At 46.2% G+C, this 71791-nt stretch overlaps 3 long non-coding RNA genes across 3 annotated transcripts; 1 reads left to right on the top strand and 2 right to left on the bottom strand.

The window, feature by feature from the left end:
• Nucleotides 1-22714: 22714 nt before the first annotated feature.
• LOC144305833 (uncharacterized) lies at nt 22715-25121 on the bottom strand. The gene is made up of 3 exons (XR_013372856.1): nt 24003-25121; nt 23739-23799; nt 22715-23380 (listed from the first exon to the last, which is right to left on the bottom strand). It is a non-coding gene; the product is annotated as an uncharacterized LOC144305833 (long non-coding RNA).
• Nucleotides 25122-33077: 7956 nt separating this feature from the next.
• LOC144306020 (uncharacterized) lies at nt 33078-50279 on the bottom strand. The gene is made up of 3 exons (XR_013373047.1): nt 49641-50279; nt 34438-34489; nt 33078-33766 (listed from the first exon to the last, which is right to left on the bottom strand). It is a non-coding gene; the product is annotated as an uncharacterized LOC144306020 (long non-coding RNA).
• Nucleotides 49929-71588, top strand: LOC144306022 (uncharacterized). The gene is made up of 4 exons (XR_013373048.1): nt 49929-50247; nt 53931-54047; nt 67104-67170; nt 71518-71588. It is a non-coding gene; the product is annotated as an uncharacterized LOC144306022 (long non-coding RNA).
• The last annotated feature ends 203 nt before the right edge of the window (nt 71589-71791 follow it).

The following is a 71791-nucleotide window of genomic DNA, read 5'->3' as shown; positions in this document are numbered from 1 at the left end:
GGGGGCACGCCATAGTGCTGCCGCAAATACACTCTGTACCTGGAATGTAGAGTAGTGGAAAGTGATGAGAAGCTCAAACTACCAAGCCAAACCTTAATTTTCCTGAGGTCAGCAAGCAAACTTTACTTCCAAATGTTCTTTGTCATGAACACATTAAACCTACCAGATGCCTTTAACTCAGAAAATCTGTATTGCTGATACCCAGGAGATCTTTATATATTTCTACATATTTTGTTTTAAATTGCCCTCTAATGACTGTAAAACTGGATCAGACCTACATGAGCAAACTCTAGAATGGAGTCTAGAACTATAACCAGAAAGTCATGGACTCTGTTATGCAGACATTTGCATAATTGCTCAAAGATCTGTCTGTCTGAGCTTTGGGAAAATTCAGAGATAATGCCACGCTACATACTAGTTAAAACAGAGTGATAGCTTAGATAGGTTGACCTAATGATTGTTCTTTTTTGAAACTATTCCTAAAACATTACCTTTTCATTCCCTTAGAAACACTCTATTCGCTTTTGAACTTTACTTTTAAAATTATTTATCATTAAATGTATAACTATGCTGTGTAAGCGTGTACGTAAGTACAAAAGTATTATATACGTAGACCCGTCTACATAGAATACAGCCTAAGCATAATATATGGCCTACATATATATGCATCTCATTACATATATACTGTATACATTTATGTGCATAATAGCACTGTCTCCTTCCTAATTAGAGAAATTTGAGTAACGTAGCTGAAGAGCCTAGGGATTCAGCATGGATCCAGATGCTCCAATGATATCATCAGGACTCAATCTTGCTCCACTTCTCTCTTGTCTCCACTCTGTTGACTTCACTGTCAGACTCCCTTGCAGGCACACACCTTACCAGGTCAGCACTCCCAAGGGAAAAAGAACTGCTCTTTTTCCTAGAATTGGGTCTCATTGAATTGACTTGGATCATGTGTCCCTCCCTGAACAGATCCTGTGGTCAAGAGATTGGAATATGCTGACTCGCTGGGCTCCCCTAGAGACGGAGAGCTAGCAGGGCCTGCTGGCTGGCTGAACCACGGACAGAGAATAAAGGATAAGCGGTTCCCCAAGGGAATCAAGGTGAATGGATTCCAGGAAGACAAAAACAATCATCGGCCACGATAACATTAACACTTGACTTTTCACAAAGGAGTCAGGAAGAGAATACAGAGACGCAGAAGGCATGAATAAGAAATGGGAAAAACCATGGGAAAGCAGGGAAAGTAGTTTTCTGGTGAACTGGGCAAGGTCAGTGGTTCATAGTCTTGACCATGTAGCAGAAAAATCTAGGTGGTTAACAACAACCACAAAACAGATTTCTGCACCTTACCCCAGACAAATGGAAGCAGAACCTGGGAAAGCCTGGTCTGGGATGCTGCAGCTTTTTCCACCACCACAGGCAGTAGATACTCGGCTTATTTACAGACGTGCCTTGGGAACTACTGTGCAGGGTCGCAGCCGAGTAGGGCTAAGCTGCCTTAGCAAAACCCCCGCAAACCACCGAGGCAGGGAGAGATTAATTTCTTTCTCTCAAGACAGTTCTGAGTGAACAGTCCGGGAGGGTGGCTGTGCTTATGCAAAAGCAAAAAGTTCCTCCCGTCTGTGGCCCTGCCCTCCCCTGGGGCGTTGTCCCTGTTTGTGCAGTGGAAGCCGCCAGCGGGCCCCCCCACGTCCCAGCCCGGGGAGAACAGATGAGGGCACGGGGGCGTTCAAGCCAAGGCTCCCAGCGCACAGTCACTGCCATTGTCATTACATTGGCCTGAACTTGGTCATTCGGCACAGCGGCCGCAGGGGAAGCTAGGAGCGCAGGCCTTCCCTCCCTCGGGTGCACATACACAGCTCTAATTCTTGCTTCTAAAAACACAGCCTCACACGGACGCGTGAGCAGCTAGGTGGGCCAGTGCACGGCTGCGATCGGTCGCCCACGGGTGAAACGGTTATTACTTTCACTTAAAGGTGACAGATTGGATCGCATTCATCTTTACTTCTTCGTGAAACTCCTCTGAAGTGAGAATAAAGGAATCAAAGTGGTGAAGAGTCAAAGAGAACAGGGGAGGAGTCGGGGGAGCAAGTGATGTCAAAACGATTTTGCAAAATGGAAAACAGATGGGCAAGTGGGAAGTGGCTTGGCTCAGCAGAAAAAGCAGAATCTTGGGGCCAGAGAGAGAGGAGGGCAGAGCCCGGTCCCGAGCAATGATTCCCGTTTGCCGGATCTCGGGAAGGCCCCGCCACGGAGGGCGCCAGCTGGCCGAAGCCGGGTGTGGAGGGGATCAAAACCAGAGTCGCCAAAAATCTCTTTAAGGAGCAGACTCTCAGGTTCTCTGCCCTAAGTCCAGCAGCTTGTCCATCCCCCTACCTGAGCAGAGCACAAGTTCTGCTCTTGGAAATTCTAGAGAAATGTTCAGCCCTGGAATACCAGGCCCAACAGAGAGGGGTGGGGTGGTGAGGTGGCCCTAAAGCAGACTGAGCGACAGCCTCCATTCTGAATGGGAATGCCCACCCTCCTTCCCACACTGGGTTCCCACCATCCACAGCAGCCAGCTTCCTGTCACCCCAGTAGGGGAAGGGATGATTCCTCTTTGGGGAAACCGACCAACCCAAGAAAGAAGACTGACGGATTCCAATTTCTGTGGGTCTCCATCTGCCACAATATACTGAGGTCCACCAGTGAATAAGTAAACTATTTACACAGAGCTGCTGTCAAATCGTTTTGACATCACTTTCTCCTCTGACTCCTCCCCTGTTCTCTTTGACTCTTTGCCACTTTGATTCCTTTATTCTCACTTCAGAGGAGTTTCACGAAGAAGTAAAGATGAATGCGATCCAATCTGTCGCCTTTAAGTGAAAGTAATAAATGTTTCGTTTGTTACTGAACAAACGTTCAAGAATCATGAAGGCATTTCCAGAAAGGCTGCAATGGGAGATTTCACAAATGAGGAACATGAGAGAGAGGAAACTGGTGGAAGAAAATTTCAGAAAAGGGTCATTTATGCCTTTGGAGAGATGAGAAGAAATTTTGTAATAATAAAACAAGAACAGAATGCTATGCAAAGAAGGGTATTAGGAAAAAGACAGTGACCTAGCTATAGAGCATGATGGGACGAGGACAAAAATAGGCACAGGAATTTATGAGGGAGCCAGATCCTCACACTACATAGAAGAGAGCCAGCAGATGAAGTCTCAAGTTAAAAAGTCAAGAAATATCAATTTAAGCATGTAATTGAGGGGCACCTGGGTGGCTCAGTCAGTTACGCATCTGCCTTCGGCTCAGGTCATGATCCTGGGGCCCTGAGATTGAACCCAGGTCGGGCTCTCTGCTCAGTGGTTAGTCTGCTTCTCCCTCTCCCTCTCCCTCTGCCATTCCCCCTTGCTCATGCTCTCTCTCTCTCAATAAATCTTAAAAAAAAATTTTTAAAGCATGTAATTTAAAATGTAGGTATAAATACACAAAGGAAAAGGTAATTGAGCTGAAAATGATTGACTCTGGAAGTGGGAATGGAGAGTGGGGTAGGTGAGGCAGAAGACTGCTGCTTTTCATCATGAGCCAGTACTTGGCATGCTGATTTGATTTGTGAATCCATGCATGTCATAACGTAAAATACATTCTAAGACTTTTATTAGTTTTAATATTAAATAGTTTGTATATACCTTAAAATAATTAAAATATTAATATCTCATATCTCAATGACTATGTTTTCACAAGACATTGAGGTAGAAATGTATGAGAAGCTTCTATGTGAAGTATTTCATGAGAAGATACACAGATGGACTGGGGTGTAGAGGGGAAGGTAGTTTATGAGGAAACTTGCAGACTTAAGACATGAAGGCATTTGAAAGAGTCCAGGGACTTTCAGGAGGGAAAGTGAGAATATATTTTAAGAAATCTGAGCAAACCATTATAGACTAAACTGCCAAATACCTACAGAGAGTTGGCCAATATTGTAGAAATCATAGATACTCCAGGTTTCTTTTCTTTTTCTTTCTTTTCTTTTTTTCTTTTCTTTTCTTTTCTTTTCTTTTCTTTTCTTTCTTTTCTTCTTTTCTTTTCTTTTCTTTTCTTTTCTTTTCTTTTCTTTCTTTCTTTTCTTTTTTTCTTTTCTTTTCTTTTCTTTTCTTTTCTTTTCTTTCTTTTCTTCTTTTCTTTTCTTTCTTTTCTTTTCTTCTTTTCTTTTCTTTTCTTTCTTTCTTTCTTTTCTTTTTCTTTCTTTCTTTTTTTTTTTTTTTTTAAGATTTTATTTCCTTATTCCTGGGAGACCCAGAGAGAGGGCCAGAGACACAGGCAGAGGGAGAAGCAGGCTCCATGCAGGGAGCCCCAGGCAGGACTGGATCCCGGGACCGGGGTCACGCCCTGGGCGGAGGCGGCGCTAAACCCCGGAGCCCCCAGGCTCGCACGTGGTGGAGATGATGCAGGTAAAGAGCGCGCTGGAGGTGTTTGCTTCCCGTGGACACTGCTTCCGGGCCTGCTCCTCTCCATTCGGTTCTTTTTTTTTTTTTTTTTTCCTCCATTCGGTTCTGTGTGTCTTTACTGTGCTAATCTAACGGTGGGAATCGCAGTCAAAAGCATACCCTTTCTCAAAAATCATGGAACAATACACCCGAAAAGTGTGATTTTTACTACACCTAAATTGTAACTTAATATGCCTGAAAGGTTTTTGTTGTTGTTTTTTAGAAAAAGGCATTTATTGCATTTCAGACTATCAACTCTCATTAAAATCCTATAATGCCATCATCTAGAAAGGCCCTTGCAGGGTTACAGTGGACAGCTTAAAATACGAAGGGTTCTCAGTGTAGAGAGAACAGAATTAAAGTACTTTAATCTTACTGTAAGTATGGATACAACGGAGGTCAGTGTGGCTGCAGTTATATTTATCTGCCCAGGGGATTGGTTAAGCATTCAGAAAGCCTCAGCAGCCAATAAATTAAAAAAAAAAAAAAAAGTGTCCTGTGGTTGAAGACAGTTTGTTTGGGCGATTCTTAAGGAAACTGCTGATTTTCCGTTAGAGTTTATGTTTCTTTAGTAAACAGAAGACTTGCATTGGAGGACTTGAACGATTTCCACGAACTGCAGAAGTTCTTTCTCCGAAGCTTTGTGAAGTCAGAATATATTTTCCTGCTTTCCCTTCTCCCAAGCAGATGTGACTTCAGTCGTCTGGACCCTCATGACATCGCATCACCAAGCTCTACCCCGCATCATAATCATTTGCGACTCTTGTCTTATTTCCTTTGCTAGATTTTTAGCTTTTTGAGGTCAGGGCTATATCTGAATAATATCGCCACTCCTCACGGTGCTGAATGAATGAAAAAAATCACTCATTGTTAACTGATAAAGCAGAATTAAGAAGGGATCCATTGTTGCATGGAGAACTGAATGAACAAAAAAAACATCAGCGAACAGAATGGTGTTTCATCAGTGTTCACTGGTAGGGGCAGCTTTCAGAACAATACACTGTGTCACAGGGAACCAGTCCTCGATTGAGTAAGGACACGATCTTCCATTAACACACCTATTATTTTTAAGGGAATGCTCCTGACTGAACCTGGAATTAGGACATGGGGACTGTAATCCCAGCTCGGTGACTAGCAACTGGGGACATGTGGCCAAGCTGTTTGAGCCTCTGAATATCAGTTTCCTCCTGCATACAATGAAGGGATTGAAGTCAATATTAGGTCATCCCCCAAGTTCCTTCCAGTTTTCATGTCCACTAAAGTGTGGGGCTCTCTGTGTCTGTCTCAATGTTGGGGACACAGTGGATGCTCAGGAAACACCTGTGACTGACTCCAAGGAGTTGGTTAAGAGGTTTGATTTTGGGGGCCCCTGGGTGGCTCTGTGGTTGAGCGTCTGCCTTCAGCTCAAGTCATGACCTCGGGGTCCTGGAATCGAGTCCCACGTCGGGCTCCCTGAAGGGAGCCTGCTTCTCCCTCTGCCTGTGTCTCTGCCTCTCTTTCTCTGTCTCTCAGGAATAAATAAAATAAAATAAAATAAAATAAAATAAAATAAAATAAAATAAAATAAAATAAAATAATAAAATAAAATTAAAAAAGAAACTCTGGTTAGTTTTTTACTTCTGGATTTTTTTTTTTTCCATCAGCTAAGAAATTTCTAAATGCTTAGGGAGCATCAAGGTTAATACTTTGGCAAAAAGTTTTGTTCCGTTTAGTTAGTGTTATTGTATCACTTAATTTGGGGGCATGGGTAGCAGTACTAAGTTTATATACGATGTCAAGGGGATACAGGAATTGTCTACCTTTCCAGTAACTTTCCTGTACGTCTAAAATTATCTTTAAGAAAAAGCTAAAATAAGTTTTTTAAATTGGCGAGATTTTCTTTTTGGCATTTCCAGAAATGTATATTTTAACAACACATTCTTTATGGGAACATAATGCAAAACAGTAACCAATAACTGAACATAGCAAATTTTATTAAACGAACATGTTCCTTTTATATTTTTTCATGTTTTGAGCAGGTGGTTTATTTCTAACAAGCAAAATTTTTAAACATTAAAGGATACTCAGTGAAAACTTTATCTCTATTTTCAGCCACCCACCTGGTGTGTGCCCTTCCAGAGAGGTTTCATATGCATGTGCATATATATCAGGGTTCTCCGGAGAAACAGAGCCAGTAGGTTATACAGTAGTCCCCCCTCATCCTCAGGGCGTGGGTTCCAAAACCTGCAGTGGGTGCCAGAAGCCACAGATGGTACCAAACCTTAAATAGACACTGTCCTTTCCTGAGCATAGACACCTACGATAGAGTTTAATTGATGACTCAGGCCTAGTAAGAGATGAACAATGTAGCTAACAATAAAATAGAACAATTATAACACGCTGTAATAGAAGCCCCGTGATCCTGGTCTCTCTTTCTCTCAAAATGCCTTACCCTGCTGCACTCCTGCTTCCTGTGATGATGTGAGGTGATAAAAGGCCCACCTGACAAGATAAAGTGATGTGACGGATGTAGGCACTTGGACATACTTAGCTTTAGGCCACTATTGACTTTCTGCCAATTATATACTTTCTGGAGCACTTCTGAAAGGACTTTATATCTACCTGATGGTCCCATCCCTTCCGGATCACCTTCACTGACTTCTCTCCATGAACTTGCTGAAAGTAGAAGTAACAACCCAGCCATCCATCACTTAACTGAGGGAATGTTTAGCTTTTTTTTTTTTTTTTTTAAAGATTTTATTTATTTATTCATTAGAGACACAGAGAGAGAGGCAGAGACACAGGCAGAGGGAGAAGCAGGCTCCCTACAGGGAGCCCGATGCGGGACTCAATCCTGGGACCCCGGGGGTCACGACCTGAGCCGAAGGCAGACACTCAAGCCCCCCGGGCGTCCCAGAATGTTTCACTTTTATTTAAGGGGGAAAAAAAGACATTTGTGTTACAAGGGCAGGCATCTCCAGTATCCAGGCGCTGAGAATACATATTCTAGGCCTTTCTTTACTTACTGCTGTGGCTCCTGCAATGTCAGAGATCCTCCCATTCTCTTAAAAATCATTTTTATGCTCCCCTGCAGAAAAGAGCAGAATGATAAATAAACAAATACATAAGTATTGTTTTGTCAGTGACCCACTTTTCCATCTCTCATTTTGCTGACTTCTAAAACCTCTTAAATGGTTTATTTCCAGGATTGTCTGCTACTTGATTACACGACATTTTAAAACTTTTGTTGATCTCTTAATGCAATACTCTTCCTCCAGACCTTGCCCAAGAAAGCATTTCTTTTAAGCTCCATCACTAGGGCGCGAATGACCGATTCTCTAGTAGAAAAACACTAGGCAGCCCTTGTTAGGGAAAGCGACTCGAATCATTTCCTTTTTCTTTTTTCTTTTCCCCCCATCAGGAACAGCAACTTGTTCTCATCACACCGGCCTCTTTAATACAGGAAGGCCGCCTCTCCGAGGGGGCGCGTGGGCCCATTGGTCAGCCGGACCTCCACGGACCCTCCACTATCCGTTCAGCTGCTCCTCCAGCTGCCGGTGATGGGGCGTCTCCTGGGTGCCCGGGGGAGTCCGCTCTCGGCTGAGCTTGAGATCACCGGGACAGTGTGGAACTCGTGGCCTTGGACAGGAGTTGCTGGGACAGGCTGGAGGGGTTGGGGGGGCGGATAGGTCAGGTTATCAAGGAGCAGAGGGCGCCGAGGGGAAAGTCGATTTCTCTTTAGTGGCCGCGGTCCTTGTGCATTTACCATCTCTTTGAAGCAGAAGTGCCACGCGCACGTGCTAGGAAACGGTGAGCACAAGCTGTGAAGGTGAGGACGGTTGTGGCTCCCAGCTTAGCAGCCTCCTTGCATAGCTGTTTAATCCAGGCATTTAAGGCGCAGCTTTAAATATTCCGACTGCATCTTGTCTGTCAAACTGACAGCACGTGGAGATCGGTTCCCCAGAGATCGCGCTCGCTCCCTCCTGCCCTGTCGGTCGGAGAGTGGGTGACTAGACCATGCCCGACTTCCACGCAGGCGGAGATCGTGGGGCTCAGAGACTCGGGGCTCTGCTCCGGCGGGCGTGTGCGTGTACCAGGGCCGCCCCAGCCGAGTGCCACGAACTGGGCCCCTTCTGAGAACAGATTTCATTGCTCCACAGCCGGGGAGGCCAGAAGGCCCAGATCAAGGTGTCGGCAGCGCCACGCTCCCTCTCCAGCCTGGAGGGGAGACTCCTCCCTTGCTTCTTCCGGCTTCTGCGGGCGGCCAGCGATCCTCAGTGTTTCCTGACCTACGGTGGCGTGGGTCTGATCCCCGCCTCTGTCATCCCATGGCGTTCCCCCTCTATGTCTCGGTCCAGATGTCCCTCTTCTTACAAGGACGCCAGTCAGATTAGGGGCCATGCCAATGACCTCATCTTAACTTGAGTATATCTGCAAAGGCCTAGGTCCAAAAACATCACCCCTAATGGTTGGGTAGGAAATCTCGTGTAGCACTGGGAAAATAATGCCTGCCAATCAACTATTTCTTAAATTAGCTCATATGTGTGTCTCCCGGACCTCTTGTTAAAATGCAGATTCTCATTTATTAGGTCTGAGGTGAGTCCTGAGAATATGAAATTTTTTATAAAGATTTTATGTATTTATTCATGAGACGGAGGCAGAAACACAGGCAGAGGAGAAGCAGGCTCCCTGTGGGGAGCCTGATGCATGGCTCGATCCCAGGACCCCGGGGCCACGGCTTGAGATGAAGACAGACGCTCAACCGCTGAGCCCCCCAGGTGTCCTGAGGTGCATTTCTAACATGCTACTAATAATGCCAATGCTGGGCCAAGAGCACATCTAGGAGTAGCAAGAACCTATTCCTGGGCTGCCCAACACTGTAGCCACATGTGGATACTTGAGTTTAAAATTGAATGAAGGCAGCCCAGGTGGCTCAGCGGTTTACCGCTGCAGCCTTCAGCCCAGGGCCTGATCCTGGAGACCCAGGATCAAGTTCTGCATCGGGCTCCCTGCATGGAGCCTGCTTCTCCCTCTGCCTGTGTCTCTGCCTCTCTCTCTCTCTCTGTCTCTCATGGATAAATAAATAAAATCTTAAAAAAAAATTGAGTGAAGATTAAATTAAATAAACAGATGAGGTCCCTCAGTCTCATTAGCCACGTTTCAAGTGCTCAGCAGACACACGCAACAGTAGCTACCCTACTGGATGGTGCAGATATAAAAACGTTTCAACCATCACAGAAAGTTCTAGTGGATGGTGCTGCTCTAGATCGGTGGTTCTCCAGGGAGATCCGAGGGCCACCTGGGAAACTGCTGCTAATGCAGATGCTCAGGTCCCACCCAGAGCTACTGAATTGGCAAATCTGGAAGTGGGGCCGGGCGGCGTGTGTGAGCAAGACCCTAGGTTGGCTCTGTAAGGTGCATGTTCAAGTTTAAGAACTAGTTCTCTTCAGTGCTTCTTTTCCGTCTTTTTATATGGACATAATAAGGGTCTGAAACACCTGACCGTGACCGCACAAAGGTCAGTTGGTGAGGCCATCGGGGGAATGATTACCCAGTAGCCTCGCTGGCCGTCACCGGGCCCATCTGTCCCCCGCGGAGCTTGAGCCGAGGACTGGCGTGCAGATGGTTTGTTTGGGGCTATGACCCCGGGACCAGGAGCATGAAGAAGACGCAAGTCACGGCTCATCCCGCCGAGAGGCCTCTGGGGAACCTTGAGGCCAGCGCCCGCCGTGTGCAGCGGGAAGGGAAACTACCCCAGCGCCCACGGAGGGGTGGGGGAGCGGGAAGCCTTCCCCATCTGCCTCCAGGGGGTTCCCGCACTGAGGCCGGGGGAGGCCGGAGTCCCTGGGCAGGGCGGGGCAGGAGGGTCCCATAAGGCCGGGGTTGGAGTCGGGGCGCCCGGCAGGTCGGCCTGGGGCACAGGGGGCGGCGGCCGGCCCTGAAATGGGGGGGGCTGGGTCCGCTAACCGGCCGGCTCGGTGGGGCTCGGGCGACCTCGGGTCTAGGCTCTGCTCGGCCGCCGCTGCAGACCCCCCCTGCCCCTCACCCTGCACCCCCGCACTTGCAGATAAACAGATCTGAAAATAAATAAATAAAACACAGGGAGGAGCGTCCAGGAAGCCTTTTCTCTTAGTCAAGGGTAGCGTACAGAAATGTCCCCTGCAGAAATGTCCGCGAAGCCGTAGGGCGGCCTGGCACACAGCAGGTGCCCCTGGCAGTCACCTGCTCCCCTGGGCCGCCTCTCACCCCGAGCTTCCAGCTCTCAGCGGCCCGCAGACCCCCAATCCCCGTGTCAGCATGAGGAGCGACCCCCAGGACCCCAGTGGCAGAGGAGGAGAACAGCCACCCTGAGGCCCCATCGTCAGGGACAGGGCCTCCAGAGGACCCCGACTGTCCCTCCGGCCCGCCGCCCACCCCAGGAGCTGCGGGGGACCCGCACACCGTCCACACCCCTTGTGGTTGTGACTGTGGACTTTAACCCTCTGAGTCTCTCACACGAGGTTAGGCTGTAGGACCCAACTGAAGGCGTCGAGGCCTGCACAGGTGGGAAGGTCCTGGTGGCGGGTGTCCCCAGGGCTGATTGTCATCGCGCAGGAAGTTGGCCTTTGGACCGGGAAAGCAGCGGTTGGTGACACGCCAGGAACATGCTGCTTCCTTGGCTGCCTTGCCATCCTCCCATTTTCTGTCTTGCGCTCATCCATCTACCGTGGGGCAGGCACCTGGGGTCCCTCTTGCTCCTCCACTGTGTCCGGAACCCTACAGGCAGCTTCCAGAAGCTTCTCTTTCTTTATCTGCAAACTGGAGATGAGAAGTTCTGCTTCCCAAGCCCCTGTCACAATTGAGACCATGTCTGGGAAAGCTCTTTATTCGGAACCTACCAACACTAAGGTTTAATAAATATTCACTCGACTCCAGATTCTTCTAGTTCTTTCTCTTCTTTATCTTTCTCCATCCCTCCTTTTCCCTTCTTGTCTTTCTCCCCCTCCATCCCCTCCGCACGTGCTGCCTTTCTTTCCTGCTGACTGGTCTCTCCGCAGGCTCCGCGGCACACTTTCCTTCACCTCCCTTGTGAAATGCAGTCGTAGATTCCTGATCAGGAAGGATGGTGGCAATGGGGCAGGACCCTACTTGACCATTTTATCAGCAAAACCTAACAGGAAATAAGAATGAGGGCTGTTAAAAATATATATAAAGAGCTCCGTGTCATCCAGTATGAGAACCTTGATATATCCACGTCATGAAAATATGCCTCCCTGTCTCAGATGATCCTCTCGTGTGCACACCAGCTGCACACTCAGGGTTGGGTCAGCAGGCAGGAGACCAGGAGTAGCAAACAGGTGGCCTCCATCTACACTTGCTCCCCAGACCAGGTCTATGTGGGCACAAGGGTTTTACACGGAAACTTTGTCCTATAAATCCCAGTTCCTAGCATCTCCTGAAAAATGAGAAAACCTGGCAATCCTGGGTGCCCACTTCTGCATGCCCACAATCGTCAGGAGATGGGTTGTAGGTGTGCCCACTAGAAAGGGCTCTAGCAAGGGTTCTATATTTTACCCGCATCCCAAGTACTTCCCAGTGTAAGGACTGGGCTGATGTCACTTATCTGTTGTCTGCCTGGAGCTCTGAAAGCACTTGGGTTCAGGAGATCTGTGTTCTCCTTCCCCTACAGCCTGTCCTGCGGGACTATGAAGGTAGGGGACTAGAGGAAAGTAGGACAAGAGAGAAGACACTCTAGGTTTCTTGTTGTTGTTGTTGTGGTTGTTTTTTTAAGGCTTTATATATTTATTTGAGAGACAGGGAGTGTGTGAGCGTGCATGGAGGGCAGGGCATGCAGGGAGGCAGAGGGAGGGGGAGAAACAGACGCCCCGCTGAGACGTCCCAGGACCCCAGGATCGTGATCTGAGCTGAAGGCAGAGGCTTATCAACCAACAGAGCCGCCCAGGCGCCCCCCGAGGCTCCTTTTTAATTGTGGTAAAATATACGCAACACAAAAACTGTTACTTAGCCATTTTTAAGTGTACGATTCAGTGGCATCAATGACATTCTCAGTGTTGTGGACGCATCACCACTATATTCCCAAAACTCTTCACTACCGCAAAGAGAAACTCTGTACCTATTAAGAAGAATCCCCCCCCCCCAATTCCTTCCCACTCGCTCAGCGTCTGGAAAGCTCTAGACCACTTCCCGTCCCCATCAATTGGCTTACCCTAGGTACCTCATCCAAGTGTAATCACACAACGTCTGTCCTTGTGTGTCTGGCTTATTTCACTTAGCGTGACGTTTTCTGGGTTTCTCCACATTGCAGCAGGTGTCTATTCTTTTTTTTTTTTAAACATTTTTAAAAAGATTTTATTTATTCATTCATGAGAGACACACAGAGAGAGAGAGAGAGAGGCAGAGACACAGGCAGAGGGAGAAGCAGGCTCCCTGCAGGGATCCCGACGTGGGACTCGATCCCAGGTCTCCAGGATCATGCCCCGGGCGGAAGGCAGCGCTAAACCGCTGAGCCACCCGGGCCGCCTGCAGGTGTCTATTCTTCATTCTTTTTGATGGCTGAACAAAATGCCATCGTGTCGATATAGCACATTTCGTTTATCCATTCACCTCTTCATTGACACTTGGGTGGCTTCCACCTTTTGGCTCCTGTGACTAGCGTGGCTTTGAACACGGGTTGGGCAAATATCCTTTTGAGTCTCTTTCAATCCCTTGGGGTATATATATCTAGGAATGGACCCGTAGATGACATGGCAATTCTAAGTTTAGCTTCTTAAAGGAACCACAAACTGTTTCCCACGGTGACCACATCATTTTATCTTCCCACCTCTGAACTTGAAACAACCAATCATATTCAAGTGGAAGAGAGTCATGTTCATCTCCTTGTTCTTCCCCATTTTTCCTAAAAGTACATGTTAACTGTTGGCTTTTCAAAAGACCACCAGAGAGATCTGTTGACCAATCAAAACCATTTCATTAAGCCAATTACAGGAAGTTGTATTACTATATCTTTAAAGGTGTTAGCATAGTCCCAGAAAGGGAAAGGGAATGGGGGGTGTCTGGTCTCAGCGACTTTAGGGCAAGTCTTGGAAGCTGAGTCACTGGTGGGCACTGATGGCTTTGGGTTGGTGGGCACCAGGAAGTGAGCATCCTGAGGCCAATCTTCATTAAAAAAGAAAAAAAAAAAAAAGCTGTTGGTCTTGATAAGAAAGCTCTTCTAGTTAGCTCACAGTCTTATCTTCCAGAAGCAAATATGTATTTACTGGACCAAGTAGATAAAGTAGTTTTTGATGTGGGGACAGCATGCCCCATCTCAGTATTGTGTAGCACAGGCACAGCAAATGCTGTTGGTCTCCATCCGGACGGGTAAGGAGGGAAGACTCCGTCCTTTCATATCACGGATCCACTGAGTGAAAGGAAAAGCAGCGATGGGGGGACCATTGGCGAGAGAGCTGGGATGAGCTGTCAGGTGGCCATCGTGACCCTTCAGGCCAGGTCTCTAACCCTAGATCAAGAAGAACTTCTGGACTCTCTGGAATCCAAACTTGTGAATGTTTTGCTTTAATATTATAGAAACCACATGCCCAGTGTTCTCAGTCTGGTCAGCCGTGGAGGTCATGGGTCTCCCCTCCTTTCTTCGGTCAGAAAACTGACACACACACAGTCCCTCTCCTGCCCACACCCTCCGAACCTCCACTTAGTCAAAACCTGGCAAAGAACGATGAGAAAAACTGGGCCAGCTTCACAAGACTCTGCATTGTTTAGAGACACAGGGAAAAAAGGAGCATGTTTGTTCACTTTAATCTGATGGGCAGTTGTGTGAGTTGTTGTTTCGATCCTTATGAGCTGTTGTATGGATTGCAATTCCTACATTTTTAAAATAATAAAATCAGAATTTCACAACAGGTTTTTTGTTTGTTTGTTTTTTGGGTTTTTGTTTTGTTTTGTTTTTTGTTTTGTTTTGGTTTGGTTTTTTGCCAAAGGGCCACAATGATGGGCTAGATTTTGTGTTAAATATAACTTTGAGTTTCCAACCGCCCAGTGAAACCACCAGCGAGAAGTCAAAGAAAATTGTGTCGGTCAGAACTCCTCTTGGGAAAGTACTTTGTTTATTGGAAAGAGATATTTCCAGAAGCACCTTGGGCTGAGAGGGTGGGGTCCCAAGAAGACTAAAGACTACTAAATAGCCCTAATAAAGTTAGTCAGCTGCTTTTCACGGAGCCTCAGTTGCGTTAACGGGAGGCCAGCTGTGCAGCGGAGCTATGAATCGGTTTTGTGTGTGTCAGTTTGAGAGCAGAAGCGAGAGGAAAGCAGACTCGCTCCGTGTAAGAGAAGGAGGAGACCAGGCGAGGTTGGGCCTTGGAAGGAGAGAGAGGGAGACAGTCGTCAGCCACGGAACATCAAAGAGCAGATGGAAATGAAAATAGCTCGCGTTTGCTGTAACGCATGTGATTGTGAATTCAAGGCTAATGCATCAAAGGCACTACTGACATTTGGGGCCACATACTTGTTCCCTGGAGGGGGCTGCCCCGTGCGCTGGGGCTGCTGAGCTGCATCCCCGGCTGCTGACCACCAACCAGTAGCATCTGCCTCCTTCCGTCAGCTATGAGGACCTAAAATGTGTCTGGGCATCACCACGTGCCGCCCTGGGAAGCAAAATCATCACTGGCTGAGAAGCACTGTGTTGTGTCCGGAGCCAAGCTGGAGAGGCCAACAAGATGAAGATTCTAACGGGGAGGGACGGTAGGCTTCACTGGGACGCTTCACTCCTGTCCCAACGTTGTAGATCTGAGCCTCAGCCTCCAAGTTTCTTTTTTTTTTTTTTTTAATTTTTATTTATTTATTTATGATAGTCACAGAGAGAGAGAGAGAGGCAGAGACACAGGCAGAGGGAGAATCAGGCTCCATGCACCGGGAGCCTGACGTGGGACTCGATCCTGGGTCTCCAGGATCGCGCCCTGGGCCAAAGGCAGGCGCCAAACCACCGCACCACCCAGGGATTCCCGCCTCCAAGTTTCTAATCAACAGCCTGACACCTGTTGCAAAGGCACGAGGAAACAGGGGCACCTGGGTGGCTCAGCGGTTGGGCGTCTGCCTTTGGCTCAGGTCGTGACCTCGGGGTCCTGGGATCGAGTCCTGCATTGGGCTCCCCACAGGGAGCCTGCTTCTCCCTCTGCCTGTGTCTCTGCCTCTCTCTGTGTGTCTCTCATGAATAAATAAACGAAATCTTTATAAAAAAACAAAACAAAAAAAAGAAATGGATCCTATGAGGGTTCCTAATTCCTCTTTCTTCAAACATTCCTTTCTTACAGCATTTACTTTATTCCTTCACACCTGCGTATCTGTTGCCTGTGCAGGCTGCAGGCTCTTCTGTTACAACAACCGTCCAACACGACGTCTGAAATGTCCTAAGGCTAAAGTCACGGACTGCCAGGCCCCCTGCCTTGCTTGGCCTGTGGCTGTGTCTTATTTGGCTCTTTGACACATCCAGAACATTGACATTAACGTAGAGATTTACCACTTTCCTGAAAGGGTCACAAGATGGTTCAACAGCGGACCTGCGCTGCCGCGTAAGCAGGGATCCGTAGTTCCCAGAGCTGACCATCAGCTTCCTCCTGAGGAGAGGTGCCCACTCAGCAGTTGGCAGAGCTCCCTGCATCGTCTTGACATTGCTCTTCTTGCTCCTTGTCTCGCCCACGTTACTGGCCCGGCCCCTGAAGGTATGTGAATTTTCAACCACTAGTGTAAGTGCCCCTGGACTGTTGATCACTGGTCTCGGATTTCACATTGGGCGTCCTGATATTGTGTGGGGGGGACACGAGGAAACAGAGGTCGCCATAGAGCAGTGTGGCGCGAAGCTGGGTTTATTCCTTTGACCAAGGAGAACTGCCTTACTCAAGTGCAAAATCAGCAGGTCTTTCTGAACAAAAACTGAAAGGGCTAGCCATGAGTTGCAGAGAAAGTACATCAAATACGTACTGAGTATAAGCCCGAGGCAGGTTGCAAATTCCTCTTTGCCATTGGTCATGGCCCAAAGCAGGATGAACGTTCTGGAAAAGAACCACCGCAGACGCTGTGGGGCACAAGCCAGCTTAGCGCCGTGTAAATCTGGATGTGCACGCTGAGGACCGGTAGGAAATTGTTCAACAATGACGAATAATAGTCACGATTTTTGTTTAAAGATGTATTTATTTACGCGTGAGAGAGAGGGAGTGGGATGTGGGGAGGGACACAGGGAGAATCTCAAGCCGAATCTGCACTGACCGGGCTCGATCCCCGGACCCCGAGATCAGGACCCGAGTTGAAATCAATTCAGATGCTTAGCTGCCTAAGCCACCCAGGCGCCCCAGGGGAACTATGATTCAGAGTCAGGTGGCATGACTGAGACAAGAGGTCGCCCAGGGTCTCGTTTGATCCTTGACACTAGATCTCTCCGGATCGGATCGCTCGGTGGTGGTAGGCAGAGGCCATCCAGTGCGTTGGAGTTGGGCTCCTCGAGTCCTGCAGCCCACTCTTTCCTCGTACCTCTGGGGAGTTTCCTGGGCCCTGGAACTTCCCTAGCACGACTCTAGTGCATTGTACCGCGCAGATGCTCCCGGCTCCCAGCCCCACGGGGAAATTAGGCCAGGCTGGATATTTCCCCAAACAGGACTTTCATTCTCTCCAGACAATGTGATAAATCAGTCAATCTCATGCCCATGGATTTGGAACATGAAAGTACATTATTGCTTTATCAGTGGACCTGCTTTTAGGCAAACACATCGAAACAGGCTTCATGCCCCTTGATCTGTAGTTGACAGGATGATTAATAACCATTTGACATTTTAAAAGTGAATTCTCAAGGCATGACAAATAGATGGAAATACTAACCAGTCAGCGTGTTTACAAAGTACTTGTCTCCCATGAATCCAGTAACGTGACGGTCCTTCCGATTTGGGTCACGAGATTATTAGAACATCTTGTCCTGAGGAAAGAGAGAAAAGGAACCCCTCGAAGATGTTGTAAGTACAATAGTACTTAAGGAGATGAGATTTTGATATATTTGGATAGTTTATGGCTTCTAGTGACTTGTCCTTAAAATTTCTGTCTTTAATGTCACCTTCCTTTACATTTTTTTAATTGTGGTAAAGTGTATATCATAATACTTCCCAGTACATAATATTTCCCATTTTCACTATTTTTAAGTGTATAGTTCAGTACCCTAATTTACTTCTTTTTAAAATTGCTTTTTTGCTAATAAAAAATTGTAGAAGACAAATTCGTTTAGGTCTAGTTTCATATATCTAAACAGGGGCCCAGTCTATGCCAGGGAAAATCCTGGGCCCCAATTCTTTCCCCCAAAAAAGCCTCTGAAATTAAAGACGGAAGGCCATGGCTAGGGATAGATTCCACTGTTTATAAAGAATAGAATTCCAGGGGCGCCTGGGCGGCGCAGTCTGTTGGAGTGTCTGACTCTTGGTTTCAGCTCAGGTCACGATCTCAGGGTCATGAGATCGAGTCCCCACATTGAAGCCCTGCATCGGGCTCCATGCTCTCTCCATCTCCCTCTGCTTCTCTCTAAAATAAATAAATCAATCTTGAAAAAAAAAACAAACAGAACTTCAGTTACTCCTCTCTTTTCATATCCAATATGGGGTGAATAGATCATGTAGAAACAATAAGATATTATATTAAGATTTGGTGAGTTGAAAAACGCTGACCTCGAGCGAAGAAGCCATGATCCAACAGTTTATCAACTATTGGTTGATAAGTTTCAACCTATTTATCTTATTTTTATGATCTCTAAAAATCATAATGTCAAAATACACAAAGCAACAGTAAAATTTGTTGCTCAAGTGTTGTTTATTTACCTTAATAATGATTAGTCTTTTAAAATATAAGCAGAAATAGGATTGCCTGGCTGTCTCCATCGGTAGAGCTCACAACATTTGATTTCACGATCGTTAAGTTTGAGCCTCAGGCGGCGGCAGGTAGAGCTTACTTTAAAAAAAATATATATATGTAAACATATTTATATATAAATGTATACATATATATGCAGAAATAAGATTGGATGCATATTTTGAAGTTTTTTGTCTTCACATAAAGCAGAGAAACTATTTGTTTCAAATGTATTTTAGGCCTTTCATAGGCCAGATATTCCCAGACAGTGACCACCAGTAAGGAGTTGTTGGCTGGCCCCACCGTCAATCCTTGGAAACCTGCGAACCAAATCCTCTCCCTTCAAGTTCCCAGCATATCTCCCAGCCCCATAATAAAAGAGAAGGTTTTTTCTATTTTCTCAGTGGGAGTGCTGCTCTGGCATTTTCTCTGGATCTATAAAATATTTCACTTCACCCTATCTCTTCGTGGTCCTCAAAATTAATCTTGATTGATGTAGGATTGTTTTTTATGATGCTGCACTCTTTCACCTTCCTGTGTAGTGTCATTTCACAAATTCGGACATGGGAACTATTAAAAGGACAGAGAAATTCCTAAAGCTACACAAAGTATCGTCCCATAACAAAAGCCATTATTTTCATCTTACATTTCAGTGGCCTTTTTCTCCAGGGCAAAATAAATCCGATTTATTGGATATAAAATCCGATTTAAATGGATTGCACCTCGGCTATTAGTTCACAGACCTCTGCCTGCAATCCCAGAAGCTGCCACCAGGTGGTGGTGAGCCGTTTTGGATGCAAAGGCTAGTGGGGGGGGAAGGGGAGGGGAGGCTGGTGGGGGAAGGGGAGGGGAGGCTGGAAGGGGGGAGGGGAGGGGAGGCTGGTGGGGGGAGGGGAGGGGAGGCTGGTGGGGGTAAGGGGAGGGGAGGCTGGTGGGGGGAAGGGGAGGCTGGTGGGGGAAGGGGAGGGGAGGCTGGTGGTGGGGAGGGGAGGGGAGGCTGGTGGGGGGAAGGGGAGGGGAGGCTGGTGGGGGGGAGGAGGAAGGGAGGCTGGTGGGGGAGGAGGAAGGGAGGCTGGTGGGGGAGGAGGGAGGAGGAGGGAAAGGGGAAGAGGAAGGGGAAGAGAAGAGGAAAGGGAAGGGGGAGGGGAGGAGAAGGGGAAGAGGAAGGGGAAGAGGAGGGGGAGGGGAAGGGGTAGAGGAAGAGAAGAGAAGAGAGGAAATCAAATCACAACAAAAAAATGTCAGGTCATCATAAGTCAACAAACTGCATCAGGACCCCGGGGGGCTCAGTAGTTGAGCATCGGCCTCCGGCCCAGGGAGTGACCCCGGGGTCCCGGGATCGAGTGCCACGTCGGGTCCCACAGGGAGCCTGCTTCTCCCTCCGCCTAGGTCTCTGCCTCTCTCTCTGGGTCTTGTGAATAAATGAATAAGTCGTTTTATTACAGCATGTACTGGTAGGTGTTCAGTAAACAGAGGTGGGGGGCCAAGCCCCGTCCTCCCCATCCCGTCTGGCTCCAGCGCACGTCGTCTCCGCACCTTCTTCTCCTCCTCCTCCTCCACCTCCTCCTCCCCCTCCTCCTCCTCCCCCTCCCTCCTCCTCCCCCTCCCTCCCCCTCCTCCTCCACCTCCTCCTCCTCCTCCTCCCTCTCCTCCCCCTCCATCTCCTCCTCCTCCTCCCCCTCTCCTCCACCTCCTCCTCCCCTCCTCCTCCTCCCCCTCCACCTCCTCCTCCTCCATCTCCTCCACCTCCTCCTCCTCCTCCTCCCCCTCCTCCCCCTCCACCTCCTCCTCTACCTCCTCCTCCTCCTCCTCCCTCTCCTCCCCCCTCCACCTCCTCCTCCTCCTCCCCTCCTCCTCCACCTCCTCCTCCTCCTCCTCCCCCTCCACCTCCTCCTCTACCTCCTCCTCCTCCTCCTCCCTCTCCTCCCCCTCCACCTCCTCCTCCTCCTCCCCTCCTCCTCCACCTCCTCCTCCTCCCCCCTCCTCCCCCTCCTCCTCCTCCTCCTCCCCCTCCTCCCCCTCCACCTCCTCCTCCTCCTCCTCCTCCTCCCTCCTCCCCTCCACCTCCTCCTCCCCCTCCACCTCCTCCTCCCCCTCCTCCTCCTCCTCCCCCTCCACCCTCCTCCGGGGTGGGGGGCGCCCTCGGTCTCCGGCAGGAGGTTCTCTGGCACAAGAGGGCTGCGCGGTCCGTCGTGCTCGTGCGCTCAGGGTGTGTGTGTGTGTGTGTGTGTGTGTGCGCGTGTGCGTGCGCCGGACACCCCGGAAGGCAGCCCGAGGGCCGGCCCTCCACCAGCACAGCAAGGAGCCGCGTGGCCGCCGCCGCCTCCCTGGCAGGGCCGAGAAGCTTCCAGGCGCGTCGGAGCGGGTCCGGGTCCGGGTCCGGGTCCGGGTCCGGGTCCGGGTCCGGGTCCGGAGCGGGTCGGTGGGGAACCGCGCCTTTGCACGCGGGGGATCAGACGGGGCCGGGGCCTGTCCTGCCTGCTCGGTCACCCGCGCCCCTGAGCCCCCGGCTCTCGCCCCCGTGGGCTCGCGGCCGTCCTGGCCCCGCCCGGTCTGATCCCCCGCGGCGCCGGTGGCCCGCACATACCTGCACGCACACCCACATACACACCTGCACACTCACCTGCACGCACACCCCCACGCACCCCCACGCACGCCCGCACACACCCCTGCACTCCCTTTCTTGCTAAGTCTCATTATGGCTACTAAAACAAGGAAACTGAATTACGCATATAACATTGTGGCCATTGTATTTATCTATATAATTTGGCTTTTACCTATGATTTTATCTACTGGGTTTTTTTTTTTTTCTCTTACATAAACTTTCCTTTTGTTAAAATTTTTATTTATTTATTTACTTACTTACTTATGAAAGAGACAGCACATGAGCAGAGGCAGAGGCAGAGGGAGCATCAAACTCTACCGGGAAGCAGGGAGGCTGATGTGGGACTTGATCCCAGAACCTGGAGATCATGACCTGAGCCGAAGGCGGATGCTTAACCGCTGAGCCCCTCAGGTACCCCAAACAGACTTTATTTTTTAGAGCAGTTTCAGGTCCACAGCAAAATTGAGCATAAAGGCCAGGGGTTCCCATGCACCCCCATCCCCCTGTAGGCAGGGCCTCCCCCACTGTCAGTGCTGTTTTTAAATTAGATTTTTTTTTGTCTTTTAGAAACTTAAAAGCATTTTAACATCAAATAGATTTTAAGAGTAGTAATATGGTGATTCGCTAACACCGATTCTTTGATCTTTTTCTTCACGTTTTTTCCGTTCACTCCCAGGCCGCACTCCTCTGAAGGAGGCAGGCAGGGGATCCCCGCTGCCAGGTGGGAGCCCGGGCTGGGAAGAATGAGGAGGTCAGGGGAGTGGGGGAGGGGGGAGGGGGGGAGGGCTGGTCCTCACCCAGCCTCAGACATATGAGAACAACAGCCTTCCGGGTTAGTAAACACAAATCATCTGAAAGCACACCTGCAGTAAAATTTTAAAGAAAAATTCAAGTTTTGGGGCACTGGGTGGCTCAGTCGGCTAAGTGTCTGCCTTCAGCTGGAATCATGATCCAGGGTCCTGGATCCTTGCCGGTGACCTGCTGGAGGCCAGGCCACGGGGACACACACTCGAGGGGAGGGTGGCCCACGTGTCCTCAGTGACACACTTGTGAGAGGTGCGCTGCTGGATGTTGTCACGGCTTCTCCTCTGCTTCCCATCGGAGGGGAGGAATCACCTCATTTCACAGTGGAGGAAACCAAGGGCCGCACAGGAAAATAGTGGCCTGAAATCATGACGTCAAGGGCAGAATTTGAACCTAGATCCATTTGACGCCAAAGCTTTTTTCCCCCTATCCCAGCTCACCACACCACGTCTGTAACGAAGAAATGTTACCACCATGCTTTTCTCGGCAGGATCAGATGCCTCATGTTTATTTAAAGAAATGCTTGGGGGGGGTGCTGGCGGGGGACGGGGATGAGCGCCAGACTGCTCAGTGGGAAGAGCGTGCGACTCTTGATCTCAGGGTCATGAATTCAAGCTCCAGCTTCGGTGTGGAGCCTACTTAAAAACAAAGTTTATTGGGCTCCTGCCTCCAACCCATCCTTCCCACTACCCCCTGCTGCAGACACTGCAGAAGCACACAGGCTCCGTGAGCCCCCACTGTCCCTCGTCACATACGGCCTACTGACACTTAAAATCTACCTAGTTTGAGTTGAGATACACCGTAAAATACACATGGGGTTTTCTTTTTTATTTATTTATTCATGAGAGACACAAAGTCACAGGCAGAGGGAGAAGCAGGCTGTCTGCAGGGAGCCCGATGCGGGACTTGATCCCAGGACCCCAGGATCATGCCCTGAGCCCAAGACAGATGCTCAACCACTGAGACACCCAGTGCCCCCTACATATGGGATTTTGAAAAAACCTGGTCAAGAAAAAAAAAGATAATGTCTCATTAATAAAGTTTTCATATCAATCATATGTTGAAATGATATTATGGCCACAGGAGGTAAAATAGAAGATTGACCAAAATTGATTCCATCTCTTTCTTCGTATGTGTTCAGTGCGGCTCCTGGAGCACTTAGTGACCCACACGGCTCACGTTCTGTTTGTAAAGGACAGCTCCGCAGCAAGGCTGTCCTGAGAGCTCTGCTTTGTTGCCCTCTCCGCAGATTAAGCTGCTATTACTGGGAGTTTAAGGAGGATTTGTGGAAGGAGGACTGACACCCTTGCGGCCGGCCCGGGTGTTAGGGGGACCCTAATGCCGCACACTTAACGCAGCTAATCTGCTTTAGCTGCACATTAGCGGCCTTGGCCATTAACAGACTTAAGCCCTTTCTTCAGTGAGCTCTGCCCTTCGAAGACACGGCCTTTTTGGATTATATTTTATGGAATTAAACAGAAGAAGAAGAAGAAAAAAAAAAAAAGCCAGGGACGAAAGAGTCAAGGAACGGCGCAGACCTCTCCTCACTGTTTTGTCCAGCGATGGTCCAGCTTTGAGGTTCCTACGTTTGTCCCGAGTTTACCTTGCCCAGCGGGCCAAGAGCTCGCGCACTGTTTGCGTCCGCCTAGAAAGAAAATGCCCATGAGGACTGTGGTCCCCTTTCCTGCTAGAGCTGAAAGGGATGGAAAAATACGTTTGCTTTGGAGAGGCGAAGAGACAGAAAGAAACCCTGCAGGGAGTATCACTTTACCTCCTCCAGCTGGGAGAAAGCCGGCTGGCCCCAGATAGGATTTCAGCCCTGTGGTTAAGTAAGCAAACAATCTACCCATGTCCTAGAATAATAATAACACGAAAGGGGATAGATAAATCCAGGTCAACCGCCCCCAGCAGAGGCCCAGGGAGCCCAGGCTGGGGGAGGTCACTAACGTCACCACGGGACCAGCCCTACATCCACAGGTGGTAGGGGTGGGATTAAACTTCACCTGTAATTCAACAACGGCCAACGGTTGACAGTCCCTGTGCCGAAGGCCCCTTCTCTTCCGCCTCTTTTTTTTTTTTTTAATTTTTATTTATTTATGATAGTCACACAGAGAGAAAGAGAGAGAGGCAGAGACACAGGCAGAGGGAGAAGCAGGCTCCACGCACCAGGAGCCCGATGTGGGATTCGATCCCGGGTCTCCAGGATCGCGCCCTGGGCCAAAGGCAGGCGCCAAACCGCTGCGCCACCCAGGGATCCCCTCTTCCGCCTCTTGACTTCGCACTTTGCTCATCCTGCATTCCCAGGCCGCTGTCCTGACAGCTCCGCGCTTTGCCTTCCTCCCAAATGTCCGCTTTCCAGATCTCCGCGGGGCCGTGTCCCTCTCCTGTGAATCTCCTCTTCCATGCAGCACTTTCTGAGGGAGGCCTGCCTGACCGCCGGCACCAGCCCCCGTGTCACCATCGCATCACTGTTTTTCTTCCAAGGGTGTGAACCACTGAAGCACTGAACCAGTCCCCCCCAGCTCCTGCCGTCGTCCCTGGTCCACAGAAGGGGTTGGGTGTGTAGTGATCTGCGGACTGAAAGGGGATGAACAGACTGGCAGCAGCGGCAGCCTCCCGGACACTGTCTTCTAATTTCAGGGGAAATACACTTCCAATTATGTCCATTGGTGAAAATATTATTTAATTTTGAGAAATGTATTTTCCAGTTCAACTCTTCTGAATCACATCTATGCCATCATGCGAGGCTCATCTCAGTGGACGATTTGCAGATACGTTGGCTCAAAGATAGACTCCTAGGCTCAAAGATAGACTCCTGGGCCCTAAGATAGACTCCCGGGCCCTAAGAGAGACTTTCAGGCTCTAAGAGAGAATCCTAGGCCCTAAGATAGAGTCCCAGGCTCTAAGATAGACTCCCGGGCTCAAAGATAGATCCCAGGCTCTAAGAGAGTCCCGGGCCCTAAGATAGACTCCCAGGCCCTAAGATAGACCCCCAGGTTCAAAGATAGACTCCCAGCCTCTAAGAGAGAGTCCCGAGTCCTAAGAGAGAGTCCCAGGCCCTAAGATAGACTCCCAGGCTCTACGATAGACTCCTAGGCTATTTAAAGAGACATTCTACCGGTGATCCAAAAAGGGACTTTGATTGGATAATGGAGTGTGATCGGCATGAGAGTATCACGTGACTGAAGGGAAACTGGTTTCCAATGAAGATCAGATTACAACGGCACTTGCAGCAACTGAGAGGATTAACGTGGCAGTTAAAGAAAAAGCTTTCCAAGTGAATAACAGTAGGGCGTAAAGTAACACAGGTGGCAGGGTACAAGGTTGTGGCTTTTGATATATTTGTGTGTCCCTGTATTTGTGGATTCTATAAAATGGTGTAAAGTCATCCTGTAAATACTCCCGAGGTCACAGCCCATTCTCAGACGTCAAGGGAAAGCTGCCATCTCCCACTGAAATCAGCACTTCTGTTAGCACCTGCTACTTGCCGCGTTTAGAGCCTGGTTTCTCAAAAGCTTTGTGCCCAGAGCGGCAGCAACACTTCAAACTTGTTACGTATGCAGAATATCAGGCTCTGCACCCCAGTCCCACAGACCCCCAGCCTGCACTTTAACAAGATTCCCAGGGAATTCATATGCGTCTCTCTCTCTCTCTCTCTCACACACGCACACACAGAGTTTGAGAAGAATTGGTCTAGAATCAGACTCTAGACAAGTGGTTAGCACCTGGGGGTGGGTTGTGCGGTGCAACTTAACTTCTTGAGGGACATTTGGCAAAGACTAGAGACATTTTCGATTGTCACACCTGGTGATGACGAGGACGCAGGGAGGTTCGCGGCATCTGGTGGGTAGAGGCTGGGATGCTGCTCAGCAGGCCTTAAAATTCCCAGGGCCATCCTCCACACCCAGAAAGAATGATCCAGCACAGAAAGTCAACAGTGCCGACGTGGAGAAACTGCTCTAGCCCAACAGACTCTAGAGTTTAACATGGTAACGTTATTATGTGCAGTAAAGCAAACTGTAGCTTGCAAACATTGGCCAGTTAGGACTCACCACCAGACTCCACAGATGGGAAACTTGAGAGATGAGGTTACTTAAAAATCCATCATTCAATGTTCATGCACGTAACAGGTGAGTTGGTGGCCCAAACAAATCACAACCTATTGCATAAGAAGCCAAGGGTTTCATGGGGAAATGTCTTAAAATAAGATAAACCCCCCAAATAAATAAATACATAAAGTTAAACCCACCATCATCGCGGCCTCACCATTCCTGTCTCCCTCCAGCAACTTGTTCTAATCACAAGTCTGCTTCCCCCAAATGCCCCTTGCTCTCAGGTGATGCTCTTCTTCTCTCCTTCGTCTGCCAGATTCCTCCCCCTCCCCCTCCTAACCCTAAATGAGACCCCCCCCCAGTCCCCCCTGCTCTCCCAGCCTCCAGGATCTCCGCTCATTCTAGAGCGTAGGTCTGGCCCACCTCCTCCCAGGGTGGGGGGGTGGGAGTCCTGCCCATAGACATGTTCCGTGCATTGCTCCGGCGTGGCCCGGGCCTTGATCATTTCCAAGCTCCTCTGCCAGGGTTGAGAACCAGCCACTGGCCAATCTCCTTAACGCAGGGGGAGTGTGAGGCCATCCTGCCCAAGCGCCCTTTTCAGGCTCATTGCCCCTCCCCTGCATTTTGACCTCTTCACTTTCCATCCGTGTTTCCCAACATGCCACGCACTTCTTAAAAAGTGATTTTTTCCTTGTTAAAAAATGGAACAGTCTATTCGTACAGCTTGGAAAAGATGGTGCACCACGAAGGTGAAATTGCTGTGCCTCTAATTCCAGAGCTCAGAGGTCAGCAGTGTCATATTTGTGTGTTTCCTACACCAGGACCGTGGACACGGGCACACAGAAGGCCAGCCCCGGCCGCACCTCGCCGGGGCCTCAGCTCATACAGGTGCCTCTGCCTGGAAGCCCTCCCTCCCCTGCCGAGCCTGAGCCTCCCCGCAAACTAACAAAACCCCTCGGTGCCCGTCACATGCAAGTGCTTCTCTCCTACAAAATCTTTCCTGACCAATCTCAGATGGATGTAATGTCTTGTCCCCTGTGTGCGTCCCCACAGATCATACCTGCTTTATGGCAGTTATTGCCTGGGCTGGGTCATGGTCTGCGGGCCACTTTCCCCTGCGAGACTGAGCTCCTTGCGTGTAGGAAGTCGTGACTTTCTTTTATGTATTACTTTTGCTTGTTTGTACTTTACCCTCCTATGCATGGCACTGAGGAAGGGGGATTTACTGAATGGCCATTGAATTGCTGAATTTGCTTCCATAACTGGAGAACAAGATAGATAGATGATAGATAGATAGATAGATAGATAGATATAGAAATAGATATAGATGATATAGATATAGATGATATAGATGATGATATAGATGATGATATAGATATAGATATAGATATAGATATAGATATAGATATAGATATAGATATAGATATAGATATAGATTAGATATAGATCTCCCTGGGTGGAGCCATTCTGGACCGTCCCATTTTAGCAATCTGTGATGACCTTTGTTTTGTTTTTACAATTTGGCTTCATTCCTTTCTCTGCTTAACATGATTCTCTGTTCTTCGCTCCTGGGTGACTAAACAATTCAATTTCAATTTTGAAGTCAAAACGATGCAGAACCACCATAATAACTTTTTCTCTTTTATTCATGTTTTGTGGGAAAGGTGGCACAAAAGTAGCTGCTTTGACCTCTTCCACAAGGAGAACACATAGCTGTGGCCTTTCCACGCCCCAAAGGTGACCTTGGAACTGATAGTGTTGTGATAAATGTACGGTTTTACCTGGGAGTGATACTGGACTATGCTTTAGCGTTAAAGATGCTCCAAAATTCACAGCAGGAGCACCGCGGAGGAGAGAGGAAGGCAGCGGAGCATTCGAGCATTCGAGCATTCGTATCAGTAGTTAACTTTGGTCAAGAGAACTACAGCTACATGCACTTCCCCATTTCTTATCTGGAGCATAAGGATGCTGAATAGTGATAGCAAAAATCAGCGATTCTACATATAAAATGTTTAATGTTTTAAATAAAATATTTAACCTACTGAAATTATATTCTTTTTTTTTTAAGTAAATGGTAAAATACTAGGGAAGTAAAATAGGTTATTGAAAGCTTCAGAAGAGAGAATGGTAAATTCTGAGCAAGGCATGTCCTTATACGAACTCATTATCATTGACAATTAAGATTGCAAGACTGCCCTCTAAAGCCCTCCTACCAGCTACCATTTCATCTTATTATCACACAAACTCTTCAATCTTTGCATTAGTACTGCTTTCAATTGTCTACTAGCAATTTGTTGGCTCCTAGGGGACTCAGATGTAAAAAAAACAATGAGCTATTTCAATTACATTTCAACAAAAATGGGACAAATTGCTGTTTGTTTCTCCTTCCCAGACAAATTCCAAGGGGCAATTTGAGGATGGGATTTGAATTTGGGCTAAAGCTGATTTAGTTGTCCTACTTGGCCAGGCCTTTTGATTCTATGCTAGGTGAGGGATGCCCTTAGGCCAAGGATGCTTTTAGAACTTTTTAGGAACACAGCTTTGGAGGCAGATTCCTTCAGTATGACCCTGAGTAACTTATTCACTTACCTGAGCCTCAGGGTTTGTTTGTTTTCTTTTTTTTCCCAATAAAATAAGACAGAATTATATAAGTATGAGCCCATTCCCAAGGATATTTTGGGATTAAATGAGGTATTACATAAAAACCATTTAACACAATGTTTGTACATAGTATGGTCTCAATGAGTGGTAGCAACTTGATAATTCCATGTCACATCTACCATAATATATTTGTAAAAGTCTTGGATATATGAGTCAGCTCTGAATCTTTCCAGAGATCCTTGGATCCCCTGGAGGAGCCACCAGCTTGCCCATAGGAGACCTGGATGACCATCCTCGTGTCTGGACTCGGGGTTCTAGAGAAACTCAATAACAGAAAACAGAAGATTAAAGGACTCTTTTTATCAGATCTCTGGAACTAAGTAATAGATGTCGCTCTCTATGAATGATAACCTACCTTAAGAATCTAGATGATAGGGGATCCCTGGGTGGCTCAGCAGTTTAGCGCCTGCCTTTGGCCCAGGGCGTGATCCTGGGGTCCCGGGATTGAGTCCCGCATCGAGCTCCCTGCATGGAGCCTGCTTCTCCCTCTACCTGTGTCCCTGCCCCTCTCTCTCTGTGTCTCATGAATAAACAAATTTAAACATCTTAAGAAAAACAACAACAACAAAGGAACTTCAGTTAATAAATTTCTGTGTTTTCAATCGAGGCTGATGGACTGAACGTCTGGTTGCGAATACTAGTTCTCATGCTGTCCAGAGATTCTCAAAATAGTCGTGATTAATTAAGACGAAATTTCATTTCTCTCTCACATAAAAGACAGGGTATATATAGTCCATGACTGGTATGGTGGCTCCACAGTCATCAGGACCCGGATTCCTTCTACCCTGGGGCTCTGCTGTTTGTAAGGGGAGGCCCGGGCCGCGGACCACCAGGGCTGCTGCGGCTCCCGCAAGGCCCAGGGGGGAGACACGGGAAGCCCAGCAACGACGCTCCCCTCCACGGAGAACCCCGAAGCTTCCAGCCACTCACTGTATCACCTCGTTCTGAAATTAGTCACACGGCCACGCATACGACAAGGAATAAATACCCTGGGTGATTCATGTGGTTGGGGACGACCATGTGGCCGAGTGAAAAGTGGAGATGCAGTTCGTATGTGAGAAAAGAGGACGAGTGTGGGGAGATAACCAATAATCCTTGTCACAGTCACTGTCCACACCACCTGCTGCTTTCCGAGACAGTGGGGATCGTCTCAGCTGAAGGAGATGCAGAACTGGCTCAAGGGCCTTCGGCTGCTCTTTCCTGATTGTATTTCCCATGTTCAGAAAATTTTCTTCTGGTTGAAAACAGAGACCACACCAGTTACTAAGCTTTCTGTCTGTGATACTAAGGGAGTTTTTCTGCACTGAACTTTTTTTTTTTTTTTTTTTTGCACTGAACTTTCAAAAAGAAATGACTGGGGGCACCTGGGTGGCTTAGTTGGTTAAGCATCTGGCTTCAGCTCAGGTCATGATCCCAGGGTCCTGGGATCCAGCCCCAGATTGGGCTCGCTGCTCACTGGGGGAGTCTGCTTCTCCCTCTCTCTCTGCCCTTCCCCTTACTCGTGCTCTCTGTCTCTCTGTCTCTCTCAAATCAATGAATAAAATCTTTAAAAAAATAAAATAAAACAGAAATGATCATAGAAAAAAATTAAGATAATAAAGAAAAGTTTTCTATAGTTTCATCCATCTAGTAATCATAACCATTAGCATCTTGGTGGACATTTTTCACATTAATTAATATTATTTCTCTTTACATATGAGAATTTTAACATAAAAAGTGAAATTGTGCTGTACACACTGGTTTGAAACCTAATTTGCAGACTTAATAGGTCACTAATTATATCTTTTCTTTCCATTAGCTATTCTTTGGCATCATTTTTCCTTTGTTTTATTTTTTAAGGTATTATCCACGTAAAATAAAATAGGTTCATCTTAGGTGTGAAGTTTGGTAACTTTCAGTAATTGTGCACGGCCTTGTAACTACCACCATGCACGAGAACTAGAACAGTTCCTCACCTTAGAAAAGGTCTCTGCTGGGATGCTTGGGGGCTCAGCGGCTGCCTTTGGCCCAGGGCGTGACCCCGGGTCCGGGATCGAGTCCCGCATCGGGCTCCCCCCATGGGGCCTGCTTCTCCCTCTGCCTGGGTCTCTGCCTCCCTCTGAGTGTCTCATGAATAAATACATAAAATCTTTAAAAAAAAAGAAGGGGTGGGGTTCCTGTGATTAGCTAAGGCAGCAAGGCGGGAAGCGGCCTGAGGCCCTGGGGAGGGGCAGAGGAGCTGGGGGCACCTGCCGGCCACGGGGCCAGGCAAGCTGCAGCTGCGGGGAGCACCAGGTCCCGGGGGCTTTAGGCCAGGCTCGCCTGCCGGGGGGAGCTCTCGCCGACGGGGCAGAAAAGGGCGGGGAACCGCGCACCAGGCCCCTGCAAGGCACCTGCTCACGGATGGTTCCAGCTCGTGCTGCGCTCTGGGCGAGGAGGCTCCCTGATGCCTTCTGCAAGCTCTGCTGCGTGTCTTCGCCGCCCCGGGGCCCCAGGCCGGGCCCGCGGCAGTCCGAGGCCCCAGGAGTCCAGCAGCTGGAAAGCCGGCCCGCAGCCCGTTGGGGGGGCTCGGGGTAACCGCGGCGACCCCCCCCCACCCGCGCCCATCCTGCCTCCCCGGCGGAGCACCTTGCCCGCCTCCCCCCAAGCCTCTGCTGCGATCCCAACGCCCAGCACCTCAGGGTGGGGCCACCTTCCAAGAGGTGGTCCCGTGGAAATGAAGCCTGGGGGTGGGGGTGCCCTTCAAGGGATGCTCCCGAGCCTTGGCTCTCTCAAGAGAGACTTGGTTTTCTTTGGCCTTTAGTCTGAGGGTCCGCGCCACAAAGGGTCACACTAAGCACACTCGGAGCGCTGGAAGCATCCCGCGGGGCAGGCCCCACCAGGCGAGCCCCAGGCAGGCTGCTGATGCCAGCAGAGCAGTGACTGCGCCTCGGCCGGGGTGGGGGGGGGGCCCTTGCAGGTGCCTGTCCAAAGATATGAGGGAGGAGAGAAGAAGTGACCCCTACGTTAATATGTTCTGGAAATCATTACATAGGAAGATAAGGATAAACGAGCAAATAATTTAACTATGGGGGTGGGGGGGGTTGCAACTTGAGCACAGTCTCTTCACTCAGAGGAAACTTTCCAGGCTCGCAGCTGCACACCTGTCTGTGGGCCCTGCTTCCCACATACTTCAGTTTGATGTCCGGGACTGATAACGGACGTTTCTTTCCATGCCGTCCTATTAATATCTCCTAACTCCCAGGACTTACACGGTCTACAGCAAACCTCGACAAGCAGATGAGAAATATGGTGGCTTTGGGGCCAATATGCTGAGCTTTTAAGAAAGGCTTCTTGGAAGGTTATGTGCTTTGAGGTCTGTTTATAGTTACAGAGACGGCTCTTCCCCATTCCGTAATTCTCCCATCTCTTACCTTTGTTCTCTTTTGTGATTAACGGCATTTATAATGAAAAACTGGGGTTATGGCTGTAATGAGAGTCCTATGGCCTGCCCAGCCATGACCACGAGGTGCTCAGCACCGTGTACGGGCCACATGTTTGCACCTCTTCTACTAGGCCCATAGGTATGTCTGTGGTCTTTCTAACACAAAAAGGGGCAATTTCTCTCCCCTCCTGAAAATAGTCCTTGAAACAACACTGAACCTGAATGGTTCAATTAAGCACCTTGCCTTTGGCTCGGGTCATGGTTCTGGGGTCCTGGAATAGAGCCCCACACTGGGCTCCCCCATCAGCTGGGGAGTCTTCTTCTCCCCCTCCCTCCACCGCTCCTCCCTCCTGTCCCCCAACTCGTGGTCTCTCTCTCTCAAATAAATAAATAAATAAATAAATAAATAAATAAATAAAATCTTAAAAAAGAAAGAATTCCTATAATTTTGCTCCTTAAAACTCATTGGGTTTAAATTCCACTAATACCATAGCTTAGGGGTATGGAGCTTAGGGCCACCTTGCAGGTGCCTGTCCAAAGATATGAGGGAGGAGAGAAGAGGTGACCCCTATGTTAATATGTTCTGGAAATCATTACATAGGAAGATAAGGATAAACCAGTAAATAATTTAACTATTTGCTTCAGGGGATTCCTACAAACTGATTTATCTAAGAAAATAGTTTGCTTATCTGGGGAAACAGCTCTCCTATCAGGAAACAGATTGCTCACCTACAGAAAAAAAGCTTACTGGTCAGGCAACAACTGGCTCATCAAAACCCTGACCTTGCTGTGTCCACCAATCCTGAACTATTATGGCATAGACTCCGCCCACCGTAAATTGGTTCCCTGTATTTATTGAAAACCACCCCTCTACCATTTGAACCCCAACCCCAACCCAAATCCTATAAACAGCCTTCCTTGGTATCCTCCTTCTGATACGCTAGGTATTCTGTTGAGGTAGTGTTTTTTCTTTGCCATACTAAATCTGATAGAATTAGCTTTTAAGGAGTTGACAATCAACAGAAGGAAGAAAAATAAGATTCACTGAGTGTTGGTGTAGGTGCTCATTATGTGTCAAACCCTTTATGTGTTACATATACTTCCTTTGTTGATTTGTGTAGAGCACATATCAAACAGTGCTTTGTTATGCTATGACTCCGGCCAGAAAAGGTCTCACAAGCCTTATTTCTTGTTATTTATTGTAAATACTGAGATTCCTAATAAAAAGCAGTGTATGCCTGAAGCCTTCTTTATTATGGAAGGGGTGAAGCATGGTGAGACCATAAGGTTTTAAACAAGCCGCCACTCCTCAGCTCCCATGAGCATCTCCATGTTCCCCTGCAAATGTTCTGTGAGCCAAAGTGGGCCTGGAAAATTCCTCCTTTCCACCCTCCCCTTCTGCCCAGCACCCACTTCCTGGGGGCAGCTTCCGTGGCCACTACCTGTGTTCGTACAGCCAATATAATGCCGCAATTCTTCACTCAGGTCCGGTGCTATGGGTTGAAATTTGTTGCCCCCAAAAAGATGTGCTGAATGTCTAGCCACCACCACTGCCACCCCCCTCCCCATACCTCTGAATATGACCTTAATGGAAATAGGATCTTTACAGGGCTAATTAATTATGAGGATAACAAATCAAATAGGATCAGGGTCCTTATAAGAATGGGGAGTTTGGATACCAGAGGCAGACACACAGAAAGAAGAAGGCCGTGTACTGGGAGTGACATGTCTATAGGGGGATGCCAAAGATCACTGACAGACACCAGAATCCAGAAAAGGTAAAGAAGGATCCTCTTCTAGAGGTGGGAGGGGGGTGGCCCCACTCACTTTGTGATTTCAGACTTCTAATCTCCAGACTTCAACACATTTCTGTTGTTTCCAGCCACACACTTTTTGGGACTTTGTTACTGCAGCCCTAGGAAAGGATGCACCCCAAGTGAGCATTTTTAAAGGAAAGGATGATTACACAATACATGTCATTACTCTTTATCGTATGTGCAATTCACTTAAAACTGTTGCTTGTTTGAACTGTTACTTAGGGGGCAACGTTGATGGATAAAAGGAACTAAATGCTGGGTTTCTAGTTACCTAGATGGACTTTTTACATTAATTCTTGTAGAAGGAATTTCCGCTTGTAACTCTTTGAAATAGACTATCTCTTCCTGAAACATGACTTGGAGGTCTAACATAGACACCTGGGTACTTTTTGCATAGGACTTATATTGTTGAACTGCTTATCAATAAACTTTTCTGAAGATAGGCAAGTAAGCCCACAAGGTCACTTAACTAATAAGTGATGATGTCAGTCGTGCCAACTAACTGTTATTTTATTTATTTTTTATTTATTGATTTTTTTTTTAGAGATGGGGGAGAGAAGATCTTACGCGGGCTGAATCTCACCACCCTGAGATCACGACCTAAGCTGAAATCAAGAGTAAGATGCTTAACTGACTGAGGCACTCGGGGGGCCCCTCACGTTTTTTTTTAGTGAGTGGGGGACCTAACTGCCATTTTAAAACAAAGTCTGCCTTTCGGCTCCACAAATTCATTATTATAGGAATTAATTAATCACATGGATCAACTCACAGTAAGGGGTCATCCCGAGATCAACGCCCAAGGTCACGAAAGAGAAGGGCTGCTTTGGAAAAATAAATGTCAAGTGGTCAAAATCTTTTTTCCAACCTTTCAAAGAATAGTGCATTTAATATTTAATCTAGAAAGATTTAGATTCCAATCTTAGATGTCAGACCCTGTAGTGGCCCATTTCATAGATAATGACTTTAGGTAATTTCATAATTACTTTAATCCTCATACCAACCAAAAAAATGTATCACTATGCATTAAGATTATAAGGGGTTTATGTGAAAACAACACAAATTAAACCTTGCTGATAAGCAGGGCCCTTCAGGTTCCTCTACTGTTCCTTCATTCACTGCTAGAGATGGATTTGCCAAGATGGTTGATGATGGGAGTTTCCTTTAGCACCTTTCATTGATCTAACTCAGTGGTGCTCCAGCTTTGATGCAGGGGAAGAATTGCCATACAGGGCCCCCCACGCACACTGGTCTTTGTGAGTCATGGAAAAGATTTTCAAAGATTAATTACATGTACTTATTGCCCTTGTGCTAACTCCTGGTTTAATAGGAAATTCCATAGCTGGTGCTGTGATTCAGCTCCAGATTTTGCATTGAACTTCCCGTACCCAGTATAAGAAAGGCAGCGTGACCGCAACGCATTCTAGACTAGCGTCTCTAAAGGTTGCCCTGAGGAGCTCAGAAGGGGAGCTAGTGCTCTCTAGGAGCTAGTACGGACTCATTGGTAGAAGTCCTTGTTTATACACTTCACTAAGTTTCTAAGCCATTTGATCAGGAGACTGCTTTTGTTGATCAGAATTTTTGCAGTCGTTGAAAGAGGCTCTCATAATATCTTTAAAACCAAAGGTGGTGTGTGGGCTGTATGATCATGAGGTGAATTCATCGTGGGCTGGAGGGCCCCAGCTAACTGGCAATCAGCTCCACTTTATTTTATTTTTTTTTAAAGTTTTTTTGTTTTTTATTTATTTATGATAGTCACACACACAGAGAGAGAGAGAGGCAGAGACACAGGCAGAGGGAGAAGCAGGCTCCATGCACCGGGAGCCCGACGTGGGATTCGATCCCGGGTCTCCAGGATCGCGCCCCGGGCCAAAGGCAGGCGCTAAACCGCTGCGCCACCCAGGGATCCCAGCTCCACTTTATAAAGAGTTCAGGGGCAGCAAGTTGAAAGAGTCTATCCTGACTTTCTTTCTTTTTTTTTTTTTTTTTTTTAAGATTTTATGTATTTATTCATGAGGCACACAGGGAGAGACAGAGACACAGGCAGAGGGAGAAGCAGGCTCCCTGCAAGGGGCCTAATGTGGATGGGACTTGATCCCAGGACCCTGGGATCACGACCTGAGCCCAAGGGAGGTGATCAACCCCTGAGCCCCCCAGGCATCCCTATCCTGACTTTCATGTGAAAATACTTAATGGAGATTTATATGGACTTAAGAACAGCATACATTTGTCTCATCCACATGCAGATAGTGTGATTCTGGGAGGGATGACTGATGCCCTGGATGATAGAATTGAGATCTGAAAAGGACCCAATAAACTAGAAATACAAATCAGATCAAATGCCATAAGCTACTATTAATAAAAATAGATCCTGCTCTGTGATCCCTAGAGCAAATGTATAAGGAAAGGAAGAAGAAAGAAAAGATTTGTGGTCTTTAGTGGGGTGAATCACAAGCAGGAAGTGCACAGGACAGATCGCGAACTTGAGCTGCCCTCAGTAATAACCCAGAACAATGGAGATAATCATGTGACTTATCTGGCTTGGCTCAGGCCACCCCTTTACTAGTCATGACATTTGCGGCAACAAAGACTAATAAGCAACACTGATCAACTGAAGCAGGTCCAGAGAAGCAAGCCAAAAGGTGAGAACTTGAAATCAGGTCTCACGATGGCGATACTTCATGTGGGTGAGAGGAGACTCTGAGGAGATATGACAGCTGTCTTCAAGTATTTGTATGGCTGTCACCAAGAAGCAGCTAAATGTGCATAGTTCCACGGGGCAGAACCAGAGGCCATAGAGACGAGTTACGAGGAAGCAGATTCTGGCTCAAAACAAAAAAGAGCATTCTAGAGCCACCAAAATTAGAACAAAGCAAGGACGAGCAGCTCCTGGTTGAAAAAATCTGGCCATTACTTCCTTTTTTAATTTTTTAAAAAGATTTTATTTATTTATCTATGAGAGACACAAAGAGAGAGGCAGAGACACAGGCAGAGGGAGAAGCTCCCTGCAGGGAGCCCGACGTGGGGCTCGATCCCGGATCCTGGGATCCAGGAGCCACCCAGGTGCCCCAAATTTTTCTGTATTGAACCAGTAAGTATCCTTCTGAGTACTCACTGTGTAGACAGTAATGTGTTAAAACTAAATACACTATGTGGGGCACCTGGGGGGGCTCAGTCAGTTAAGCATCTGCCTTCAGCTCAGGTCATGAGCCTGGGGTTTTGGGATCGAGCCCTGCATCGGGCTCCCTGCTCAACAGGGAGTCTCCCTCTCCCTCTGCCCCTCCCCTCCTGCTTTCTCTCTCTCTCTCTCTCTCTCAAATAAATAAATAAAATCTTAAAAAACAAAAACAACAAAGCAAGATAAAAACCGAAGCACGCTGTGTATATGTATACCATGCAAACTCTACCTGTGTGCCAAGAGTTCAACAGCACAGCGGAATCTCACAACGATGCTGTTGTAAGGAAAGGTGATCTTATTTGTGAAGGAGTTTTATGTGGCAATTCTAATACAACTTTGCAACTTATAGCCTTTTGTACCTGGATCCATATTTGTTCCAAATGCTCACTGCTCGTAACCTACCAGGGTGCATGTTCCTTGGTCCGGGACCGGGCCCAGAGGGTTTTGGGGATTTCCAACAGATCTCACACATTTAGGTCAACACATGGAGAGAGAGGGAACACCACACAGAAGCCACCCGGCAGGGTGTCCCAGGGAAGCAGGGGGCCCCAAGCTGGGGGACATCTGTGGTCATTGCCCTGCTTTGGTGCGCGAGGAAGACTTCTGAGAGGACAAGTCTCAACCCCAGCTCTCTAGATGGAAACCGCCCCCTGCCCTGTGCTGAAGAGCGTCCTCCAAGGACCGCGTCTGCATTTCCGTTCAGTTGGACTAGCGCGATCCCGGGCAGCTGGGGATCAAGAAGCCCTCCTCAGAGGTCTCCAGCATAACCTCGGGGACACGGGCCCAGGAGCCAGTGTTTGCAGTAGCATCTCCATGCGATCACAGAGGAACCCCACAGGGATGCCGAGGTCAGCAGCGGAACCAGGAGGGAGCAGGTCTGATAGAATGGAACCAAGGCCAAGGCCAAGTGCAACGACAAGTGGAGGCAGACACCACGCGGGCCCCGGGGCAGCACCCAGGGCAGCACCCAGGGCAGCACCGCCAGAGGAAGGTGGGTGAAGTCGTCCCGGGGTTTCGGGCTTGCGGTGCCAGGAGCACTGCTCAGCGGGGTGCGCTTCCCAGGTGCCATTTGGAGGAGGGACAAGAGCCACAACCAGCGGAGATGGGAGACAACCGCTGGAAACACGGCTGGGGAGCCTGGTGCACATTCCAGGGGCGCTGCCGGTGGGTCCGAGCTGGGAAAAGCCGCCTTGTAAGGCGGGGCTGAGATCCCCGGACAGCAACACCAGGTCGTCCCTGGAAACTAGGACATTGCGATCAGGCCCCTTGGTGAGTCCTTTTCAGACTGTGAGCTGCAACCCATGAAGTACACTTAGTGGGCCTCTGACAGCAGCCTCAAGATGAGAAATAAAATAAAATAAAGTCGACTAGAAAGAAAATATCAGAGCACGTTGCCTATAGTACAGATCACGTGCAGCTTGAGAGAGAGAGAGAGAGAGGGAGGGAGGGAGGGAGGGAGGGAGCCTTTGATGTAAAATACATGTCTTACTGAGGGTCAGAAATGCTTGAAAGCCACTGATGAAGAGGCTCACTGCCCAGATAAATACTTCATTTGAATAATAGAGTCTTCAGAACATTTCGTATCCTGTTTCATTTCTATGATTAAACTAACAGGAAGCGAAGTGACTCAGGGCATCGACCAATATTAATTAAACAAATGTGTCCTGATTTTGGAATGACATGTTCTGGTTTCCCATTGCTCTTTTGGCTCACACAAGCGTTCATACTTTATCCAGTGAAAGAATTGTTTGTTCTTTTGTTGCTCTTATTTCCTTCTTTCTCATCGATAGTAATTTATATTCTGGAACATTCTTTAGTTCCACTTCCATAGTTCTGATCATTGGTTCCAACATTCTCCCTTTCAATCTGATACAAATTATCTGGGTTTTTTTTAATCTATTTATTTTTAAGATTATTTATATATTTTAGGAAGACAGTGAGAGGGTAAGCAGGAGGAGGGGCAGAGGGAGAGGGAGAAGGAAGGGAAAAGAATCTCAAGCAGAGCATAGAGTCTGATGTGAGGCTTGATCCCAAGGTCCTGAGATTGTGACATGAGCCGAAATCAAGAGCTCAACCGACTGAGCCACCAGGAAACCCTTGTTTTATGTTTTAATTAGACTATCTCTTTTCTTGAAACATTCAAGAGCCATGGTAGTGCTCCTCCTCTTTTTCACTTGGGCAGGGTAAGAACCTTGCCTTATTTTTCTCGGTTTTACCAAGTGCTTGTTGAAGATATCAAGCAGGAACATAGATTCTGAAACCCACCCACCGATGCTGGTTGTAGAGGGGGATCAATGCGGCTGAAGAGGCAAATGGAAAGTTCTGATTGAATACACATGGCTTTTAGAGAGCTATCCACATGCATTGAAATAATCAGAGCACTGATTATTTATAATCAGAGTCATGCTACAAAACGAAGAGATCTCAAGGATTCTCCTAGTTGACCTGTCTCTGATTTGCAAGCAGCTCTGGGTATCCCTGGTTGGGTGATGCCACCAATGCCAACATAGTCTCAGGTCTTTGAAGCCTTACTGTGACCAATAAATGAGGCTCTTAAGAAGAACTAAAATTATTTCTGATTAAAAAAAATATATATTTCGGGTACCTGGATGGCTCAGCGGTTGAGTGTCTGCCTTCGTCTCAGGTCATGACCTTGGGGTCCTGGGATTGAGTTCCCCATTGGGCTCCCTGCAGGGACCCTGTTTCTCCCTCTGTCTGTGTCTCTTATGAACAAATAAATAAAATCTTAAAAAGAAAAAAAATATATCAGCCCCGGACTGTGAACTTTTATCGGAACACAAGACTCACCGGTCTCTAACCTTCCTGTGGTGTCAGCCTCTGAACCCCACTAATGCTTTCATCTGTTGCTTTGGCTCCTGCTACGGACGGAAGATTCATGTCCCCTCAAAATTTAGATGTTGAAAACTAATCTCCAATGTGATGGCATCTGGAAATGGGTGTTTAGGAGGTGATGAGGACATAAGGGCAGAGCCCTCGTGAATGGGATGACTGCCCTTGTAAAGAGACCTCAGAGCGTTTGCTGAACCCTTGAGCCATACGAGGATGCAAGCAGGAGACACAGCCATCTGCAAATCAGGAAGTGCGTCCCCCCTCCCCCCCCTCCCCCCCGCCCCCGCCACACTGAATCTTCTCTGATCTTGGACTTCCAGCCTCCAGAGCAGTGAGAAATAAATCTCTGTTGTTTATAAGCCACCCAGTGTGTGGCATTCCGTTATGGCAGCCTGAACCGAGGGGCCAGCCCTCGTCCCCACTCACTGAGCTTCAGCTTATCTTGCCTGAACCCGGCTCTGACCCTCTATGGTTCTTCTGTTGTTAGCGTCAGGGTCGCCAGGGATTGTGGCAGGTCCCCATCTCTGCCACCTTGTAGGTAAATTTTGTCTCTGCTGTGCGCCTCCTTCCTACTGCCCAGTGGATTTTGTCTTTGGCTTCTCTTCGCTCTGTCCCAGCCCATCACTGGGAGATCTGCTCAGTGACTTGTCTTCCCTGCTCCCCGCCACGATCAGCGCTGGTCAACGGGCATTTGGTATTATGAGGTAAGAAAATTCTGGTAATAGCAATTGCAAGGTTGGCTGTTCTCATTCTGCAAGTCAGTTTGGGATTTTGTTTTGTTTTGTTTTGTTTTTCCTGGCATTTGGAACCAAAAGCATCTTGACTGACAACATGTTGATTCCCACTCTGCCACCCATTAGCTGTGGAACGCATGGCTTAATCCTTCTCGTCCTCAGTTTCTCACTCTGAAGAGTGAGGGAGTCGTATTCAGTTGTTTCCAAAGTCTTCCTCCATATCAGAGTTTTCCAAGCATATTTTTTTTTCCAGGCATATTTTTTATTGGAGTTAAGAGGAAGCCCGGCCTCTGGGTGGAGCAGCTGGTTATTAGTGTCTGGTCTTGGTTTTGGCTCAGGTTGTGATCTCACGGTCATGAGATCAAGCCCCATGTGGGGCTCCACGCTCAGCAAGGAGTCTACTTAAGACTTTCTCTCCCTCTGCCCCTCGCCACAGCGCACCTGTGCTCTCTCTCTAAAAAAAAATAGAATCTTGGGGATCCCTGGGTGGCTCAGCAGTTTAGCGCCTGTCTTTGGCCAAGGGTGAGATGGAGTCCTGGGATCGAGTCCCGCGTCAGGCTCCCTGGAGCCTGCTTCTCCCTCCTCCTGTGTCTCTGCCTCTCTCTCTCTCTCTCTCTCTATCATAAATAAATAAATCTTTAAAAAATAAAATAAAAAATAAAAATAAATAGAATCTTAAAAAAAATAAAGAAGCAAAGGAACCAAAAAATTTTAAAGATGTTATTTATTATTTGAGTGAGAGAGAGAGAAAAAAAGAGAGAGCACAAGTGGGGCAGGGAGGGAGTGACAGAGGGAGAAGAAAAAGCAGCCCCGACGTGGGGCTCTCTTCCAGGACCCTGAGATCATGACTGGAGCTGAAGGCAGATGCTTCACTGACTGAGCCCCCCAAGTCCCCCAAAGCAACCAGAAGACTAAAAGTCCAGAATCAGAGACCATCAAAAAGATAAAAATCCATGAACGGGCAACATTGTTTTGCAAATTATATATCTAATAAAGGGCTTATATATCTAGAACACATAAAGAGCTCTTACAACCCAATAATAAAAAGATAAACAACTCAATTAAAAAAATTGTCAAAGGATCCGAAGAGACATTTCTCCAAACAAGACACACAAATGGTTAAGAAGCAGATGAAAAGATTCTCAACATTATCAGCCATCGAGGAAATTCAAATCAAAACCACAATGAGATACACCACACATCCATTAGGAGGCCTAGCATCAAAAATGATGATGATGAAAAGGACAGCAAGGACGTGGGGGGACTTGGAAGCCTCCTCTACTGCTGATGGGAATGCAAAACAGTGCCGCTCTTACGAAAAATAGTCTGTCCAGGGGCACCCGGGTGGCTCAGCAGGTGAGCATCTGCCTTCAGCTCAGGGCGTGACCCTGGGGTCCCGGGATCGAGTCCCACATCGGGCTCCCCACATGGAGCCTGCTTCTCCCTCTGCCTGTGTCTCTGCCTCTCTCTGTGTGTCTCTCATGAATAAATAAATAACATCTTAAAAAAAAAAAGGAAAAGAAAAATCATCTGTCTGTTCTTCAGACAGAAAGCTTCAGAAAAGCTTCAGAAAAGCTCCAGAAGAGCTTCAACATAGACTTATCATATGACCCAGCGATTCCACTCCTAAGTATATATACTCAGGGGAAGTGAACACATGTGCCCCCACAAAAACTTATACACAAATGTTCATAACAGCTTGAGGGTGGAAATAATCCAAGTGGCCATCGACTGATGAACAAAGTGTAGCGTGTCCATGTCATGGAATATTATTCAGCTATGAAAAGAAGTGAAGTACTGACAACACGGATGGATCTGGAAAACATTATGCTAAGTGACATAGCAGCCGAGGGTTTGGCTTGACTCAGGTACCTCAGCCCCCGATGTCACATCCTCCTGACACCCCCCTGACACATGTCCTTATTCCGTGCCTACGGGTTTGCATCTTGGTTGTTTAGGATTGGCCTTCACAGTGCTGTCTCCCCTTCCATTCCTTGCTCAGGTTACTTCCCCAGTTTGCTCGTGTGGTGCCCTCCGTCAGTGGAGACAAGCTTTCCACGAGGAACCAAGATTTCCACCCTGTGAGCTCTGAGAGGACAGCTGGCCATCCTTGGGACAGATGCTTCAAGGAGCCACCAATCAAGGCTCCATTTCCTGAACTTTCCTAGGAAGTTGAGCCCTGAGTAGCTGTTCTTGGTAATAATAATAATAATAATTCATAGCCCATAGGAATCTGGGCCATACAAGCATTATTCCACGGGGTCTTTACAATGTTCCTCTTGGTATATCGTGGTGCTTAGTCTACAGGTGAGACTGAAGGCCCAGGATGTTGGAGTACCTGCCCGAGATGAGCTGGGCGGAGCGTGGCAGGGCAGCGCCCGAGCACAGAATCCTGCTCCCACCAGGGACGTGCATGCAAACTTCGTAAACACGTGCAAGGTGGGTGGTGGTTCAAATCGCATGTGGGTATCATCTCGTAGCCTGTGCACCGTATGCCCTTGTTGGCTGAAAAATTCGTTAGCATGGTTTGTTCCAGGTGACACTCGTACACTTAGGCTTCCATTTTCAAAGTCAATCTTACAGAATTCTGTTTTTATTCTTTCTCCTGCTCAGTAAAAAATGAAAGCTGATCTTTTCCCAGGGGAAAAAAAAAAAAAAGTCACCTGAAATTCACTCTAGAAATATTTGCCTACAGTTGGTAGTTGAGGGTCTGTCGTTCTCTCGCTCTCTACGGCCCCTACTTCTATTTTCTTGTGTTGAATTTCCCAGTAGAGACCAGGAGTTTCCTCCTGAATATTTCTGCCCAGGGACATGACTGGGACGGAAATGGGACGAGAGTGGCCAGTCCGTGGGTAGGCCCGCCCTGTCTCTTTGTTCGAGCCCAGGCCATCCCCCTCGTCATTGTAAGTAGGACAGTGGGTGCCTTCGCCTGTCGCCTCATTCATGCTGAATTGGGCAGAACAAAACCGCTGCCTTTGACGGGGACGCGGTGCCTGGACACTGTGTGCTCCCGACTGTGCACATTTCCATTTGTTGTGCGTGGAAGTTCCTGCCAAGTCTTTCACACTTGCGGCCAATTAAACACAAAATCCTAATGTTTGTGGCTTCCACTTGCAATAATCTGATTTATCACAGGCCTCTCCTGACAAGTATTAGAATCAAGTCCAAACTGTGTCTTGCCGTCTGACAAGGGGAATTCCTAAGCCCTTGCTCCTTCTCCTCAGACCACGCTGCCCACCTCTCCCGTCTAGAGGGCTGGGCTGTGGCCTCGACCCGGGCTTTCTCTGCTCAGTTACAGTTTCTCCTCCTTTCCTCCATGCAGCTCATCTGTCGAGGGTAGAGAATGTGTGGATTCAGCACGAGGTTCCCCTGGAGACATGTACATGTAAAAAAAAGAATGACTATTTGGATGGAACGAGTCAAGCTGGTGAAGGTGACATGAGGATGCTTGAAGGGTTGGCGGGGAGGTGGAGACCCGTGGAGTCTGAGCAGGGGCAGGAAGGCCGGTCATCCATGGGACAGCCAGCCAGCTGGGTTCCTCTTCTTTTAAAATCTGTTGCTTTTCCAAAAAAGATCTCCTAATAAGGGGTAAGAATCCCAAATGTGAAAAATGTGAACCCATAGCAAAAAATGACCTTTCTTAAAATTTCCAAAATAAAGCTTTCCTTCCTCCTCCCCCTCCTCTCTCTTCTTCTCCCCATCCTCCTCTTCCTTCTCTTCCTCCTCCTCCTCCTCCTCTTTTTCTTCAATAAAATGTTATTTCTGGATATGGTCAACATTCGAGATATAAAGATAAATACTGTAAAATAGTATGCTAACAAGATGTTAACTAGATTTATCATCGTGATCGCTTTGCAATAAATAAAAATATCAGGTCATTATGTTATACACCTGACACTAATACAACGTTCTATGACAATTAGGCTTTAATATATAAAAAAAAAGAAAACACCTCTCACTGAGATTAAAATGCTAAACTACTTTCCTTAAAGCAGAAAGTACAAAAATATCATTTTTTTTAGAAGACTTCATTTATTCATTCATTAGAGACACACAGAGAGAGGCAGAGACCCAGAGGGAGAAGCTGGCTCCATGCGGTGAGCCCAATGCAGGACTCGATCCCAGGTCTCCAGGACCACGCCCTGGACTGAAGGCGGCGCTAAACCACCGAGCCACCCAGTGATCTCAAGAAATATCATTAAAAAATAATTTCACATTTGTCTTCAATTCCACCTTTGAAGAAAGTTAAGACGAGTGTCTTGTGGGTGCTTCCAGAGTTATCCTATATATGAACGTATTCTGACACGTTGGTTGGAGCCCCACAAAAATCAAACAAGATTTACAACCCAGGAAAAGACCATCCTCATTGCCCAAGGAGAAAGAAGTGGTGGGTACGTAGATTGTGGGAGATGGTGAGGCTCCTGCCTAGATTTCCTGATCCACCTAGAATTCTCTCCGGAAGGACAGTCCTTATGATCTGTAGATCAAAAGACACAGTCCATCTCTGCTGAGATAGGACACAATAAAATAAAATCTATTCAGAATATTTCCTGTCTTAAATTGTGGGAAACAGACCAGTTGTGGATCTTCTGAGCAGCTCGTACGTGGAGTTCATCTTTGGTCCACAAACCTACATGGGTCAGTGAGTGTATGAGTCAGCGTCAGTCACCATAACAAAATAGCACAGGCCCGGTGGCTTGAACAACAGACATTTATTTCCTAGTTTTTCTTTAGGGAGTGGCAGGGTTGGTTTCCAGGGAGGCCTCTGTTTCTGGCTTGTAGATCTCTGCCTTCTCCTTGTGGCCTTTCCCCAGTGTGCGGGCAGCAGAGAGAGAGCGCGCGCGCACTCTGACGTCTCTTCCTCTTCTTCTAAGGGCACGGTTCGTATCAGGTTTGGGCCCTACCCTTAAGATCTCATTTAATCTTAATTACTTCTTTAAAGGCTCTGTCTCCAAATATAGTCACATTGGAGGTCAGGGCTTCAACAGATGAGTTTGGGTCCACAACAGTTCATGGTGATGATAACTATTTTAATGAGATAACAGCAGCGACTACTTACTTAGGTACCTACTATGTGTTGGCCAATGTACAGCTTGCTCCATGCATATTATCTAGAGTTCTCAAAATAACTCCACCAAGTAGGTATTATTTGTTTTTTAAATATTTTATTTATTTATTCATGAGAGACACAGAGAGAGGCAGAGACACAGACAGAGAAGCAGGTTCCCTGCAGGGACCCCGATGTGGGACTCTATCCTAGGACCCTGGGCCCAAGGCAGATGCTCAAAGGCTGAGCCACCCAGGCGCCCCCCAAGTAGGCATTATTGCTCCCAGTGTGATCCTCAAAATACTTAATGACTGATACAGTTTGGGTGCTGACCAATCAGAATGAACACTGCCTGCAGACGGGGGTGCCGGAGGGCTGAGGAGGAGCCCCAGCTATTCCATTGAGCAGGTGAAAAGGGGAAGATTTGGAGGGATTAGGCTAGTTGTCTAGACGCTCATGCAGCTGGCAAACGGGGGATCAGGGTGACTCAGCACTATGCTGGCTGTGGCCACTCCTGGGGAGCTCTCCGCCGAGGGTGTCCGCATTTCTCCGTGTCCGTGAGCCTTCGAGGGTGCTCCATCATAACCCACCCACCTCCAGGCCTGCCGCGCACGGGGCTGCCCGAGTCTCGAGGTCCCTGCGCCCGCTGGCTGCTCTCAAGGCTGCCCCAGACCTTGGTGCAAGGGCCTCCCGCACCGGCCCCTCTGGCTCCCATCCCACAGTATTGCAGAGTTTCTTAATCGGGACCATGCCCCAGGCCCCGAGCGGTCTTTCCCAAAGGATTTATCTGGATCTTTGGGGTCCTTTGCCGCCATCCACGAATTTGACCTGCCCTGGTTGTCTAGGTCAGGTGTGTGCTCCTTCCTCTATTCGATCTCATCTTGGGTCTTGGACTTGAGCCTGATTATCCATGATGAAGCACCAAATACCAAACTGTTTTCTAGGCTCCGCTTCTAGGCCCAGTCCATTCTTGGAATTACTTCCCACTGACCTCCTCTTCCCATTCCAAGCGCACCTCAGTCTCAGGGCGCCCCGCATTCTTTGGCCCCATACCCTGCTGCGCTCACTGGGACTAGAACCGATGTTTGCAGTATAAGCAGAATGTTCGTTGCTCTGGGGAAAAATTTGAAGGATAATTAGTGCTCTGTTGACAAACGATAAGCTATCTTTTACGTGCCTTTTGTTTGATATGCACCAAATGTTGTATTTCCGTTTCTGGGTTTTGCTGAGTGTGCACATTTCAGGCCCTCCTTGACCTTGGAATGATGACCTGCCGATGATGACGGGAGCCTCCCCTCCGTGGCTCCAAAGTTTCCAGTCCGAGGGGAGGTCCTGACCACTCCCCTTTCGCACCGTAAATGAAATATCAGCGAGCACATCAGCTCTGCCCTTTAGAAAAACTGCCTAGGGACACAAAGGTGTCATAGTCACCTGCCAAAACACCCGGGCCAAGCTGTGGGTTCCAGGTTGGCGTGAGGGCTGCTCTGGGGAAGGACAGCTTTCCCACCCGGTGCTGCTCTCCTTGACACCCAGACAGTAAGAAGCATCTGGAAACGGCAGTGTGGGTCCTGAGCCGGGTGCTCAGAAGTGGGTCCAGGCTGCCCAACGCCGGACGTGCAGTCCTTGGTCCCCCGGCAAATATTTACGGAGCACAATGTCGGTGACGGGCCCTCGCCTGGACGTGAGAGCCGGCATCGGGGAACAGGCTAGGCTGCCGGCCGCAGGGACCCCCGGGAGCCACCCCTGAGTGTCATCCGGGACCAACAGGCAGTGGCATGAGCTGCCGGCCTGGAACCGTGCAGCCCTGATGCTGACACGCCGGGAATCAGACCCAGGGAGCCCCCGGAAACAGTGCAGGTGAACCTCAGCTGCTGAAACCTGCTCTGCACGTGTCAAAGGCCTTGGTTTCTTCTGGCCAGGAAAATGTTGAGAAAAATTTATTAAAACAGGAACCAGACCGACACACAGTCCTGTACTTAACATTAAACCTAGGATCCGGGCGCCCTGGGGACTCAGTGGTCGTGCGCCTGCCTTCGGCCCAGGGCGTGACCCCGGGGTCCTGGGATTGAGTCCCGCATCCGGCTCCCCGCAGGGAACCTGCTTCTCCCTCTGCCTGTGTCTCTGCCTCTCTGTGTGTGTCTCTCAGGAATAAATAAATAAAATATTTAAAAATAAAATAAACTAAAATAAATAAATAAACAAACAGACCTAGGATCTGTGCTTCAGAGACCATTTTCGAGAAGGCTTGATCTCGCTGGGATGGATCCCTGGGACCACCGCTAAGATCTCTGAATGCTCAGCAAGTAAATGCAATGTTTGCTCAAGTTAGTGCTACCTCAGAGTATAAGATGCTCCTCTTTCCCCTACACTCCTTCTTCCCACAAGGTGATCTATTCCAAAGCTTATCTTCTTTGGTTCCAGGAGGCAAAGTTTCCCACTGAACTCTTTCAACCTTTTGAACTTACTGCCATCTGCCTTCTGCGAAGAATTATCTGAATATTGCTTTTGAAAGGGATTATTTGAACTTTCTAAAAGCTAGCTGTCTGGGGCCTTGTTAAAACACACACACACACCTTTAAATTCTAGTTCTTCCATGAAATGACTGCCTATTTATCACTGTCATTTATTTACTTTAAAATAACTATAATTTCTTGAAGACAAGGAGGCTTATGTTAGAAACAGGATGATTAATGGCTTATTTTAGTTCTGCTGAATGAAACACTGTCAATTCCTGTTTCTGAGGGGCACATGGACAGAGATGGAAGCCTTCCTTTTCTTTTGCATTCTGCCAATTTCGTAGCCCAGAGTCAAAGAATGGAGGTGGATTGATTTCTATCAGGTCCCATGAAAATCCCAGCCTGTCTCCTGTCCAGCCAGTCATTTTGAGTTCCTGCGCTGGGAGGTGACTCAACATGTTGCCAGGGGATTTAGTGTTCCATCTGCCTCCCTTTACACCTGGCTCACCAGGAGCTTCGGTATCCACAGCGAGCCTGGAAGCGTAGGTTGGCCCAGGGCGCAGCTCACTGGACCAGAGTCCCCGTCACTGATGTAGCTGCTCCTCTCAGAACTGGTTTACCAGGCACCCTGGGTGGCTCAGCGGCGGAGCGTCTGCCTTCGTTGGGTTCAGGGTGTGACCCTGGGGTCCAGGATCGAGTCCCACATCGGGCTCCCTGCAGGGCCCTTGCTTCTCCCTCTGCCTGTGTCTCTGCCTCTCTATATCTCTCATGAATAAATAAATAAAAATCTTTTTTTAACAATTGTGGAAAAAAAAAAAAAGAACTGGTCTACCACTTGGTTGAAGAACATACTTCAGCAGGAAGGCACTTGGTTCTATAGCGGGAACCTCTCAGAGGCGCACAACTGCGTCCACTCTGAATCTCAAACCCAGGAGCCTCTGGTGTGCAGTTGGATTTGGATGTGGGGCAGTGTGGACCCAGGGCCTCATGAAGCCTGCTGGCATTCCTTCTAGAATCAAGGGCTCACAAAAGCCTCACGTTCAACTGTAGCAAGCACCGTAGAGGAAGCCCTGTTCCCATGTTCTAGAAATGAAAGCTATGCACACCCTTTTAAAGTTATTGGCAAATTGCTGTCCATAGAAAAATTATTTTCACCACATAATTCAAGGTTTCCCATTTCTAAACTCAGATCATTGTCCTGCTGTACGTTCAAGTGATTTTGACTTGATTTTATTGCCTGACAATGTGAATGTAGTTTTGGAAATCATATCACTGTATCAGATGATTGCATTCCTAATAGGGAGGACATTTCTTACAGATCTTACAGGTTGTTACCCATGTGCACTTTTGTGATTACTTTCTCAGGGTCTTTGTTGTATTAACAAAGAGAAACTGGTTATTTTTATCACTCGAGAAAGACTTAAGAGGTTTATTTAAGGGAGAATAAATATTTTCTCAAATATTTTTATCTTTAAGAGTACAATAAGCTGGTTATAAAGGATCTAACCTGGAAATTTGGCCTAGTACTATTCTCTTCGTCCTGAGAACGGTGTGTGTGTGTGCCCGTATTGGTGGGAGGGGGTGGGGGTGGAGGTAGTTGTGACAGAGGTGTGCGGAGGAGGTCAAGTACCATTCAGTGTTCAGGCAGTCAACTCCAGTAGGATGAAATGTAAGTCTCTTTAGACTTACCTGCATGACTCTGACCCTTACCTCCCATAGTTGGCTGATCTTGCTTGACGTGTGGCTTTTATCTTTCTGAAAGGAGGCAAATCAAACGTAGACAAACATTTATTGTACCCTTGCTATGTGAGGAATACAAGGCACACTCTTTGCCCTCCTAAAGCTTCTGATTCAACTGGAGCGAAGTTAAACACCATTAAAGACAGTAATGAAGATATGGTCCGTAGCATGTTGGTGGGGGTGGGGGGGTGGGGGTGAGGTTTATCCAAAGATAACCTCAAGCCTGTCCCCTCCAAAACTCGTCCCAGGACTTCCTACATGCCCTTGAATGAATTGGAATCAAATGGCTAGTCAGTTGCAATGGACGAAGGGCCTCTTCTCAGCAGTGCAAAGCTCTTCCCATAGGCAGTGCTTGGGTTCCAGAAGCCTCTGAGGATTCTCTCACCTGACTCATCGCCCTTGACTGCCAGGCTGGACTGGCCAACTCAGGGTTCATGTCCCAGCCAGTTGCAGAAAAAGGAGTTGGATCAGAAAGTCCACAGGGATGGCCTACTTCAAAGACAAGGGATGGGAAGAGTTTGGTTCCCCACTCTATCTCCAAGGCCAGGCATTGAGCAGGTGCTCAGCGGCCAACCGGGTGAGTGAATAATCGAATGGTACATTATGGACTGATAGATTCTTACTCTTTGTCAAACATAGTGTGGTATTGTTCTTTCTTAGGCCCAACATGAATGATTAGACACATATTCTCACTGCCTTTAAATCACAGCCACTCAAAAACTAATTTCAACTTTAGTAAACATTTTCCCCTTAAGCCATAAAAAATTCTTCCTTTTAAAAATAGATTATTCTAGGACCCTAGGAGGTTAATGTACCTAATGCACAATCACCAAGGAGATGAAACAAAGGTTATCTTTGGATAAATTCTATTTTCTTTCACCAAAGAAAACAATTAAGTATTTCCAATGGAGGGCTTGTAGTCTGGAATACAAAGTACTAAGGTTTTAATGCAACTAGGAAATTTAAACCATTAAGAAACTTTGTGGCATTATGCAAATGTTGAGAAAAAAGTCCTGGGAAATGCTCTCAGATATTTTCACTTAATTATTTTTATTCTGAGAATTGGCCAACTGTCAGTTATCTTCTCTGCATATCGGAATGCAAATCAATTGATTTCTTGAAACTGCTCTTTAGAAATAATGACAAGAAGTCAGTCATCAGCATGTCATGCCTAGCTGTTTACTTCACTCATGCATGACTACCCATTTTGATGGAAAGATCTAGAAAGAGAAATTCAGTTTTGTATTAAGACCATTTGTATTAGAAATCATGACTTTTTCTCAAGGCTGCCTTCTGATTTATGGACGTCTATATTCATCAGTCTACTTTTTAAAAATATTTCTAATCTGTTTTCTAAAATAAAATATGATTTCTTAAGACTATAGAAAGAATTATATACTAACTGCCAAAATGCAAATAAGTGAAATAAAAGTCAAATGATCCTATCCCCAAAGGTAATCATTGTTAAGACTTTCATATGTATGTTCCTTCTAGTCTTTTTTCCAAACATAACAAAAATCATGATTTTTAAAAATAACAGAATGCTTTTTCATTTGATATTTTTCCATGCCGATTTTTTCTGGAATAAATGTATCACTCTAAATTATTCTGCAACACTCAGGTGAGATGATGGGCAATATTTGGAACTTTGGGGGGAACATAGGCAGGAAAATGTTTTGGACACTGTAACATAAAAAACATAAAGGCAAAATTAATGCTAATTTTCCCTAGTCTAAAAATGATGTGTTTTTCTCAGACCCTGTGGTATAGTTTGAATAAAACTGAATGAATAAATTAAACCTCACAACAGTGTCTTTGTCCTAGGGCTTCTTTTCTTTCCCCTAATAGAAGTCGGGTACAAGTGAGATTTTATATGAGGGTTGATTTTATATGTTTAGTTTTCTGGCATTATGATGTGTTTTTAAAATATAAAAGGTGTTATTGGGGCACCTGGCCGGCTTAGTCAGTAGAACCTGTGACTCTTGATCTCAGGGTCATGAGTTCGACCATGTTGGGCATGGAGCCTACCTAAAAAAAAAAAAAAGAAAAAAAAAAAGAGAGAGAGAGAGAGAGAGAGAGAAAGAAAAAGGAAACAAACAAAATGTGTGATCACTATTAAAATTTATTTGCGTTTGTTTTTGTCTGATCCCAACCTAGCGGAGTAACTGAACAATTTACTCAGTGTAGCCAAAGAGAAACGACACGTTTTGGCATTTAAAGTCAGTGTTTTTGAAAACAGAGGACCCAATGGAACACTTAGCGAGATATCCACCAAAAAACAAATCTCGGGTCATAGTTCCAGAATAACTAGGCCACCTCAACTATGGAAGTGCCCCCTCGCTGGCGTGTCTGAGGCGCTCCCATGCCTCTCACCAGCTAGTGGCTTTTAAGAGTACGCAGTGTCAGGTTCTCGTCACCTCCGTGGTGGTGATGGATTAGCATCAGTCGAAAGAGCTGAGATTGTTTTCATATTTTGAAATCCGTGAATTATAACTCTTTCGGAAGCATGGCAGGGAGCAGAATTCAGAGCTGTTGCTTCTTGGAGGCACTGTCTGCCGGGAGGGCTGTCCCTGCGTCATGGCCCTTGTCTTCTCTCCAGACCACATGGGCAGACACGTGGGTGACAATCTGTGGGGGCTGAGGACCCTCACCGGGCTCTGCTGAGGGGCTCCTTGCACACAGCCCAGGGAGCACCGTGGATGCTGAGTGAGACCCTCTTTAGAGGTCATGAATCCAGGTCATCAGTTAATTCACATCCAGCACATTGCTTATGTTTTTGGGCTGTGACATTCACCACCATCCTGATGAACCCCAGGGCAAAGTGATTTCCTAATAGAATAAACAGGCACGCAATCGGGGCAGTTTGATGCAACAAGCTGTCTAGGAAGAATAACGTGTTCTATATCTGCATAATTTAAAATACGGTCCCAAGATTATAATGTACTGGTGAATTGGGGCTCCTTGGCTGGCACAGTCGGTAGAGCAAGTGACGCTTGATCTCCGGGTTGTGAGTTCAAGCCCCATGTTGGGTACAGAGCTTACATTAAAACAAACACAAAAAGTAAGGGGCTTCTGGGTGGCTCAGGCGGTTAAGCTGCTGCCTTTGGCTTGGGTCACAATCTCAGGGTCCTGGGATTGGGAGAGCCCTGCATTGGGCTCCCTGCTCAAAGGGGAGTCTGCTTCTCCGTTTCCCTTTGTCCCTACCCCCAGCTCATGCGCTCTCTCTCTCCCTCAATAAATAAAATCTTTTTAAACAAAGTAAAAAAAAAAAAAAAAAAAAGCAGTGAACGTGCATGTTGGCTAAACTAATTATATCAAGTTGATATCCTCAGCCAAGAAATTCAAAGAACAAACATAGGGACACGTTGGCTCTTCTAGATCCTCAGGACAGCCTCTCTCCACAGTGAGAACTTTTATTAATTTCATGCAAAACCTCTCAGCATTTTTATATAGAAGAAAAAGGAGACATTTTTTATTTTCCCCCTTTCCTACTCGAAATATTGTATACGCTGAGTGCTCTGCACTTTGCTCTTTTATTTAATACATCCTAAAAACCATTCTCTATCAGTGTACAGAGGAAATCCTTGTTCTTGTCTTTAAATTCGTTTTTTTTGAGATTTGATTCACATTCCGTATGATTCATATATTTGAAGTGTACAACTCAATGGCTTTTAGTATATTCACAGAGTTGTGCATCCATCACCACAACCAGTTTTATAACATTTTTATTGCCCACCTGCCCCAAGAAATCTTATACCTCTTAGCTGTCACCCGCCAAACTTCCCACCCCAGCCGTCACCCACGGCAGCCCATCTACCCCCCGTATGTCTCGATGTGCCTCTTCCGGGCATCTCCTCCACACGGACTCATAGGCTACGTGGTCCTTCGTGACGGGCTTATTCCACGTAACCTAACATTTGCGAGGTTCCCCCATGATGTCGCATTGCTCGTCTTTACAGCTGCACACTAGTCTCCCGTGTGGAGGTACCACTCTTTGTCCTTCTATCAGAAGCATGGGTTCCTCCCACTTGGCTTTTTTCAAGAAATGTCACAGCGAGGAAGCTTGTCATTTCCCAGGTGTGCTAGCACATCTGGAAAACAGCTTCCCAGAGGTGGGCATCCTGGAGCAGATGGTGAACGGCCTGTGGCTTCGTCGGATGCTGCGGCCTCTGTCGCGGAGCCCGCTGTCCAACTCGGCGTTCGGGCCAACTTGGTGGATTTTTAAAAGACAGTTAACCTCTGTCTGGTTTCCCTTTGCAGATCTCTAACTGTGGTTAGGGGTGCCGTCCACATATACCGACGACTCTCGTGATTTCCTGGTTTGAACTAGTTCTCTTGGCTTCAACGGAGGGGTGGTTCGAGTGGCTCCCTACAAAGGTTTGATTTTCACCTCTTTTGCATTTTGCCACAGGGATCTGGTCATGTTAGTACTGAGGATTATCACAAAGATAAATATCTTTACGCGTAATTATCTTTATGATGTGAGTATCAAGAGGACTATAATTTATTTCCAAATTAGTTTTTTTTTTAAGATTAATTGAATAAGAAATCATCTTTTACTAGCCATGGTTATTTTGGCTGACAACATAACCGTCCTTATCATGAAACTGCAACTCACGTGAAATAAAAACAAAACATCTATTTACAACAAACTGAATTACTTCATTATATGTTAGATGCCCATCACCAGTCCCATTTGGAAAAAAATCTCTGAAAAAAATAGATGCTAGTCTTTCCTGGAGGGAATGAAAAGCTGTTTCTCTGATATTCTTCCCCTTTCATTAGACATTTTATAAAGTGAATTTTTCCATTTGAAATGAAGGTTTCTTTAAAGGAAAGCAAAACATAGATGTTTTAATTTATTTATGTGTGATGTACTGAAGTTCTGAGACTTGTGCATAAGATTTATGTATTTTTTCCTTTCTTAAAATTTAAAGTTAATTTAATTAACATATACTGTATTATTAGTTTCAGGGGTAGAATTTAGTGATTCATCAGTTGCATACAACACCCAGTGCTCATTCTTTCAAGTGCCCTCCTTAATGCCCATCACCCAGTGACCCCACCCCTCCACCCACGTCCCTTGCAGCAACCCTCAGAGTTTATTTCCTAGAGTTAGGAGTCTCCTATGGTTTGTCTCCCGCTCTGTTCTTGTCTTACTTTATTTTTCTTTCCCTTCCCCTACGTTCAACTGCTTGTTTGCTTATTTGTTTCCTAGAGTTGAGAGTTTCTTATGGTTTCTCTCCCTCTCTGTTTTTTTTTATTTTATTTTTCCTTCCCTTCCCCTATAGTTCACCTGTTTTGTTTTTTAAATCCCAGTTGTGAGTGAAATCATATGGTATTTGTCTTTCTCTGACTTAGTTCGCTTAGCATAATACTCTCTAGTTCCATCTGCGATGTTGGCAGTGGGTCATCTGTCCCTCAAAGAACAATGTTGGCCTGAGGTCTAATCTGCATCTCTGCTTAGGGACTCTTGTGTGGGTGACCCTAGGTCTCCTGAGAGGAGCCGTGATGAAAGTAGGATTGATGGCCAGGCCCTCAGTGCTCTGACATCAATGCTCTCAAAGCAAAATCAGAAGCAAGCCTGCCTTAACTTGTAAGTGGGCTGTCCTGGTGCTTCTGGAAGGCCAGGCATGAGACAGGAGTGCTTCAGTTAACAGGGATCAGAGTTTGGAACCATGATTAATTGCTAGCAGGGGCCAGAAGTCCTCTTGAGGGTGCTAAGAGTGGGATGGTAGCTCCCCAACACCCATGGCAGGAAGAACTATAAACAGAAGGTCAGACCCTCTTGCGTAAGGCTCAAGAGTAAGCTGAGAGGTCACATCATTTACTATTAGGCAATAACAGCAGTAGCCACAGTAATAATACAGCTGTTTCTACTTATTCATGATCGATCTACAAACTACTATAAACTTCAAATTAGCAAATCCTGAACCATCGAGCCTACATACCTGGTTACATTCCTAGAGCTTCTGGTAACATTTTTATCAACCAACCAATACATAACTTGTACTGAACTGATAGTCGGCAGCTCCATCCCTCATGGCTGAAGGAAGCACATCCAACGCAGGAGTCTCCTCTGTGTTGGGAACACTTGGGAGCCTCCTAGCACCACACTTGGTGGCCATTTTAAGCAGCAAAAGTGGGACGCCTGGGTGGCTCAGCGGGTGGGCATCGGCCTTGGCTCAGGATGTGACCCCAGGCTCCTGGGATCGAGTCCTGCATCGGGCTCCCTGCAGGGAGCCTGCTTCTCCCTCTGCCTGTGTCTCTGCCTCTGTGTATCTCTCGTGAATAAATAAATAAAATCTTAAAGAAGAAGAAGATCAAAATTAACTGCAAAATCACAAAACTTCAAATGATGTGGCACTAAATAGACCACGAAAAGATCCCTTGTTTCCCACCCGGGAGCTGAAACGAGAAAGCGGAGTGTGCCCTGGTTCGAGCTCAGCTGAGCACGTGTGCACAGTGACTCCGCCTTTGCTGCCTGTCCGAGAGTAGCTCGACCCGGGAAGTACTGATTTGGGGGTGAGAATAAATTTTAGCCAGTAGGCGAATCTACAAGTAGGGAACCTGTGAATAATGGGGAGTGAGTGTAATCCTAATCATTGAGGGGGGGAAAACAGTCCTGTCTCCATTTGAGGAAGGCGGTGCTGGCCGCAGCAGCAAGGGAGCAGCTAAGGTGCCCTGTGAAGGACAGCAGCCCGAGGCCCTTGGGGGTCCCCTCGGGGCCAGCCTGTGGCCGCCGGCCAACTCAGGGATTTCCCGGGCCTCAGTTTCCTTAACAGTGACACTGGTGATTCCTCACCTTGTAGGGCCCTTGGAGGGGATGTTTTGGAGTTAAACTGCGGGAAACCCTTACTTAAGTCAGAATCAACAAGAAAAGGGGAAAAACAGATCCGAGGGCCTCCAACGGCTAATTGTGTGTGAGAACAGTGAAGGCAATCTTTATTTTCTTCTGTGCCCCTCTCTGAATTATTTTACCCTGATTTTTACCGCATCTGTGGGTTTCTGGCCCAACATGGGCAGAAAGGCAAGAAGGGCCCCGGGAACATCGCCGATCCATAGGAATCTGTTTTTGAAGAACCCGGTTGCAGGTAAGAAGGTGGTGTTTTCGGTGAAATTAGTCAACCCACAGGATGGATCAGTGATGCCCCAGGGAAAGCCCGGCCTGTCGCCCCGGGAGCCACCTGGCTTGGGCAGGTCACCTGCCCCCCTCCCCCACCTCCTGCCCTCCCCACCCCCCAGGACCCGGCAGGAGCGCTGCTCCTTCAGGGCACCTTAGACGGGCCTCAAAGAACACAAAACAAAGGACACACAGACAAACAAAAAAAGAACACCTCGCAGAAATAATAAAAAATGGTTGCATGGCTATTACCTAATAAGAAGAAATATAATTACTGTTTCCCCGAAGTGAACATCGTTTTAATGTTAATACTGTTTACATAACTAATGTACCGTGTTAGGCGGATTTAGAACATTAACTACGTGTGTCCTGCGCAGAAATCCCTACAGATTGCACATAAAAGTCTGTAGCTTCGCAATTATCCTTCAAAGGGCCACTGGAGAGGAACCAGAAATGCTGGCCCACTCGGTGAGACAGTAGAGAGCCGCAGGACTGTGGGATAATTAATAGGCTGGACAGAATCCTATGTACCCCTACAAATTATTTAGAGCAATCTAGATGAGATCTGTTGCTACAACTCTCCACATGCACTAGATTTTGGTTAAGCCATTCATATATTTTTTTAAGATTTTATTTATTTATTCATGAGAGACACAGAGAGAGGCACCAAGACACAGGCAGAGGGAGAAGCAGGCTCCCTGCAGGGAGCCCGATGTGGGACTCGATCCAGGCACTCCAGGGTCACACCCTGAGCCGAAGGCAGACAAGTCAACTGCTGAGCCACCCTGGTGTCCCAAGCCATTAGTAATTTTATCATGGATTAATGATAAAGATGTTGCTATAATTCTCTTATATATATGTATGTGTATACACACATGTATATATATATGTATATGTATGCCATGATACATACATATATGTACATATGTGTGTGTATGTGTATATATATGTATATATGCCATGATTGTGTTGCTATTTGTGAATCACTAGAAAGCACTTAGATGAGGGAGGTGCTTAATCCCAATGTGAGAGAAGGAAATGTGGCTGTGGCACATGTTAGAACGCTCTTGGAGGGAAACTGAGTCTAGAACACGACAAAATCGATGATGATAGCCCTGGGGGAGGCCGGTCGACCTTGACCTCCTTATGATTTCACAGAAAAAAGCCCCATTTGAATATATCTCATGTAATATAGGTCGAACACAGGCATCAGAAAAGAGTCTTGATTGTTGGATTCTTAGACTATTGGAATTCCACAATAAGGGGAAGAAAGAGAAAGAGATAAACAAGTGAAAATAAAATCATGGGCCATCGGACAAAGTTTTGGTTTCAAGGGAACATTTGAATAAATATACAGGCAAAGTATCTTCGCTGACATGTATAAAACACACGCCATTTATTTATTTATTTATTTCGATTTTATTTATTTATTCATGAGAGAGGCACAGAGACACAGGCAGAGGGAGAAGCAGGCTCCCTGAGGACAGCCGGATGCGGGACTCGATCCCAGGACCCCAGGGTCACACCCTAAACCGAAGGCAGACGCTCAACCCCTGAGCCCCCCAGGTGCCCTGGCAAGTACTTTTCTTATAAGGTTGCTTAGTACCACACTTTCCAAACTGGGAGGTATATGCATGGGAGGCAGGGAGTACATTTAAATTAAAAATATGTTTTTTAGGGATCCCTGGGTGGTGCAGTGGTTTGGCGCCTGCCTTTGGCCCAGGGGGTGATCCTGGAGACCCGGGATCGAATCCCACATCGGGCTCCCGGTGCATGGAGCCTGCTTCTCCCTCTGCCTGTGTCTCTGCCTCTCTCTCTCTCTCTCTGTGTGACTATCATAAATAAAGAAAGAAAAAAAATAATTAAAAAAAAATTTAAAAATATGTTTTTTAGAAAAATATGGTAAAAATGGAAAATATCAGAAAATAAGTATTGTTCTGTGAAAACTTTGTACATATGTATGTGTACAGATGCTCCGGGTTGCACACGTTTCTTTCTGTGGGTTATGGTTCGATGTTTGCGAGTCACCACTATGTCCTTGGGGAAGCCCCAGCATATGAAAGAGGTTTATATTATACAATTATTCCCTTGTTCCTCAAAAGACCATCAGCACAACTCGACCACTGGTGCTGTCTTTTTTTTTTCCTTCTCTTCCTTCTTTTATTTTTCCCTTCAGTTTTAGTGTCATTTGCTGACGAGTTAACAGACTTACACCTTCTTTTATAAGAACACGGGTTTTGTTTCTTTTTTTGGAGATCTCATTTTTATTTATTATTTTATTGTTTTATTTTTTAAAAGAAAGCTACCAGTTTTATTTTTTTATTTTTTAAAGATTTTATTTATTTATTCATGAGAGACACAGAGAGAGAGAGGCAGAGACACAGAGAGAGAGAGAGGCAGAGACCCAGGCAGAGGGAGAAGCAGGCTCCATGCAGGGAGCCCGGTCCCCAGGGTCACGCCCTGGGCCGAAGGCGGGCACTAAACCGCAGAGCCATCCAGGGATCCCCAGAAAGCTACCGGTTTTAAATGAAGGATGTAAACGATGTAAACAAAAGGTGAAAATGTATTATATCCTGGAAGGCTAACACCACATAGCACTGCAAGTTTATTATACTTATGGATTTTCATTCCCTCATAGATGTACTTTGCTTTCTAGTCCTGTTTATTCAATTCTTTTGCTAATACTTCTCTTTTACACTTAAAATTTCCAAGATATGTAGTTATTCTTTTTCCCCATGATATCCTCCCAACACTTTCTGAGAATGTTAATCTTTATAAAATTTTTGCCTGCCGAATTAACTATCTCTTGAGGTCTTTATTCTATTTTTATCCAATTTGGTGTCTTTTTATGGTAATGTTTCTTCCCAACAAACTTGGTGATCCTTGGTTTCTGTTGATCTCTGTATTGGAATTTTCTGGCCACCTGGCAATCATATCTCATGTTCTGGGGAGACGTGAGAATGGGTAAGAGAAACCACATTGGCAAGAGGATCTATCTTTAGCTTCTCCTCCGAGTACAGACACTTCCAGGGCCCATGGGGATGTAGAAGTTCCCAGATCTTACCTTTCCCGCACTAGTGTCTGCACGCAGGGCTGTGTCCCTGGGCAAATCCTCCAGTTCTCCCAAATCACCACCGATTCCTGTTCGTCTTCCCATTTATCACCCTCTGTGTCTGCTACTCCTTAGATGCCTTGCCTCTGAGTTGGATGCTCTTCTGGGATTGCTCCCAACAGGAAGCTTTGTTGTCCTTTGTTGATTAACCCATAGTGCTGACCCTTAGGGCTTTCTGTCAGTAATTCTTCAACTTTTCTGGTTCGTTGAGGACACTCTTATTTTCCAAGATGATGTTAATTTATTGCTGATCTTGATCAGGCTTCAAGTTTGCTTTCAAAACACAAAGTATGACATCAGGTATAGCTCCTGATCCAGTTTTTTAACTGTCCCTTTGATGTTTGAGATGAATTCCTCTCTTGAATCATTACCTCTCCTAAAGTGGGTAAATAGTATTTCCATTATGGGAAATACTAATTTTAGCAAAGCAATATAGGTGTTCTTGTACTCTCCTTTTAGCAGTTTAGGTTTTTTGCTTAGAAAAAGTAAGAGGAAGAAGTTCCGAGCATATACAATTGTTTTTTTGTGTGGAATTACTTGTATTATTAATATAGGCTGAGTCACACTTAATGCTTAATATGTGTGTGTGTGTGTGTGATCCCTCTGTTCTTCTTCTTCTTTTTTTTAAGATTTTATTTATTTATTCATAAGAGACACAGAGACACAGAGAGAGAAGCAGGCTTCACACAGGGGAGCCCAATGTGGGACTTGATCCTGGAGTCCCAGGGCCGAAGGCAGGCGCTAAACTGCTGAGCCACCCAGGGATCCCCTCCTCTGTTCTTCTTTAAGTAATTTCCATATCACCAAGTGAATTTTGAATCCAGAGCATTGGTGCTATCTACAAGGTAGATAGAGACCAGAGAAACCATCTAGAAATCACCGTAGTGACTATATAGAAATCATCTCAGGAAGAATTTGGGGACATCTGCCTTCGGGTGGTCTGGCATGGGAGACGCCAGACCTGCTTTTCTCGGCCGCCTTATATAACAGTCTGACCCTTTCAGGTTGTGTGGAGCTCATGGTGGTTCTTAACCTCATTCTATTCTAGCTAAAATGAGGACTTATCTTAGATATCTAATTGCCCTACTCTGATTTGTCAGTGGAGCTAAGGGGAAAGAGGAAGGAGATGAAGAGGAGAGGGGAGAGCAGGCCCTTAAGGGGAAGCCCGAAAGATTGGATGGAAGATACTAACGCTGGCAAAGAAGTGCAGGCTTCTGCTTGCTTGGGATTCTGGGGCTGGATGCTCCTCTGCTTGGAATGTTGCCTCCTTTCTCTCTTGGCTTGGAAGTCCCCTCCTCTGGGGGGGCTGCCCTGCCCCCACGCCACCCAGGCTAAATCCACTGCTTTCTCTCCTTATCCTTGTGTCTATACTCCTGTGATTATATCCCCTACAGACCTTAAGGTCACAAAGATAATGTCTCTGCTTTGCTAATAAGCGGTGCAGCCACAAGATCAGAGAGGCTGTTGGCCAAAGGAGAGAATGGCTTCTTTCCCCACCACCTAAACTGACGTCCTGATTAGGGGTGTGGGCCTCCCTCCCAGGAGAGGGGGAAAGTTAGCCTGGCGCCCAGCAGGACATTCTCCTTTTTCATCCTGTGTTCCTTGAGTTTCCATTTTCTCTCACCTACTCCTCTGCCCAGCTCTGCCTCAAAGTGCTAAAGTAGGACTTTGGGATTTTGCTGAAGGACTTCTGTCTTTTTGTTATTTGTCTAGACACCTCCCCAACCCAACACTGATTTTTCTTGGTAAAATACAATAAGAACTCAGTTATAAAGCCCCTTGGGTAAACTGGCTATACTTTTTTTCTGAATTGGAAATGAAATATTCATGACGTGTGAGTTCAGACAGTTGTATGCAGGAAGTCATCTCTTCAGAGAACAAATTTGTGACTGAACCATTTCAAGAAAAGTAATATTTTGACTACTAAAAGTAATCAGGAGGAAAAAATTTTTAAATTATCACAAAAAAGTCCAATTATTTCAAAGAAGAATTTGTCACCCTGTAAACAACAATTTGCAGTTTTGTCCCCATGCCAATATTGGATCAAAATATACTTTTGAGGGCAGCCCTGGTGGCTCAGTGGTTTAGCGCCGCCTTTAGCCCAGGGCGTGATCCTGGAGACCTGGGATCGAGTCTCACGTCGGGCTCCCTGCATGGAATGGAGGGAGCTTCTCCTTCTGCCTGTGTCTCTGCCTCTCCTCTCCCTCTCTCTGTGTCCCATGAATAAATAAATAAAATCTTAAAATATATATATATATACTTTTGATTTTTCATGGATAAAATTATTTAACTCTGTGTTCAAAATAAATAAATAGAACTGTGTTCATTTTGTTAGGACAGCAACAAAAAAGAATTTGTCACCTTGAGAATCTGATGTTATCAAGTGAGGCATCATTTTCACAAAAGTTTAAAATTGAGGGGAAATAAAAATTGTGTGAAGCAATTTTAGCTGAAGAATTAACTAAATGTACAAATTTAATAAGAAAGAGCATTTAAGGGTACCTGGCTCAGTCGGTGGAGCGTGTGACTCTTAAATCTTGGGGGTGTGAGCTTGAGCCCCATGTTGGTATAGAGATTCCTTAAAAATAAAACCTAAAAAAAAAAAAGAGAGAGCACCTAAGCATTTTAAAAGTTTACTCCAAATGCTGGAAAATATTAGTAATGTTAACAACTTATAGAATAATAGCAATAGGAGACTACAGGGAAAATTGATTAAAACTATTAAATAAACTAATTTTTGACTCCATAAGGATGCTGCTATATAGTTACATGAATTTGTTCCATTAATATATCACATTAATAAAGTTTAACTTATCTTTTCTTTATACTTTTAACTCGTTATGATTAAAAATACATTAGCAGTACCTTTTAAAAAAATTGAAGGGGCACTTGATGGGATGAGCGCTGAGTGTTGTAATATATGTTGGCAAATTGAATTTAAATAAAAAATCTAAAGAAAGAGAATTGATATATAATTTTATACTGCAGGAACAAAGTTATAGAAGCTTTTATCCAAAAGGGAGATCTCTTATGTAAATGGATAAGAGGTTAAATAAGTCAATTTAAAGAAATAGGACATGAGGTGGTTTTATTTTTAGAATTTGTTTTAGTAGGGGTTCTCTGGGTGGTTCAGCGGTTTAGTGCCTGCCTTCGGCCCAGAGCGTGATCCTGGAGCTCTGGATGGAGTCCCATGTTGGGCTCCCGGCATGGAGCCTGCTTCTCCCTCTGCCTGTGTCTCTGCCTCTCTCTTTCTCTCTCTGTGTCTCTCATGAATAAATAAATAAAATATTTTAAAAAAAAATTTGTTTTAGCAAAAACTTCAAACTTACTTAGTTGAAATACTAAAACATTAAGGAGAGAGAAATATTAAGGTATTTAAGTAGTAATATAAAGACAGCACATTTGTCTTTATTAGAGTTAAAAAGAAACAAATAGAAGTATACTACTTGGACAAGTCTTTTTTTCTTTTCTTTCTTTCTTTCTTTCTTTCTTTCTTTCTTTCTTTCTTTCTTTCTTTCTTTCTTTCTTTCTTTCTCTCTTTCTCTTTCGGACAAGTCTATATGCATTTAAAGGTTAGCTGCCATCTATTGTAGGCTGGCCGTAAATACAGAGGGGACAGTTGTGTTGCAGCAAACATACACGTTTAGTCATTTATGGATCTAGCAAAATAACAGCTGAACAGTATCCAGCATATGCTGAGATCGTGGCATTGTATTATTTTAATTCATATGACCTGCTCTATCATGTTCAAGGTTCAAATAAGGTAATATCACCCTTTAATTAATGGGGCCCTACTTACTGGGTTGTGCAAAGACAACCGCTTTCTCCCTTGGGGGCCTCTCTTGAAAACACCAACAGGTTACCTAGCCCACTTATTCCCATAAATAAGATTTTATGCCAGGCCAGTCCTGCTTCCAAACATCTTGCCAACAGAATCTGAAGAATATGATTAGTCCACTGATGGGTGGAGGTTGTTGCTTCTGCAAATGCCCCTGGCTTATGCTAATATGTTTGGCCACAATTCCCAAAACATGGCTTTCTTGCCATGCATTCTGGTGGAATCAGCTCTCAATAATCTAGGCCTTGATGGTGGGCCTAGGAGTCTAAGGAGGTTTGCTCATTCCTTGGAAGGATTCCCCTTGCATACCATTTCAATCCCTTAGGGAGAAGAAGAACCCCCCCAAAGGGTAGGAACTGTCAGCCTGTCCATGTTCCCAAAAGCTCCTAGTTCATGCTAATTGCCCACCTTCCCCTCAAAATACCATGGAGTTTTGGAGGAGCATACTTTGGTAGGCCAGAAACAAAACAACTTCAACCAAAAATAAACAAAAATGAAAAGGCAATCATTCCTTAAACCAAGAAAACATGCTTCGGATTTATTTTCTACTACCATCTAGGATGAGAGGGAGCCAGCATTATTTGAATGGCAATCTTTCTAGGTAAATTTAAATTCAGCACTAAGCAGTAAACTAATATACAAAGTACACCAGAGCTCAAGACCAGTTTATTACGCTGCCTTTTCTTGTACTACCATTACTTTCTTCCAAGCTTGTGGGTTTATTATCTGTCTCTGGATGAAGGAACTTTTAAATATCACTCATTAACTCATTAACGAAGAGTGTGGCTACCTTTATGGCTTTAAAAAATATATATTTCACGGTACATATGGCCAAGAAATAGCTCTTAACTTTCTACTTCTCATAATTTAACTTCCTGTATTTTTGAAATCTTTATTCAGTTTGAAAGGCTCTCTTCTTGGAAGAAAATTATGAATCAAATCTAAGCTATCTGACTACAATTCTGTAAGAAATAACATGAATTTGTTGCAGATGGGTTACAATTTGATTATTTTCCTTGGTAGTTTGACCATAATCAGATGTAGACTTAATATCTGAATCAAATAAAATCAGATAAACCAAAAAACCTCTTTAGTTATCTTCCCACTGAATATGATGTTTTCAGATTCCACATCTTCATGATAGGGGCTTTTAAATATACTTTATTTAAAAAGCATGTCTGGTTTTTATTCTCCTCCTATATTTAGGCTTTCACTCTATAATCATCAGGGTTGGAAGTTATTTTCTCCTGTTACTTTTAACTTAAAATCTTATTTATGGGAACAAAGACGTTCTGTTTCTAGGCACTTATGGAGTCTCCTTTCGGGTTTCAAGAATTTAACAGTTGTTTGCAATGTACATATTGTTTTTATGTACATGTCTCTAGATCTTGATGTAGTATAAAACACTGAGAAATACCACGTGTACAGTTCCAAATACTTTATATACAATTTCTAGTGATTTATTAAGCAGTATTTATTGAGTAATGAACCCATCAAACTAAAAAAAATCCACAGGATTTTGCAGGAAACCCACTTCGGGTAAAGTGACAGGACCAGTATGTAAACCCAGATCTGTCCAATGCCAAAGCCAGTGCTTATTCCACAGGCTTCTCTCTTCCACAGGCACACTGCACGCTGTTAGTAAACATCGTCTTATTTTCGTTATTAGATCACACTTAACCATTCATCATACTAGTATCTATTCAGTTCATTTAGTAATTATTCTGAAACTGAAATCTGGACCTGGAGTAGGTCTACAAGACTACACGATGGAACCGTGTTTTACTGGGGCCTAGATGTAGAACTTGGGTTTACTTGATTTCCATCCCAGAGTTCTTTTCTGGATCCCACAAAAGAAAGCACTGCATAGACCCTTCCTGAGTTCACATTATAGCCGGGGAACAAGACTCGTAGAAGACAACTCTACCCTCGGTCATCAAAGCAAATTGTACAAAATACAGTCGAACATCAAATGGAAGGCTATCAACAGTGAGAACTACAGGAGGGACCCGGAGTGTACACTGTTCCAGAGACTCCTTTTTCTTTCCACAATCGTTGGAAGAAATCTTTTCTTTGCCTTACCTTACTGTTCCACGTGGGGGAATTCCCATCAGAGTAATGTGCCCGCTTTAGAAGTGAGTTACTGATTGGTGAGTGACAAGGATCCCACAGTAAATGGTGTGCATTCCTTGATGGGATGAAACTCATCTATTTAAAATCTGCAAGGCTGCCCAGCATCAAAGATTCACTCTCTTCCCTCTCTGCCAGACCAGAGCAAGGCAGTGACCGGGGGAGGTGGATCGGCTCAGGTGCATGGTTCCCTAGTTCATACTGTGCTGCGGGCACAGAACATCAGCCAGCCCTGCTCTTTGGGCCACAGGTATAAATCCCTATTTAGCTGCCACTTTCACCCCCATCCTTTGGTCTCCTGTGTCTCATTTCTCAGATGCCTCAGAGCACCATAGGAGAAGAAGAAGGTGTTATTTATTGACCTCTTAAAACTCCCCAAATACAAACCATCCATTTCCTTCTTTAATTTAAAATTCAGCAACCATCATGGCTTATTACTGAGTCAAAGAAACTCAGCATAAAACATCTTTATTATATTTCAATTTGCATTATAAGTGCTCAGCAATGATTTACCAGGATGTCCTTTTTTAAAACATGTGAGCACTTTTCCTAGGGCCCTTGGCAGTTTATGGGTGTGGGGTAGAGGTGTACAAGAACCATACATCACTGCCCTCCACCCCCTCTGATTTCAGCCACAGCCCAGATGGATAGTTCTCTGTGAGCCCCACTGCACCACCGCCGGCGGGTACCCTGTGGTGGTCATTTTCAGCCCCACAGCTGATTCCCCAGCCGGGAGGCTGCTCACTCAGCCTGCAGGTGGAGCTTGCCGTTGTGGGGGAGTCAGTGCCCACAGGGGCAACCCTCAGGCCGTGAAGAAGAGCCTGTAAATAAATGCTCTGGATGTCTGTCCTTTGGGTGGGCAATTCTTTTTTTTTTTTTTTTTTTTTTAAGATTTTATTTATTTATTTGAGAGCAAGAGAGTGCAGGAACTGGTGGGGGTAGGGGAGGTAAATGGAGAGGGAGAGGGAGAAGCAGAGTCCCTGTTGAGCTGGGAGCCCAGTGGGGCTGGATCCCAGGACCCTGGGATCACGACCTGAGCCAAAGACAAGATGCTTAACTGACTAGGTTCAGGTGGGTGCCCCTGGGTGGGCAGTTCTGGGAGGCCTTTAGAACACTGCTCAAGAGGTCCAAGGGGAACTGACCCTCTGTATCCCACAGAAGTGATGGCGAGTATACACTTTTACCAGCATCTCCTCCTTTCCTGTCTCTGCCCTTCACTCCTGCTTCTAGGGATCACCTCGCAATCAAACTACCTGCCCTCAAACCCTGCTTCTGCCTTCGGAGAGACCCAAACAAGGTAATGACACAAGAGGATGTACTCTATCCAGAAGGAGTGGACTACTCCGCCTTGTGGTGGGCGATCCCCTCCCAACCTCGGCCCATACACAGGACATATCACACCCCACACACACGTGTGTGCACAGGCAGAGACGTCGCTTGCACAGACACATACAGAGAGACGCGTATGCACGTTCACACCCAGGCTTCCGGTCATTGCCTCTGACCAGGTTTCACTGTCACTGCCCAAGGGTGTAAGGAAAGACCACCATTTGGTCAAAGCCATGTCCCTGAAAGCTGGCCTTTTCTCACCACCCGGGCTTATCCAGCTGTATTCTGGACTCGTCTTTTTTACCACACTCCAGCAACCGGTTCAAGCGCAAGACGACATCTAACCCGGTGAGAAAATGTGAAGGTCCTTGTCGAGGTGAATTACACCTAGGGTTCCACGTTCCTCCTTGGTGTATCCCAGCCTTGAGCGGTTAAAACATACTTTGTGACACTTACTGCTTTCCTTTTCCCATTTTAGCCAATAGCTTTATTTTTGCATCCTGACCGGTAAGTGTTTTCTGGATCACCTTTGTCGTCATTCTTTTGTTCAGGACATTGCTATCAAGTTCCTCTTCTGTTTTCTTTTTTTTTTTTTCTTCTTCTTTAAGATTTTATTTATTTATTCATGAGAGACACAGAGAGAGGCAGAGACACAGGCAGAGGGAGAAGCAGGCTCCCTGTGGGGAACCTGATGTGGGACTCGATCCCAGGACCCCGGGGTCACGACCTGAACCAAAGGCAGATGCTCAACCACTGAACCACCCAGGTGTCCCTTAATACAAATTGTACATACTCTAGAAACTTCCTTTGTGTGATTTTTATTTTTTTATTTTAAATATTTTATTTATTTATTCATGAGAGACAGAGTGAGGCCGAGAGGCAGGCAGAGGGAGAAGCAGGCTCCCCGCAGGGAGCCCGATGCGGGACTCAATCCTGGGTCTCCAGGATCACGCCCTGGGCTGAAGGCAGATGCTCAACTGCTGAGCCACCCAGGTGTCCATCCCCTTGTGGTTTTGGAGGAATTTTTTTTTTTCTATTTAGGTTCCAGGACTATTCCTTGCGGTGCTGGTTGAGACAATTCCTTTGGAAGCGACCTTTCCCACGCAGCCTTTCCTTAGTCTCACTGAAGCCACGGCCTGGAATCCGGCTCGCTTCTCATTCCCACAGTTGCCTCTTTTTCTCTGTATGGACATCCGGGCCCTGTCGCAGCCTGGGTTCTCCAGAAGCAGACCCCGAGGTTACCACACAGTAGACTTTAGGGAACGTCCTTGAGACCAACGCCTGGGGAGAGGAATGGGAGCAGGCGGAGGCGGTGGCTGTCTCCCAGACGCAGCTAGGCCCCAGCCCACGGGGAGTCTGGAAGCGGACAAGGCTCTTGGGAGCCTCCTGAGCTGAGCCGACTTAGCCCTGACTATCTCCTCGTGGCCATCCTCGGCCGGCTCTGTCTACGGCATCTTCCAGGTGGAAAATCAAAGACTCGGCCACCTCTTTAAAAACTAGCAGAAAAACTGATAAAAAATTGTAGCACTACGTAGTCCTGTTCTCTCTCCAAACAAAAAGGGAACTGAAAAAAATCTTTTTTGTTTTGGGGTAAATGAAAGAAAAGTCTATGTTTCCAAAATATGTTTCTGAAACCAAAGGCATTCTTTCCTAGATACTTGAGACTTTGTGAATTCCGTAGGAGTTAGAAACTTTTTTTCCCTAAAATCAACCTTGAAGCAATTTGAAAATAAAGAGGCCCTTCCTTTTGAACCGATGCTAAAAGTGAAGCAGGCCCACGGGCACTGTGAACCAAACTTCTTAAGTTCAGAATTTGAAAAGATTGTAACAACAGATGTCCTAGAGTATGGGGCTGGGTTTTTAAGTCACTAAGGGGATACTATGCAGGCTCCCAGCTAGAAACTCATACATTTTTTTTTTCTGAACTTAAAATACATTCATTCATTTTATAACTTAAAATACATTAGCATGTCCTGCAGACGTTATAAACTTACGTGAAGACAGGAGTACAAGCTCATTTGGAGATACGACCAACTCAGTATTAAGTCATTGTTAAGGATGAGTTGTGTAACCCACCCAACTCCTCAAAGAAGATGTACTGAAGTCCAAACCCCCAGGCCCCAGAGTGTGATTGTATTTGGAGACAGAATCTTTCCAGAAGTAATGAAATAAAAATGAGGTCATTAGGGTGAGCCCTAATTCAGTATGTCTGGTGTTCTCATAAAAAGGAGAGTTTGGGTCATAGAGAAAAGCACACATAGAGGAAATCCATGTGAAGACACAAGGAGAACGCCAGCTACAAGCCAAGGGATGCCCAAGACCATGAGAAGCTAGGAGAGAAGAGGCCAAACAGATTCTCCCTTTATAGCCCTTGAGACAACCAACCAGGCTGACACCTTGATTTTGGACTTCGAGCCTCCAGAACTGAGAGGTAGTGAATTTCTGTTGTTTTAGCCATGTAATTGGGGGTACCTTATTAGTCAACCCCAGGGAACCAGCACAGCTACTGTGACAGCACCTCCTCCATTCAGCTCATGTTTTCTTCTTCCATGAAGGCAGCTCAGAAGTCAAATGGACTTGATCTTGGTTCAATCACTGGGGCAAGATACTTAATTTCTCCAAGACTAATTTTTCATCATGTAAAATAAGAACATTAATAATACCTACTGTAGAGTTCTTTCGACTATTTTGCTAAAAGAAATAAGATCCTTCCTTTCTAGGTGTTATAAATTCAAGAGCATCACATAAGTCCAATTGACTATCTTCCCGAAAAAAATGCTTGTAGATCTACCGACGGTCAGTCTGATCTGATAATTTTTATACACCTTAGAGGTTCAGGTTCAGCATCACTTCCTCTGTCTGTTATTGTGCATTATTAATATTGCTATTACTTTTCAACTCTCAATGATCAACATTGTTAAGTCTCTTGAAACAAAATAATTATCTTTATGTATTGAAGACGTCAACAGCCTTAGACCAAGCACCCAACCTTTCTTGACATGCCATAGTTGATCAGTCTGGGGCCACCATAGATTCATTAGCAGTGTGGGTCACAGCCAGGAACCAACTTCCAGCCTCTTTTAAGCCAGATCCATACATGGGGCTTTATTATTTTAAATGTATTTTTAAAATAAGATAATTATCCTTGGCTTGTGCGACATAGACTCTTTCAAATAATACCCAAATGCTACAACACTTTATATAGATGATCTTTGGACCATTGGTTCAGTTTGATTACTTGCACTCTTTTCATTCATTGACAGAGATAATTATTTTTTTAAAGACTTTATTTATTTATTCATGAGAGACAGAGACAGAGAGAGAGGCAGAGACACAGGCAGAGGGAGAAGCAGGCTCCATGCAGGGAGCCTGATGTGGGACTTGATCCCGGGACTCCAGGATCACACCCCAGGCTGAAGGCAAGTGCTAAACCGCAGAACCACCCAGGGATCCCAGATAGAGATAATTTTTTTTTTTTTTTTTTTTTTAGATAGAGATAATTAAACACTGATTAAACCACAGTGAGATACCACTTCATACCTACTAGGATGGCTATCATTTAAAAAAAAAAGGGCGGGGGGGGGTGAATAGCCAAGTGTTGGTGAGGATATGGAGAAACTGGAAAACTTGTACATTGTTGTGGAAATGTGAAGGTGCAGTGCTATGAAAAAACAGTTTGGTGGTTCCTCAAAAAAGTTTAACAAAATTATTACACTACTCAGCAACTCTAGTCCCAAGTATATACCCCAAAAAACTGGAAACAAGGACTCAGAGATACTTGTGCACCAGTGTTCATAGTGGCCTCATTCACAATAGCCATGACATGGAAACAACCCCTGTGTCCGTCAAGAGATGAATGGATGGACAAAATGCTCTGTGTGAATACAATGAAATACTACTCAGCCATAAAAGGAACAAAGTTCTGACACATGTCATAATGTGGATCAACTTTGAAAACACTATACTAGCTGAAATAAGCCAGACACAAAAGGACACGTGTATGATTCCACTTACATGAAATACATAGAATAGGCAAGTTTATAGGCTCACAAAGTCGATTTGAGATTGCCAGGGGCTGGGAGTAGAGGAGAATGAGAGTGAATTGCTTGATGGGTATAGAGTTTCTATTTGGGGTAATGGAAAAGTTCTGGAAACGGACAGTGGGGATAGTTGCACAACACTGTGTGTAATTAACACCACTGAATTGTACACGTAACAGTGGCAAGTCTTACATTATCTATATTTTACTGAAATAAGATAGGAAGAAAGAAAAAGTGATCTTATAATTATTCTATTCTTTTCACATGGAACCTAGGGCCTGAAACAAGGAGCTCTACACACATTGGATGATCTCATGTCATCTTTATCTTCACGTAGCATTATGAGGTAAAAAATATTATCTCCCTTTGACAACTAAGGCAACTAAGTCTTAGAGAGGTGCTCATGACCAACAGCTATTAACTGACAGAATTGGGGATAAGATTCAAGTCCTAGTCCTTCCCCAGAGCTAAGCAGACAATGCATAGATTTCTCTATGATCTACCAAGACAACCCAAACATCAATATCCATTCTTTCTTTACAACAACAG

The sequence above is a fragment of the Canis aureus genome, chromosome 36, assembly GCF_053574225.1.
Source record: "Canis aureus isolate CA01 chromosome 36, VMU_Caureus_v.1.0, whole genome shotgun sequence".
In the NCBI taxonomy this organism is placed as follows: Eukaryota; Metazoa; Chordata; class Mammalia; order Carnivora; family Canidae; genus Canis; species Canis aureus.
Note: the sequence above shows the minus strand (reverse complement) of the source record. Positions and strands in the feature narration are given on the sequence as shown.